This window comes from Amblyomma maculatum, chromosome 1 (assembly GCF_055883805.1).
Source record: "Amblyomma maculatum isolate TAMU_Amacu chromosome 1, ASM5588380v1, whole genome shotgun sequence".
Lineage (NCBI taxonomy): Eukaryota > Metazoa > Arthropoda > Arachnida > Ixodida > Ixodidae > Amblyomma > Amblyomma maculatum.
In genome coordinates, this window is record NC_139344.1 from 481,580,620 (window position 1) to 481,652,708 (window position 72,089).

Here is a 72,089-nt window from a genome sequence, read left to right on the forward strand (position 1 = left end):
TCTTCGCGAACGAAGGCTTTGATCTGTTGAATCAAAGGGCTGTCCTCTGATGAAGTAGAACCACCCAGTGCTAGTGTAGAGATGGTGTCGTCTCTAACACCGGACCGCCGGGTAGAAGCGCGCTGCTTTCGAAGCTCGTCGTAGCTCTGGCAAAGTTTATTCACGTCACTGACGGAGGCAGGATTTTTCACCCAGAGCATCTGACACGCGTCCTCGGAGATACCTTTCAGGATGTGTCCGATATTAGCCGCTTCGGACATTAGTGGGTCGACACGTTTGCACAGGTCAACGATGTCCTCTATATATCTTGTGAATGACTCTTCGGCATGCTGAGTGCACTCACGCAAACGTTGTTCTGTTTGGAGTTGCGAACTGCAGGACGGCCAAACACTTCCGCAAAATTCTTCTTAAATGCAGACCAAGATGGCAGGTCTGCCTCATGGTTGCGAAACCAGAGGTTCGGCACGTCGGTCAGGTAAAAGATTACGTTACTTAGCTTGATAGTGTCGTCCCATCTGTTATAACTGCTGACACGTTCATACGCCGACAACCAGTCGTCGACGTCTTGGTCAGCCGTGCCACTGAAGAGGCGTGGATCACGCTGCCGTAGAACGCCAGAACACAGTACCGTGGTTAGTATGGGCGCCGATGTCGAGGTGGTCTCGTCCGGCATGGTGGAAGCAGAGGTCAATGTGCGGCTTCTAAGTTCCAGGGTGGATGGGAACCACCCAGCACTGTTTATTTAGATGGATACAGCCGCTTAGGAGGAACTCGCAGCGGAGCGTCAGGAGTGGCGAATCAGCAAGGCCGTGGCCAACTTCTTCGTCCTCGAGCGCGCCAGCACGCGATGCATGGCAGTGGCTATGCAGAAGAAAATTACCACACTACAATATATATATATATATATATATATATATATATATATATATATATATATATATATATAATATTAAGGACACGTACACAGCAGTAAACGCTAGTTCACAGTTAGACGCACACCACAGAACGAAGCCAGCTAAGCCTGAGCGTCGTCTTCTTCCCTACTTCACATCAGCACGTCGTCGTCGTCTCCATATAGTGCTCCGTAACAGTATACCCCGTGCCGAAGAAGCAACGTCCCGGTGCGTCCTACACAGGAGAGCTGGAAAGGTATGGTTTTAGACGGGCGACATGCACGAGTTCTGGATGAGGGGTTGTGGAAGGATTCTTGGGCTGTAGAGGGGCGATCTCATAGGTCACATCGGTGACTTGCCGCAAGACGGAGTAAGGGCCCACGTAACGAGGCAAACGTTTTGCAAACATACCGACATGGTGAACCGGGTGCCAAAGAAGTACCAGGGATGTAAAGAATATATAAAGAAAAAGAAAAACCGGCAATCCCGTAACTTGACTTTAGAAACGAAAAAGGGCCATAAACCTGAACACAAAGAGAAGAAATGCCGAGCTCTTGCTCCCGAAAGAGCAGCCAACAAAAGTCAGCGCGTTCCTAGGTTTCAAGTTACAAACCGAAGACGGCATGGTCCACTTTCCCGGAACGACCAGGAAACGCGCGATTGGAAACAAGGGTCGGCGTGGCACCACGCTGAGGAGAAGGAGGGGCCTGGGCTGACGACGAGGAGGCTGTGCGCACGTGCGGGGTGCGAGTGCTGCTCTGAACGACTGGGAGAGAGAGAGAGAGTGAGGGAAGAGCAAACGGGACAGTGCGGAACGCACCCTTAGTAGGAGGATGACGCGTGTAAACTTTGCTGAATAATATCGAGTGTTTTTGTTACCGTAAAACAGTTTTTGTCCATGTGTGATTTCTTCACTTTTATTCGAATCCCCAAAAGCTCAAAGTTGTAGTAACAAAGTTCAGTCTAATATCAAATCAACAACTACTACATGGTGCCGAAACCAGGGATGAGAAGATAGTGGCGAAATCCGAAAAGACCACGACGGACCAAAATTGAAAAGCTCAAAGCGAAGAGGCGAAGTCGACGAGGGCAGAACACGATTATCATCAACGAGGCCACAACAGCACTGCCGACAGCCAACGCCCAACAGCTGGCAGCTCTGCTTCACAGACTGGAAGTCAGCAATGATGAGCTGCGGAAGATCAACGACGAGTTGGAGAACTATCTACCGGAGGAAGCGTGCGAGACAGAGTTTACAGAAAGCGTCGAATACGACGACCGGGCCATAAACTTCATCGGCCAACTGAGGGCTCGGATCGCAGCTTCACAAAAGACTGCGTCTGAACACAACGCCGAATCGACGCAAGCGTCGGTGCCGACGCCCAGACTCACTGCAATCAGGCTTCCGAAGCTGCAGCTCCAGTCTTTCAATGGTGAGCTTGCCAACTGGCAGTCCTTTTGGGAATGTTTCCGCGAAGCGGTGCATGATAATCAGGCTCTGTCCAAAACGGAGTAGTTCCACTACATAAAGAGCCTCCTCACCGGGCCTGCCGCGTCGGCAGTTAAAGGGTTACAAGCGACTGAAGCCTGCTGTGAAGACGCTGCACAAATATTGCAGCGCCGTTTCGGAGACAAGGGGCTAATGGAACAAGAACACCTGGCCAAATTAAGGACGCTACCGCCAGTGTCGTCATCAGGAGATGTCAGAGGACTCCGCCGGCTCTACGATCATGTTCAAGCCCACATTTGCGGGTTAACGGCTCTCGGAGTGACCAAGCATGCTTACTGCGCAATGCTTTGCGACATTATCCTGACGGCGCTGCCGCGAGACATGGTGGTGGAGTTTCACCGCTTGGCAAGCCGAGCGACCAAGACAGATGTATTGTCGCCGCCCGATAGTAGTCCCGCGTCACCAGCGCAGCCAGTCCTCCGCCTCGACGCAGGCAGCAGACAGATCAGAGAGAAGGCTAGAGGAGGTACTACGTTTTCTGCTCGTAGAAACAGAGTGTCGAGAGCGATGTAGGCAAGGTCCCGCCTTTGAGAAACCTTCTTACAAGGAAAACCTCGGCAAACGCGCCAAGCAGCCGACTCCGAGTGCCGCTGTTCTTTATGCGCAAACAGAGAAGACCGAAAAATGCGCATTCTGCGATTCGAACAGGCACGACACACAGATCTGCACGGCTGCACTGATGAACGAATAAAAAACCGAAAAACTTGCCAGGGCGAAAAGGTGCTTTCGATGCACAAGTTGGGGACACCGAGCAAAAGACTACAGGCGAAAGATAAAATGCGGGAATTGCGAGAAGAGGCACGCTACCTCAATGTGTAACCCCAAATGGGCAGCGATCAAAACTGACGTGCCAAGAGAGATCACCGCCACTAATGTGCATGCAGAAGCCAAAACAGAAGAAACGCATGAGACGGCACTGCAGACTTTCCTTGCCTTTGCGTTGGGGAGCACCAAATACGGCTACATCCGGGGCGCACTGTACGGTGGAAGTCAAAAAACGTTCATTCGAGCAGATACCTCCAAAACACTTGATTTGAAAGTTTTAGGAAAGGCCGACTTCCACGTTCATTCGAGCAGATACCTCCAAAACGCTTGATTTGAAGGTTTTAGGAAAGGCCGACTTCCACGTTCATTCGAGCAGATACCTCCAAAACACTTGATTTGAAAGTTTTAGGAAAGGCCGACTTCCACGTTCATTCGAGCAGATACCTCCAAAACACTTGATTTGAAAGTTTTAGGAAAGGCCGACTTCCACGTTCATTCGAGCAGATACCTCCAAAACACTTGATTTGAAGGTTTTAGGAAAGGCCGACTTCCACGTTCATTCGAGCAGATACCTCCAAAACACTTGATTTGAAAGTTTTAGGAAAGGCCGACTTCCACGTTCATTCGAGCAGATACCTCCAAAACACTTGATTTGAAGGTTTTAGGAAAGGCCGACTTCCACGTTCATTTGAGCAGATACCTCCAAAACACTTGATTTGAAAGTTTTAGGAAAGGCCGACTTCCACGTTCATTCGAGCAGATACCTCCAAAACACTTGATTTGAAAGTTTTAGGAAAGGCCGACTTCCACGTTCATTCGAGCAGATACCTCCAAAACACTTGATTTGAAGGTTTTAGGAAAGGCCGACTTCCACGTTCATTCGAGCAGATACCTCCAAAACACTTGATTTGAAAGTTTTAGGAAAGGCCGACTTCCACGTTCATTCGAGCAGATACCTCCAAAACACTTGATTTGAAAGTTTTAGGAAAGGCCGACTTCCACGTTCATTCGAGCAGATACCTCCAAAACACTTGATTTGAAGGTTTTAGGAAAGGCCGACTTCCACGTTCATTCGAGCAGATACCTCCAAAACACTTGATTTGAAAGTTTTAGGAAAGGCCGACTTCCACGTTCATTCGAGCAGATACCTCCAAAACACTTGATTTGAAGGTTTTAGGAAAGGCCGACTTCCACCTAAACACCTTTAGTGCTGCGGCCGCGCAAGTCCAAAGCTGCCGGCTGGTAGAAGTTCGCCTTCGGAGCCAATACGGAGATCACGAAATAGCAGTAGAGGCTATTGAGGTGCCCTTCATATGCAAGGACGTCAGGCAGGTGCCCACAGATCACAGTTTTGTGCAAAAGATGGAATTTCGAGGAGCACTGCTCGCAGACAGACTGATCCATCCGGGCATGTCTTCAGTGCCAGGTATTGGATTACTAATTGGAGCCGACCACATTTGGAAATTTCAAACGGGAGAGCAATGTATTGAAACATTATATTATGGCCATAATTCACATCATTTATGCATCAGAACATATTTGCATAATTGCTCTATTACCTCTACATGCATCTCTGTAGAAGCAACATGCGATTTCAGGTCTATATCGTCGTTTTTCTGGCGGCTAGTGACGCCATGTTTGGGGAAAGAAGCAGCGTGGGAAAGCCTACTTAACGATTTTTGCAAGGGGTCTATAGGCTTGGAAACTGCAGACCAGGTCCACACTACGCTGCAGAATTTCTGGGAACTAGACGCCATCGGCATAAAATATTCCCCAGAGACACACGACGAAAGTGCACTCAGCAAGGTAAAGTTGGAAAGGAAAGGTCAGCGATATGAAGTTGCCTTGCCATGGAAAGAACTCAACGACAACAAAAATATGGCAATTCGGCGACTCGACAACCTGACAAAGCGACTATGCCGCAATCCAGAACTCGCTGAGCAATACAACGACGCCATCAAGACAGGGCATGCGGAGCAGGTGACCGAAGAATTACTGTCTGGCAAAGTTTATTACATGCCACATCAACCAGTCGTACGTAGTGAGGCAACCACGACGAAACTGCGTGTCGTGTTCGACACATCATCACACGCTCCGAGGAAACGGTCACTCAACGACCACTTAGAAAAAGGACCTAACCTCGTCAATGATTTGGTACAGATTCTCTTGCGTTTCCGCCTACACAAGGTCGCTCTCGTGGCAGACACAAAGAAATCATTTCTCCAGATAATCGTGCGGCCTGAAAATAGAGACGCCCTACGATTCTTATGGTACAGTAGCCCGCTGCTTAAGGAGCTAAAAAGTGCCAAATCCAATTACTATGTTGATCGCTTTTCACAGCTGCGTAATGATGCAAGGAAATTGTGGCATCAAGTTAATAATTTATTCAATAGAAAAACGCGCTTCGATTACTTAGGAGTAACTACCAGTAATGGGATAATGACTGGCACCGACTTAGCCACAGCTATGAATGAGTTCTTTGTTAACGTTGGCAACGCAGCTTTCAATAATCAAGTCTCATGTACAACGTACTCAAAATTGATTAATCCATTACCAAATTCTGTTAACTTTTATTCTGCAACTACAAAAGAAGTCAATGATTTAAACAAAAACTTGAAAGATAACACATCAGCAGGGCATGATGATATCAAAGCATCGCCACTAAAATACGTATCAATGCTTATATACGATGTCCTGACGTATATCATTAACCTAATGCTTCAAACTGGAACGTTTTCTAACAAGTTAAAGATAGCTAGAGTATGCCCGGTACATAAAGGTGGAAATAGGAATGAAATTTCTAATTATCGTCCAATTTCTATATTGCCCGTATTATCCAAAGTGTTCGAGGGAGTAATCAATACTAGGCTCGAAAAGTTCTTTCACAAATATAGCATTATAACCAGCTTTCAGTATGGGTCTGTGAAACGAAGGTGCGCTGAACAAGCATTGTTAACCATAAAAGAAAAAATAATTGATAACATTGAATGTCGGAAATATACCCTTGGTTTATTCCTGGATTTTCGAAAAGCATTTGATTGTGTACAACATGATATTTTATTGAGTAAATTGGCTGATTATGAAGTCCGTGGTGTGCCACTAGATTTATTAAGAAGTTATCTGTGGAACAGGCTACAGTTTGTACGAGTTAATAACTGCTGATCTACTAACATGGTTATACGGCAAGGTGTTCCCCAAGGATCAATTTTGGGACCATTGTTATTTATAGTGTATATTAATGATATCACAAATATTCCTGACTCACCTATGTACGCGGATGATACCAATATTTTTTTTACCGACTGTGCCTTGTCTAGATTAGAAATTACGGTCAATGAATATTTAAACAATTTAGAGATTTGGTTGACGGCAAATAAACTCGGTTTGAATCTTAATAAGACTACCTACATCATATTTAGGCCAATCAACAGCACTCTTCAATGTAGTATAGTAATTAAATATAACAGCAACGTTATAAAGCAAGTTACGAATCACAAGTTTCTAGGCGTTTGGTTCAATGATAACCTTTCATAGAATACGCACATTTTAAATTTAGTAAAATACTTGAGTAGAATAGTAGGATGTCTTTACAGAATTTCTAATTTGGTACCCGTTTGGTTAAAAAATTTCAATTTATTATGCTTTTTTTTACTCCAAACTAACATACTGTATTCTCATATGGGGAATCACAACTTCTACAAATATTAATAAGTTGCTTGTTCTCCAAAAAAAAAGCTCTTCGAGCTATTGAAGGTTATTACGGTATACCGCGCGACTTGCCTACAGAACCCTTATTTAAAAAATATGCCATATTAGCCGCTAATCAGATTTACTACTTTCGTCTTCTGCAGTACATTCACCATAATAGGCTGTATACTACTCTACCTGATGGATCTACAGTAACGTATAACCTGCGAACAGGAAAAAAACTTGTACCTATTACTCGAACCAACTATGGAAAACAGAAATTAACTTTTCAGGTGCCATCCCTAATCAACAACACACCAAATGTGGAATTTTCATTGGCACCTAGGGTATTTAAAAAGAACGTAAAACAATATTTAAATGAATATCCCTTATAACTGCAATGGTGGTAGTAACTGTATTTTTCTCATATGTAATCTTTTTTGTATAAATATTTTTTGCTTTTAGTGTAAATATTTATGTTATTGACAGCGTATTCTGTTGATTTGCATATTCAATGACTACTGCATGTATTCATATCTTTTACATATCGTATGTAAGTGTTGCATAATGTTTTTTTTTTATATATATGCACTAGAGGTGTAAAAAAGGGTGGCTTTTGGGACTTGTTGGTGCGTGAACATAGCGAGACTGTAGCGCAAAGCAGACAGGACACACGAGAAGAACGAACAACACGAGCGCTAACTTCCAACAACCTTTATTTCGGACATGCAGCACATTTATACGCCAAAGATAGGAAATCACTTGTGCTGACAGTATCACCGCCGGAGAAAAGAGAGTTCTTTATCGCATAAACTAATAGACGGAGTGCTAACACAAGTCTCTCCGCAAGCATTTATCTTCTCAGCTTCAATTATCATTCGCGTGGTCATGTCAAAATTTCTTGCTAGCACAACTGTTTGTTCCAAGTATGGTTTGCAAGTTTTCGATTCACAAGAAAGAATATTGTCACGTAGTGGTGACGAGGGCGACGACACAAATGAAGGGTCGATGATTGCACTAAACAAACTCTTTATTTGGGCTGACTTGCGCCCGCAAAAGAACTAAGCAACTCGGCGGCGGCGATAGAAACAAACGTGCTCGTCGATCGTCGAACAAAGAATGCTGGTCACACTCGGCAACGCTCAATTTAAAGGTTGCACAGAACAATCTAGATAACGTCGCAAACAGCTACCAGCACGGGCTGGAACATTGTGGAAAGACACCCGAGTGGCCGGAACCTTCGAGACAGATCTCGGTGAGTCTTGCGCTACAACAAAACTGATAAAGGTGTGACTCGCGACATCGAGCAGTAACAAACAAAGATTACGGAACTGATACGCGGTCCGGAATCAGAGTGATAAGCCTGTATGCCGGCGGCTGTTAAAAAACAACAAATACTGTTTTGAAGGTTTCGCGGCATTACTCCCCCCTTAAAAAAAAAACATCGCCCCGATGTTGCAAAACAAAGAAACTTAAACATAAACACTGCAAAGTTTAACCACCACAGATTCTTTAACGCGCGTAATATGGCTTCAGTCGTACAACATGCACAATTTCTGGGCGTGCGCGCCGACGTTGTGATGCTGACGTTCCGTCGGGAATGACTTCATAGTCCAGTGGTCCGACGCGGCGAAGGATTTTATATGGCCCAAAGTATCGACGCAACAACTTTTCACTTAATCCGCGACGGCGAATTGGTGTCCAAACCCACACTTGGTCTCCTGGATTGTACTCTGCGTGGCGTCGTCGTAAATTTTATCGTCGGCTGTCGGTGCGCTGTTGGTCTTTAATACGCAGCCGTGCGAGTCGTCGGGCTTCCTCTGCACGCTGCAGGTAGGCGGCGACGTCAAGGTTGTCTTCGCTGGTTACGTGCGGCAGCATTGCGTCGAGCGTCGTCGTGGGCTCCCTGCCGTACACAAGCTTAAACGGGGTTGCTCTGGTCGTCTCCTGGACTGCCGTGTTATACGCGAAGATCACGTACGGCAAGATGGCGTCCCAGGTCTTGTGTTCAGCGTCGATGTACATAGCGATCATGTCCGCGACCGTTTTGTTCAGGCGCTCCGTAAGGCCATTGGTCTGGGGATGGTACGCAGTTGTTCGTCGATGGCTTGTGTGACTGTATTCCAGGATGGCTTGCGTCAACTCTGCCGTAAACGCCGTTCCCCTGTCCGTGATGAGCACTTCTGGGGCGCCGTGTCGCAAGAGAATTTGTTCGACAAAAAATTTGGAGACTTCTGCCGCGGTACCATTTGGTAGTGCTCTTGCTTCGGCGTAACGGGTAAGGTAGTCAGTGGCCACGATGATCCACTTGTTACCCATAGACGAAGATGGAAAGGGGCCGAGGAGATCCATCCCAATTTGTTGAAAGGGCAGGATTGGGGGCGGAATCGGGTTTAGTAGTCCTGCTGGTCTGTTCGGCGGCGTCTTGCGTCGTTGGCACTCACGAAACGTCTTCACGTAGTGGGCAACTTCGGCAGGCAGTCGCGGCCAGTAATACTTCTCCTGGATTCGACGCAACGTGCGCGCAAATCCGAGGTGGCCTGCTGTTGGCTCATCGTGCAACGCCTGCAGAATTTCTTGCCGAAGGGTTTTAGGCACTACGAGAAGCTGCGCGGTCTTGTTAGGTGCGAAGTTCTTCTTCACGAGGAGGCCATTGCTTAACGTGAAGGATGATAAATGTCGTCTGAACACACCAGGAGGGGAAGCGGTCTTTCCTTCCAAGTAATCGGCTAGCGCTTTCAGCTCAGGGTCTGATCGCTGTTGTTCTGCGAAACTGCTGGCGCTTACCGGTCCCAAAAAGGCGTCGTCGTCATCGTCCTTCGGGGGAGCATCGACCGGAGCGCGGGATAAGCAGTCTGCGTCGGAATGCTTCCGTCCCGACTTATAGACTACAGTCATGTCAAATTCCTGAAGTCGTAGGCTCCATCTGGCAAGGCGGCCGGAAGGATCTTTCAAATTAGCCAGCCAGCAGAGCGCGTGATGGTCGCTTACCACCTTGAATGGTCGGCCGTATAGGTATGGACGAAACTTAGAAGTGGCCCAGATGATTGCAAGGCACTCCTTCTCGTTCGTCGAGTAATTGACTTCGGCTTTTGTGAGGGATCTGCTCGCGTAGGCGATTACTTTCTCCTGTCCGGCACTTTTCTGGACAAGAATGGCTCCTAGGCCCACACTGCTCGCGTCGGTGTGAATTTCGGTCTCGGCGTTTTCATCAAAGTGGCCAAGTACAGGAGGACATTGCAGGCGGCGCTTAAGTTCGTCGAAGGCTTCTCCTTGCGGCGCTTCCCATTTAAAAGGTACGTCAGCCTTTGTAAGCTGCGTCAACGGTTCGGCGATCCGCGAAAAGTTTCTGACAAATCGTCGATAATAAGCGCACAGCCCAAGGAATCGGCGCACAGCTTTCTTGTCGGCAGGCGGTGGGAATTGTGCGATTGCAGCTGTTTTCTCCGGGTCTGGGCGAATACCGTCCTTGCTAACGATGTGACCTAGGAACCGGAGTTCTTCGTAGGCGAAGTGACACTTCTCTGCTTTTAGCGTTAATCCCGATGACTTGATGGCTTCCAGCACCGTCTGTAGTCGTTTTAGGTGGTCTTCAAAGTTTGACGAGAAGACAACAACGTCGTCCAAATACACCAAACAAATTTGCCACTTCAAGCCTGCCAGGACTGTGTCCATTGTGTCCATGATTGCACTAAAGAAACTCTTTATTTGGGCTGACTTGCGCCCGCAAAAGAACTAAGCAACTCGGCGGCGGCGATAGAAACAAACGTGCTCGTCGATCGTCGAACAAAGAATGCTCGTCACACTCGGCAACGCTCAATTTAAAGGTTGCACAGAACAATCTAGATAACGTCGCAAACAGCTACCAGCACGGGCTGGAACATTGTGGAAAGACACCCGAGTGGCCGGAACCTTCGAGACAGATCTCGGTGAGTCTTGCGCTACAACAAAACTGATAAAGGTGTGACTCGCGACATCGAGCAGTAACAAACAAAGATTACGGAACTGATACGCGGTCCGGAATCAGAGTGATAAGCCTGTATGCCGGCGGCTGTTAAAAAACAACAAATACTGTTTTGAAGGTTTCGCGGCAATATGATCAACAAGAGTACTACCCTTCCCATTCTTGACGTTACGTGCGTGTTCCATTAATCGCTGATTTAGGCACCGTCCATGGTTCGTCAAGTGTCACAACATGCTACGCAACTAGAACAACACCGGTGTATATCTGAAGGAGTCGACGTGCTGCTGCACTCTAAGCCGGGTTCTTCTAAGCTACCTCTCAAGCGCGTCGAGAACTACATACGAGAGCATGGACTTTCCGTGCTTCCATCGGACAAAGAAGGTGGTTTTGCCGTTTCCTCTTTTGACCTATACTCTTCTAAGGCCAATGAGGCTGTGTCATCCGTTTTTGACTTGCGTGAGGATGTGGCTATACTAAAAGTAAAAGCCAAAGCTAAGAAGATGTGCAACCAGTTCAACCTCAGTAAGCTTGCCAAGGCAATAGCAGATTCAAAGAAAGATTTCTTAGACGTTTTCTTCAGCGTTAAAACCCATAAACCTGAACAGCCGTTCAAGGTTATCATATCTGAAACTGGGACTTGGCAGAAAACTGTTTCCCTATGTTTGCAAGAAAAGTTAAACCTGTTAAGAAATGACGACCCTTTCAGTGTTAAGAATTCTGACGAAATCATAGTTTGTCCGAGACGTGCCTGGTGGAAACATTAATGCATTTTCTGTTGACATAAAGGATTTGTATTACTCGGTGCCAAATGAGAAGGTACTCTGCTGTGTTGAGGAGTGCATTGAAGATTTCGGGTGTGTTGCTTTTCAAAACACAGCGGGTGTATCAGTGGGTAGCTTACTTGAACTTTTAGCATTTTACTTGAAATCAACGTTCATTAACTGGAAAGGTAAACCACACCTTCAGAAGGACGGTATATGCATCGGTTCATGCCTGGCGCCGGTTTTAAGCAACATGTTTTTATCTAAACTTGACAAGACTGTTATCAGTCGCCTTGACGGTATGGACGTGTTGCAAATCTTTAGATTTGTTGACGATTTCTTAATTCTTGTTAACAGTGACTCTGGCTCATTAGAGTCAAAGGCCATTAACATTTTGACCATCATGAAGGAATGTTTTGACCCACTGGTTTTAACCACTGAATTGCCAGTAAATGACACTAGCAGGTTTTTAGACCTCATCTTCACCTTCCACCCTAATCGCATTTGCTGGGCCTACCAGCCTCGCAGTAATAAACCTGTACTGCCGTATCATTCCGCGCATTCAAAACTCGTAAAAAGAGCCATCGTCAGCATGTGTTTGCAGAACTCTCTGAAAAAGTCGTGTACCCACAAGATAACTGAAAGTTTTACAGAGCAATCCACAAGGTTGACTAATGCTGGGTACCCTGCCGATGTCCAGGTATCTGTCGCCGAGAAACTTCTGAGAAAATTCAATAGTAATCAGTTTCAACAGCCTCCGTTGTCCGATGGAAGAAAACGCTTTGTTGTTATGCCGTATATGCACAGAATTTCACATAATCTAAAGAGAATTGGACGTAGGGCAAACACAACTGTCGTAATTTCAGCTCCAAAAAAACTCGCTTCCTTGTGCAAGATTGGCAAATCAAACAGTAACGGAGCACGAGCTTGCACTACTCGTCATCTGAAGCCTTACGTCAGTTGCATTGAAGGTGTTGTGTACAAGATACCTTTATCATGCGGTGGCCACTACATCGGACAGACAGGACGGTGCCTAAATCAGCGATTAATGGAACACGCACGTAACGTCAAGAATGGGAAGGGTAGTACTCTTGTTGATCATATTCTTTCTTGTGAATCGAAAACTTGCAAACCATACTTGGAACAAACAGTTGTGCTAGCAAGAAATTTTGACATGACCACGCGAATGATAATTGAAGCTGAGAAGATAAATGCTTGCGGAGAGACTTGTGTTAGCACTCCGTCTATTAGTTTATGCGATAAAGAACTCTCTTTTCTCCGGCGGTGATACTGTCAGCACAAGTGATTTCCTATCTTTGGCGTATAAATGTGCTGCATGTCTGAAATAAAGATTGTTGGAATTAGCGCTCGTGTTGTTCGTTCTTCTCGTGTGTCCTGTCTGCTTTGCGCTACAGTCTCACTAGAGGTGTGTGCTGTTGTCTGTCTTGGGAGCCAAGGCCCAGTCAGGCTTGCCGCCTTTTGCCTTGGCTTCCCCTTTCTTGTAAAAGAAAGAAATAAACTTCAACTCCCATATATATATATATATATATATATATATATATATATATATATACATGCGTTCAAAAAACGTCAGACATGGTGAAGAAATAGGGCGTATTGACGTTTCGGCCGCGGGACCAGCCTTCGCCGGAAAAAGCTAGGTTACAGGCAGTGTAATATATTTATACGCTAGGTCTATCAATATCAGTACTGTTGCCAGTAGCAATCCAATATTAAACCAAAAATAATATCGGTAAATTACATCCAGTCACACATGAGTCATGATGCAGATTACAACTGATTTAAAACGTAACCTGGAACTTGTCTCGAAACAGTAAATTAGCTTGGCTTTAACCTACTCAGCCTCTCTCCAGAACACAACAGGTATTCTATGGAGACATTACAATATCCTGATGCAAAGTGGGCGCCTAAAAGGACATTTTTAGGGGACTTCCGCGAGCTGTGTTCAGACGCGCTATGCGTAATATTGTGTCTTGTTCAAGAACCACACGTCCCAAGTTTACTGGCTGTGCAGCATTCAATAAATCTCGCTGTAAAATATGTTCCCAAATGGCAACGTCATCAGTAGCTGTTAGCACGGCTTCCAATTACCGTTTAAAAATAAAGGCAACTTCACATGTGACATTGTCAATGTATTTTACCTGTTTGAATGTTCCGTCTGCCAGCTCCGGCCTATATGGCAGACTGCGACGTATTTGAGATCGCGTTTTAACAATCTCAAGGCGCACAGTAAAAGCCAACCCAACCTACCACTGTCCAAGGATGTAAGCGTTCAGGGTGATTTATTTGATCAATTAAACATCTTTCTTTTGGAATCTGGGTTTTCATCACACTACGACCGTGAAGTCAAAGAATCGTTTTTATTTAACAAGTTTAAGGCTGTGTCATAAGGCAGTAACGAAAGCATAGTAAAGCTAATTTGCCTGCCTAAGTAACAATATGTCTGATTTCTGCAGCTTCGAAAGTCCAGCAGGCAAACGACTGGTATCCATATTACTCCATTGCTTCTATTATTTTTTATTTGCGCGTATTGTGATCACCTTATTGTCCGCTTCTTAGCCCCGTGCCTTGGTATGTTTACTAATTCGATGAATGGTGATGCACTTTTGCGCACGCGTAGGCTCCGTAAGATTCTCGATAATGTCGCGCTACCACATGTCATTATTTTCTTGTTATTTTAAACTACTTGTAATCTGCATCATAACGCATGTGTGAATGCATGAGTGTTACCTATATTAATTTTGGTATATTATTAGATGGTCACCGTCATCAGTACTGATACTGATAGACCTAGAGTATAAATATAGGGCACTGCATTTAACCTAGTTTCTTCCGACGAAGGCCGGTCCCGCAGCGGAAAGGTGAATACACGAGTTTAGCCCTTTGGCACCCGTTCCTGTGTTTCGCGTCGTCGTCACCGTTGGCGTTGTGCCTCGTAACCAGCTCCGCCGCAGGGGCAGCGCGTCCCCCCCCCCTCCCACTTCCCTCTGCCTCCGTGGTGGCGACCGCGCGTGTTAAGGCCGCTGTACGGTCACTATTTGGGCGCTGCGCCCGTCCGCTCGAGGACGCATCCGCCAGGTCCTAATAATGGGGCGGACGGAGGCACGCGTCCTCCGCCCGGCTGCCGCACAAAGTTCGTCAACTTCAACTTTTGTCGCATGCGTTCTGGAGGCGCATCGCAAGCTCCTCCTACTTTTTCAAAGATGGCCGCCGACCGAGCGTAGGCGAAGCAAGGCCTAGGCGGACGGTGCCTGTCGATGAAAGATAGACTTCATGTCGTTATTGCTCGTTTATTACGATTATTCAAAGCGACTTGGAAGTTTTGCTTGCCATGTGCACAAGCATCGAGTGACAGTTCCTCCGTTTAGTTGGCCTGCACCGATTTGTCGAGTGGCCGACAAACCTACGGAAGATTTACTACTGCTACACAGTTGCGGTGCCTCGACGTGTTTATTTGGAGCCGTTTGTGATTGCTGCAGGATTTTCATGGACAGCATCAAGAAGCAGCTCCCAGCAGTGAATTAATTCCCTGTGCGCGTATACAGTTTCATAGCAGCAACAATTAGTGCGAGTGTAGCGAAAGTGGTACGTTCGGAACGACTGCTGTTTTGCCAAGTTGGTGAAATCGCCTGCAAGTATATCTGTTACGAGTGAAAAGTTCACTGCGCACGCTTTGTTTTCCGAATGTTGATATGAATTTTGAGCTGTGCTAGTCGCATTCATTCGTCTGTGTGAAGCGATCGCGAGCAATCACTGATATCAATCGTGTTTCGTGTATGTGCTGTGCTTCAGAACTGCCGTGGGTGTGAAGTGCCCTTTCTGAAAACTGTGTTTTACGTGCGCGAAACGATTTTGGCTGCACGGAGAAGCGTCGGGAAGCCGGCACCAATCTGCTGCTTGATGCTTCGTGAAGTATGTTTGCGATGGTTGCTTGTTATCGTTACTTCGTGTGATGTCTTGACAGATGTGTTTATTGGAATTAATCGTTGTACTCCGAGTGCTCTCATTACAACCGTGCGCGGACGGCATTGTTGTTAGTGTTCTTGGCCTCTTTATATATAGGTATGAGTTGTGGGCACACAACCACGGCGGGTTTGTAACCAAGTTTTAGTGCCGAGAAAAAAAAAACAAAAAAAAAGAAAACACAACGCATTCTTGTTCTGGGAATGGAACGATTACCGTAGAAACGGCTGAGAAAGCTAAGAAGGTGTGTAAGATTTTTTAGGACAAGTGTAATAGATTGGGCAGTGTTATATGGTACAGGAAGAAAAGTACAGACACAATCTGAAATGAAATGCCTTCTTATGTGTTATTCATTTTCCCCATTGGAGCAGTATAAGGTTAGAAGGATGGAAGTTTTCTGCACATTGTGCAGGACAGTCCTCATCATATTCTCATAAAAAAAAACTCGCACTGTGAGCCATAACAATAAAGAGTAAGAGTACCTGCAAGCAAGATCTCGGTAGAAAACCACCTGCACGAAAGTGTATAAGGCTCCATGGATTCAGCTTTATCATGCGGCTCACAGAGCATAGTGTGAACCTTGGGGTACAAATACATGGCACAAGGCAAATGTTTACATCTGGCATGCCTTAAGCTGCATGCAGTAACATGAGAGTGATGAATGCTGGTACTCTCAAGTATGAATCAAGGAGCAAAGATTTTAGGGATATTCATAGCAGAAATTAATGAGTAGAAGGTATGTAACACGGTCACACAAACACTTTTGATCCTCATTGAACTCGATCTGCATTCAACTCGTGCAATCGTGCCCGAGCCTACTTGGATTGAAGCTGTTTCTGAGCGCTCTTGAGTTTTGAAGCACATCCGAGAGCAGGCGTCGCCACCCTCGATGTCACCTAACGCACACGAAGGAAGCTTCTCAGTGGTATTTCAAAACGGCCGTGCAGCACCGGATGCTTCAGTGCTTCCTGAAAACCTCAATGAGGATCACAAGTGTTCGCGTCGCAGAGGTATAAGAAGGAGCAGGTAATTTCATACTGAGTTGCTAAGAAATGGGCTGCTACCACAGTTCTTTCAAGTGCATTACAATGAAAAACCAAAGGTATATGCAGAAAATAGCATCTCATAAGCTTTTGTACTCTCAAGACGGGCAGTTTGCACATGTAAGCACTTCAGACGTCACGTGAAATCCTGTGAACAGCTGACCAGCGGCATTGTTTTGCAATATACATTTCCCTCATTGTCTTATGAACAGCCAAAAAAAAATGCTTTTCATAAGGGCAATAACGTGCACCTATTATTTACTGCAGATTTCCTGCTCTCATTGATTCATTTTTTTTTTATTTTTACGTTTTAATTATTTTGTGGTTGAAATTGCCTGCAAGTATTTGATTCGTTTGAAAAGCTCACTACACATATCTTGCATTCTGAATGCTGAAATAAAGTTCGATCTGTGCAAGTAGTCGCGTTTGTTCTTCCCCCTGTAGTGACCATGCATGCACGGCTTTTTCCCTGCAACGTGTCCATCATAAATATTGATTGTGGCTCGTGTGTACTGTGCCTGAAAACAGCCTTGGGTGCGATGTGACCTTTCTGGAAACTATTTTGTATTAATGAAATGATCTCCACTGTCTGCTTTCTGATGTGACTACAGAAGCATCGGCACCACTCAGTGGCTTGATTCTTCATGAAGTATAATTCTTGCAATTATATCCAGATTATAGCAAGCCTGTCTTGTCTGTGCCACATCTTGTTCTGATTAATCGTTATGTTGTGGGTGCTGGGTATCACGATGGTGTGCCGACAAAACTGTTAATTTTCTTGCCTCTCTGAAAAGGGTACATATCTATGATGGGTACCGAGGGTTTGGTGCTGAGCCAAAAACAAGAGGAGAGATTCATCTCCCAATAGAGCACATGCCGTGTAATCAACTTCTCTCGTTCTATCCTTAGCTCAACAGACCAAGATGCCACCAAATGAATGGCTAAGAAAGATGGTAAGGCCCATTATAAGACTGTAATGAATTGGGCAATATTATGGTGCAGAATGAAAAAAAAAATGTACAATCTGAAAGGAATTTTCAACTTGGCTAAACATTCTTCCAGTTGCAATTATACAACAATATAGAGGTACTTGCACACTTTTACCAGGGCAAGGCCCTTGATCACACTGAGGGGAAGACGAATTCAAATAACGAGTTGCAACTGAGCAAGATGAATTTTCAAACAAGTTTCCTTGAGACTAAACCGTGAAGGCTCGATAGTGTCAACCCTCTACAGCATTATAATGCGGATGGAATCCCGTCGCACAACCACATTACCTTGCATTGCCTTGAGCTGCATAGAGTGATTCTTCTTGAGAATGTTAAATGCTGCTGCTTAGTGTAGCAAGAAAATGGAAATTACTTGGAAAGAACCAAATGTTGAGGAGAACCAGAATGGGGAGGATAAACATTTATTTTCTGGCTTCAAAGACCACTATACTGGTAACAGATGCGTGATGCTGCAACTGGGGATATGCATATAACAGCTTAAGTTTGCTGCTACAGACAGGCAACATTCATTTTTTGTTCATGGTATAGCATGCAGAAATCTGGATAAAATATCCTTTGCTTTGTTGAATTTCCTGGCTTCAACCAGAGCAGTGCAGCATTACGATCAGGCAACACAAACAGCTTGAAATCTCAAAAAGCCATGTTACACACACATAAAATCACTGGAGTGCTTCTAAGTACTCCACAGATATGGTTGTCAAGTGAACATTCATGCAGTTGCGTCAGCATGTACCTAGTTAGCAATCTCGGACTGACCGAAGGCTTAGTGCGCTTCACGACTCTGGAACACAGCACCTTACAGCATGTTATGTGTCCTCTCAGAGCAATGTACTTCTCTTTCCCTGTTGAGCTCAGTGGCTATTTTTATAATGTCCCCCTAAATGAAGCTGTCACTGTATACACCCATTGCAAGGACCCCTTTGTATGGAAAAATCCACAGAGCCTGTCTCCACATGCAACACTGCACAAGTGTGAAGAAGTGAGACTACAGTACAAGGCTGCATGCTTGAAGAAAACACAATTGTAATGAATGGGCAAGAGTAGTGCTTTGCCAACTTATCTATTTATTCAATTTGTCGGGGTGGCGCAGTGGTTACGGCGCTCGACTACTGTTCCCAAAGACGCGGGATCGAATCCCGGCCTCGGAGCAGCTTTTCGATGGAGGCGAAAAGCAAGGCGCCTGTGTGCTGTACGATGTCAGTGCACGTTAAAGAACCCCAAGTGGTCAAAATTTCTGGAGTCCTCCACTACGGCGTCTCTCATAGCCTGAGTTGCTTTGAGACGTTAAACCCCACAAACCAACCAACCAACCAATTTGTGATAGAAAAGAACCCAGCAATATAGTCATCCACACTGCTCAAAGGCAAAACAGCATTGTCTGCTCGTCTACAAGGTGTGATCATCACTATTATATGTTGTGCATACCACTGTGCATCACTGCTGCATTACAACAGCACCCCCCCCCCCTCTCGTCTACTTGAGGACTACGCATTTCCCAAGTGTGAAACTGCATGGACTAGTTTCTACCCAGCTTTAAGGGGAACAAAGTGGAAACGAAAAGCACAAAAACAAGGCGCACAAAAAGCAGTAGTGATGGCCAATGTTATTCGATGTAGCCCAAAGGCATGGAGAGTGAATGAAGGGAAATGACAATGGCAAAGAAGGAAATGAACACACTACAGCGCAGGTAGGAACGCATCTACAAAGCTTCACAGGAATTTGTGCATGATCCTGGAAACATCTAAAAAGTAACATTGAAACACAGACAAAAAAAATCAGGAATGCATATAGAAACCTACACGCATCTAACACGGGACAGGATGACGTATCATGCAGCATGAGCTCTTCAGGCGAGCAGAATCTGGTGGGGCGATCTAAACTAACGGCTATTGAACCAGGCCCAAACTGGAACCTTCCAGTGGCAGTGAAGCGAGGCCTCCGTTACGCATTCAAGAAATAGTAACCCAGCATAACATGATCAATAAAACGGCACAAGAACACGATCACAGGAAAAGAAGAGGGATTGAAAGGCGCTCTTTCTTTCCATCTTCTTTTCCTGTGATCATGTCCTTGCGCCGCTCAAATGGTCAGTGTGAACCAACTAGCATTACAGCAAGTACTACAAGCATAAAATGGTCAGCACATGTAGCATCCTAGTGGCATGTTTCCATTGCAAGGCAGATGCTGTTTGAGTTACTAAATGGCACATATGGATGAGTTGCGAATGACTATTACATATGCATGCATTCTCTGGTAGGTATGTAAAGCCTCACTGGTCCATACATTTACATTCAATGCTTTTGTAGAGACAGACTCCCTGACGAAGAATCCTGCAGCGGTTGACCAAAGCATGAAATGTGTTTTTTACGGTACACCTGCTGCTTGGTGATATTGTAAAATGACCCAGAAGCCTCCATATGTGCCTCTAAATACACAAAATTCAGTGAGATGAGCAATCCAAAACACAAAGGTACACTAGATGGGTTTTTAAGCATAGGTAGCATTGAGGAAAAAAAACACTGCCAGTTTCAGTTGATTAAGGAAATACGTAAGTATACAAAATGCAACCATAATTTCAAATGGTTCGATGGTGGGCATAGCCAGCATTTTTTTAATCAGTCTCAAATAGGCCAGGTGATTGTAAACAGTCAATAAAAGCATTTTTCTTGGATTGACAAGATTATCCAGCAGCTTTCTCACTATATGCAATTATAATATTGACCTAATAAACATCTTGCAGTTCAGTGCTGCTTTCCTTGCCTCTCTGTCTTAGCATTCGTTACTTGTTACACGAGCCACCGAGTATAAAACATCTGGGTTTGCAAGGCATTTAGCCTCCCTTGGCAAGGACTCCTAACATCCACACACACTCAGTTTCTTCCATTTTTCTTTTATTTGACAGTTCAGAGTTCCAAGCACAGTTTTCTTTCTCAGAGGGGATATTTTATTCGATATCACAAGGTGCAGTTTTGTCGTGACTCTTTTGGAGAACTGCACTGTGTTTACATGCCACTACAATTGGTTTCTGTTCCTTGAATTGTATTGAGGATCTGTGTATTCACTCCACGATGAACTTGATGTATGGGCTTGCAGGATAGTTATGTAAACAAAGCAAAGGACTCGGGTAGGTAAGTACACTAGTCATAGAAGTATAGTATTTCGTGTTCACAGACAAGTCAAAATTCCATCAAGTCTGCATGCTGTCCTGGCAACTAATTGACATGCCATTACACTTGGTCACTGTTTTACAATTAGCCCCTAGACAGTTTCTCTCTACAAGTGGGGACCCTTAGCTGATGCAAGGCAGTGGGCGCTAAGTATTTCTTGATCCCAACTGACCGCTCCGGCCATGCACTATTACTCTGTCATGCAGTGACGCGACTTTTCAGTGCTTACTCTTAGCTGTATTGTTTTTAAGTATGAGAAACAGTGAAATAAAACTACAACAGAAGAATAAAACACTCATTCCACACAAAACATCCAATATATACATATTTGTACTTAGAATAGTCATTTCATATCATGCAATGTTTCGAAAACTTTATGGACTCAACCTCAGCAGCAGCACAATTGTGCCATAATTCTTGTTTATTTGTGCTCAGCACTAACTGTACAAATATTTCACTTGAAATTTGACTGGTAGAGGCTGTCTCAATCGGTAACAATTCTTTTCAGTACATGCCGCAGCTGAGTAGCTTGAGCTGTGTTGCATGTTAACACTCAATCGCCAGATTTCATTTGCTACTTTCTGTGTCTGAAATGACAAAAGCAGTGCACACACGTGAAACCTAGGAAGACCAAATGGCATAGGTCAAGAAAAGGAAATGTATGCTGCACTTGAAATGAAGGCACTTATTAATATAGGCAGCACTGAGCACAGAGATGGAGAAACTAGTATAACGTACTGGGGGGCATGTGAATTGTAGTTTTGCCAACCAAACTGATTATGAATAGCATCAAATATGAATAGTGCTGAAAACCAAACTGAATACAAATAAACTAGTTGAGCAGCTATTTTAAATGTCTTTGAAGAAGTAAACACATTGAATTTTAGAGATAATTTGAACATGCACTGTTTGAATCATTTGCTATGGCATGGATACCATAACAAATGATTCCATGCACTTTTAAAGATTTGTTACTGTCATGAACCTCGACACATTTTCTGCGTGCAAATGCATCTCATATGCAACATCACAGCTGTACGTTGCAGCCAGAAATGAGGATTACGTGGCGAAATGTACGCCACTAAGAGATTGCTACCACCGGGGAGAACCGCACGGAAAACAGTGCTTCTGTACATGTTACAAATGATGTGCATGTTTGTTTATGCTTAGCAGTCTATTTTCTCACAGTAAAACAGGCGTGTTGTAAAATGTGTTTAGGCTGTAATTTCGGATGAAAACATTAAGTGACCAGCTCCTGCATCTGGGACCGGACAGCTGTACGAGTGGCGCCGCCTCTCGGCGCACCGCTCAAACGCCGGAATGCACCGGCCGGTGCCGGCGCATTGCCAGCGCGTTGGAGCGTGCTGTTTGTCGCTGGTTTGTGTGGAAATTGGAAATCCTAAAGTTTAGATGACGTGCGTGAATATACTATCCTCAAGAGAACAGAAAGTTGGGCTAGTTGTGTGAATATGTCCACTGAAATGAAGTCTGGCCAAACAAGGCTGGCGAAACGTGGTGCGTTGTTGGATCCACAGGCAGCTACGCAAACTCGTCGGGCGTTTTTAAGTCGATTCATTTCTACGGGTTTCCACAGAAGCGTGAGTGGCGGGTGACCTAAGCATGAATCTTTGAAAGGCAAAGGCATGAATCTACGTATCTGGTTACTGTGTGGTCATGGAAAGTGCAGAATTTTTTAAATTCCGCTTGCTACCGGATGCTCTGTGCCTTCTGTTCCCCAGGAGGGACGGCACGAGAGTCTCGGAGTCGAAGCCGCACTCCTTCATCTGTAGTCAATTTATTGACAATTGGAAATCGAAGTAACCCAAGAACGTAAATTACAACGCTAGCATTTCCCCGCCTGTGTACAAGAAAACCCCAGCACGGAAAAAGAAAAGGCAGCTCCACCATCGTCGTTCGGGCTGCGTTACGATCTTCAGTGATGGGAAGAGACAATGTTTGTGCAGATACTTTCGTTGTCATAGTCAAATATAATTTACTTTTTTTTGTTAACAGGAAGAGCAGATAGGAGACATGAACAATTCATATTACCATGATCTTGTCATTTTTCCTCTTTTCGTTTCACAAGCAATGAAAATGCGCTGAGAGCTCTGCGTTGATACTCTTAGAATTTGTTAACATTTGCTTATGGCATGTCCATTTTGCCTAATAAAATCATTCATTTCACAGCTCAATCAATACCGCATGGTCACAAAATCTGCTATCGGCTTCATATAAAAGTCGATCAAGAAAAAAAAATACAATTTAATGTGTAGAAACGAGCATAAAAGTAGCATCTTTTTTTTTAATTTCGTAGGCCGTGTAGCAGTTTTTTTTTCGCATTCAGGTTGCACCTGACACGGCTTTACGTATTTTCTCAGCAGCGTCCATTTCCTGGCCCACCTAAATACATGTGTTTCTCATCGGCGTTTTAGCGAACGTGAGATTTTCCTGATTGTGGAGTAGTATGACAAGACCGTTTTACCTCTCTCAGAAATTGCTTCTACGGCCAATGTAAACAGATTTAGCAGCAGTCCGGCAAGCTGCAGTGACAAAGTTGTAAAAGGAATGGCTTTCAGTTATCCGGATTCCTTTACGTGCAAATAGAAAACTACATACATGGTCGTGTCCCCTCACACTCATCAGGTATCGAGGTCAGCTAGGTATCGGCCCCGCAAGTTCGTGGTACGCTGAGAAAGTAGCCACCTTAGCGAACGAGCCATCAGAGGGATTCATTTAACAATAGAACGCTCTCTTAGTTGTCGGTGGCTTCTTACAACACATCACACTGTGTGTGTGTGTGTGTTTTTTTTCGATTGTATTTAACAGTTTGACAGTATTGGACTATTGCCTTCAGATGTTCAAGGCAGGTGCGGTCAATCGCATTTAACTTCTTGCGCTGAGAGAACGCTATCAGGAAATTTAATTTTTTTTTCTTTTCACAACCTCCGCAGCATGTCGGGAGAAAGGCATGTATAGTATAATATTTTCTAAGTCAATTATATGTAGCAGCTCCGACGTGTTCAACAAGAGCATTGTCGTATATGTAAAAATGATGATGAGGTGGTATTACTCCTTTGGCTTATATTATAATTAAGTTTGATAGTCTCAAGGCCGGGTTCAGTGAGCTATTGTAGCGTAATTGGGCAGGAAGTCTTGGAAGTATATGTGTGTTTGCTATTCCAACCATAAATAGGGTCCTACTTTTGTCTTGCTTGTTTATTTTTCTCCTTTTACAGCTCTCGTTGCAAGGTTGAAACTGGAATGTCATTTGCTATTATTCTACTCTGAATCGTTTGAGCCTAGCTATTTCCAAAAAAGACAGGTGCAGCATCTTTTTCATTTTACATGAACGCTGACCATTACAACTACCACTACTACGGCGCCACGGCTACACGGCTCGGCGGTATTTGATCTTCAGGCAGGTTTCGACTACACCTAATATAAGATGGACGCGCAGTGCAGGCGCAATTCCCGTCTTCGAAGTCACCTTAACAAGTGCCTAACGAAGGTGTTCCTAGCACATGGTGAAATCACGCAAGCGACATTTTCGAGTATACTATTTATTTTTATTTTATTTATTTACTCTCAAGGCCAAGGCATTACAGAGAGGAGTGGGTTAATAAACACAATTTGAACAAAAACAAGAACAGGGAACTGAATACATTATACAATATAAACAATGGTACATTAAATGGTATTAGAAATGGTTGTTTTGAAGAGACTGGTGTCAATAATGGCAGCGAGGGAGGCGGGAAGGTGGTTCCAGTCAGAAAAAGTCTTTGGTATGAAAGAATGCAAATGTAGATTCGTCCGGCAATTGGGTATGGCAACCTTGAACTTGTGGTCGGTGCGGGATGATATATATGATGGTGGCTGAAACAGAGAGGATCTAAGAGTGGAATTGAAATGAAAAATCTTATGAAATAAGCAGAGGCGTGATATTTTTCGGCGAAGAGACAGATCAGGTATATTAAGGTTTGACTTCATTATGGAGACACTGGCAGTACGCTGATAGTTTGATAGTATGAAACGTGCAGAACGATTTTGGATGGCTTCAACATTGTTAATGAGTGTATTGATATGCGGATCCCAGATTGATGACGCATACTCGAGTTTCGGTCGGACCAGGGTTTTATAAAGCATCAACTTTATATTAGTAGGAGCAAGAGAAAAATTCCGGCGTAAGTAACCTAGTGTGCGACTGGCATTTTTTGTTACGTAGTCGATGTGAGTTTTCCATGAAAGGTCATCAGTAATGTGCACGCCGAGATATTTATAAGATGCAACTTTGATTAGATGGGCACCATTAAGCTTGTAATCGCAGGGAAAGTAGTTAGTAAGATTACGTGAAACTCGCATTGTCTTGCATTTAGTATGGTTTAGTTTCATTAACCAAGTGTCGCACCAAGAAGAAATAGTATCTAGATCAGATTGAAGGTCAAGATGATCGGCAGGGTTAAGGATTTCGCGATAAATAATACAATCGTCAGCAAACAGTCTTATTGAAGAAGATATGTTGTCAGGTAAGTCATTAATGTATATTAAAAACAGCAGAGGTCCTAAGACAGATCCTTGTGGTACGCCAGAAGTTACAGGGCATGCGGGTGAATTGCAATCATTAGCTGTTACGAACTGCGTGAGTGCGGTTAGAAAGAAAGCATTCTATCCACTTAAGAACGTTAGGATCGATGTTCAGTGCACTTAGCTTGAGCATTAGTAATCTGTGGCATACAGTGTCGAAAGCTTTAGCGAAGTCAATGAATATGCAGTCTATAGTGGATGAACGATCAATAGCAGAAAATAAGTCATTAGTAAAGCAGAGCAGTTGTGTTTCACAGGAATAGTTGTTTCTGAAGCCATGCTGATAGTTACTGAAAAATGAATTGGACTCGAGGAAGGTTACAATGTGACAATAAATGATGTGCTCAAAAATTTTGCATGGTACACTAGTTAATGATATGGGCCTGTAATTTTGTGGACAAAGAGAGTCGCCTGATTTGTGCAAAGGAACCACCTTCCAGTCATCAGGGAGAACACATGATTCCAAAGACTGTGAAAAAATATTTGTTAGTATCACTGAAGAGTATATGGAAGTATTTCTTAAAAATTTCGGGTTTATTCCATCTTCACCGGGAGAAGAAAACTTTATATTCTCGAGTAATTTGCTAATGCCAACCCAGTCAACTACAATCGGGTCCATCACTGAAAAACTGCAAGCAGGTAAAGTAGGAAATGAACATGGCACAATGGTACAAAATGACAACGAAAAAATGGAGTTTAAGACAGTACAACATTGGAATAGGTAGATCATCATCAGATGTAAGGTCTATGGGTTTTTTTTCGTTCCCATTAATAATGTTCCAAAACCTGCGGGGGCTGTTGTTTAACAAGGATGGAAGTGTTTTATTGAAGAAAGCGTGTTTGGCGACAGATAATGCATTTGTGTATTCATCAGCCACACGGTGATAAGCGGCCCATCTTTCCTGACTCATTGTAAGCCTTGCAAGCCTAAAAATGCGCTTCTTTTTGTTCAACAGCCGTTTCAGCGTCGACGTAAACCAAGGCGAGCTTGTACGGTTTCGTATCCTACGCAGGGGCACATATTTGTTAGTCAGTTCAGCAATTTTGGTTTTAAAAATGAGCCAGTTGTCATCAACCGATCGCTTGGAGAACATCTCAAGGAATTCATTTACGAAAGCTTGAAGTTCAATATTAATTGATGAGTAGTCTGCTCTTGCGTAATCCCTAATTAGTTTCAACCTGCTTTGCTTACGAGGTGAGGTGGTAGACACATTAAAAACAACGACTGAGTGATCACTCAAACCTGGTAAAACGGAAAGGGAATGAACAAAGTCTGGGTGTGTGCTTAGCACTAGATCCAAAATAGTTGCACTAGACTGAGTAACGCGAGTTGGACTTTTAACAAGCTGAGTTAGATTAAAGTCAGAACATGCGTTAATGAAAGAATTACACTCTGAAGAATTAACGGTAGGTTCGGGATAGGATAGGGACCAGTTGATGTTTGGAAAATTGAAGTCACCTAGGACAAAAATAGGGGACCGAGGAAACTTCTGATGCAAGGTATTCAAAGCATCATGAAAGTCGATAGAGAATCCGATGGGCGCACTGGGTGAACGATAGCAGGCACATAAAAGGAAATCCATGTGATTGAAACGTATGCTGACGCAAACAATTTCAAGTGTAGAAAGCAACTGAACGTGAAAAGAAACAAGTGTATCGGAGACTGCAACCAAAACGCCGCCACCAGGCCGACTGTCCCGGTCGCATCGATAGATGTTGTACTTCTTTTGGCAGTCTAAGATTTCGCAGTTGTCAATGTTCGCGGAGAGCCACGTTTCAGTTAAAATAACAATTTCAGATGAGCATGTGTCTATAAAAGCTGACAAAGCTTCTCGTTTGTTTATGACGCTTCGAATGTTGCAAAGCAGAAAGGAAAGTTCTTGCAGTGAAGAGCGTAGATGTGATCTCGCTTGTGGCTATGAAGGGGGAGGCGTGACATCTGTATTAGAAGATGACGGTCGGGACAGATCTGGAGAGTGCTCGCGGCTTGGCGCAGCCTCAGAAACGCGGTCAATGACAGGACAGTACACATAGCTCTTGCCGTTTATAACCACTCTATTGTATTTTAACTGATATTTCTTCCCGGAAGATTTGGCAGCTTTTTACGGGTGGCTCTTGTGGCTCTGCAGAAGTCTTCGCTGATTGAAATGCCGGTATCTCGCAGTTTCGACCTTTTTGACAAGATAGCGTCTTTAATTTTAAACGATAAAAAACGAACTACGACAGGCCGGTGCCTGTCCTGGACGAATGCACCTAATCTATGTGCACGAGAAATAGCGTCGTCGGCTAAATGGAAATCAAACAACTTAGCAATTATTTCTCGAACTTTTTCTTCAGAGGCAGCCCAAGTCTCAGATATACAATCGGAAATCCCATAAAACACTAGGTTGTCCCTGCGGGACCGGTCTTCATATTCATCTAGCCGTGATTGAAGAGAAACACTTTCCTTCCTAGTTGCAGTTGTAATCAAATTTTTCAAATGCGTTTCATCGCATGTACTTTCAAATGACTGCACCTTTTCTTCTAGCGTAGCAAGTCTTTCAGTTAGGGCACATACTTTGCTATCCAACTGTTTTTGATTTTCTTTTATTTCATCGATACAAGTTATCAGTTTGTCATGTCGCTCGTCAAGATGCACGGTTAGATTCTGAATAGCAGTTAACACTTCACTGTGGTTCTTGCTGCAGTCATTGCTAGGGCCGGGATTCATCTCCACGTCACCGCTTAGAAGAAGCATTTTTGTAACATGAACACACTCGGCGGCAATAGAAACCAAAATACTTGCGCATGGGAACAGCAGCAAGAAAATGTTGTCAGAACGCTTAGACAAAAGGGGTGGAATTTCACTGACCTGGACGAATAAACAGAAATGGTTTTGAGCGACCATTGTCACCGCTGCCATCCCATGCCCACTGAAGGGAGCAAAGTTTCGGGGCGTGAATTTATAGCCCGAAGGAATGGTTGGCGATGTTGATGTGGCTGTCCCAATGAATTCCCACGTCGCGCTGTACCGTAGATGGGGCCGAGCCGAATGGCCAGGTTCGTGGGACTGGGGACCGTCCTGAGCCAGGCACGCGTCAGTCTGGAGTCGGTTGTGTAGATGCTTCAACGCAGATAGGCAGCGGTACCAAGGCGAAGACAGGAAGGCACGTGGCGATGACTGTAGCCTGGACGAATAAACAGAAATGGTTTTGAGCGACCATTGTCACCGCTGCCATCCCATGCCCACTGAAGGGAGCAAAGTTTCGGGGCGTGAATTTGTAGCCCGATGGAATGGTTGGCGATGTTGATGTGGCTGTCCCAATGAATTCCCACTTCGCGCTGTACCGTAGATGGAGCCGAGCCGAATGGCCAGGTTCGTGGGACTGGGGACCGTCCTGAGCCAGACACGCGTCAGTCTGGAGTCGTTGTGTAGATGCGTCAACGCAGATAGGCAACGGTACCAAGGCGAAGACAGGAAGGCACGTGGCGATGACTGTAGCCTGGACGAATAAACAGAAATGGTTTTGAGCGACCATTGTCACCGCTGCCATCCCATGCCATCCCATAATAGAAATACCATGTGCCGGGCGGTTTCAAAAAAAAAATAATAACACGCACGCCCTGAAGAGAACGGCCCTTTTCTTTTTCAAGATTTCCCGGTCAAAAATACTCCTTGAGAGGTGTGGCTTTGAGAGCAGCTCAAAGCTCTCAAAGCCACACCGCAAAACGACGGGTAGGAACAGGCTCAAAAATGCCTCGCAGAACGGAAACGACTGCGCCCCTCAGCTGCCTCGCCATTCCGCTGTTTCGGCACTCTGCCGCGGGCGGCGCTGTTCCACCGAGGCGACGGTGGCGCCATACAACGGGCGCCCAGTCCCTATACCGAAGTGAACGTGCGAACAGAAGCAGGGGAGATATGAATATATACACTTTACCTTTCAATGTATACGTCCGGTAGTACTTAAAAAAATTCGTGCCGTCTTCTCCTCATACTAACATAAACACACCAAGTAGACGGCGAAAGCAGGTGCAGCTGGGGCATGCGTGCGTCTACTCTGTTGCTGGACAATTGCATCGCCGGCGACTTAATCGCTCTACTAATGGTCAGTTCATACTGTTTGTGCTGTATATGCGGGGGCTAAATAACTCTACAGCTAGGGTGCAAATTAATTTGATAGCCGACGATCGAGAGCCACCGTGAAGAGGAAAAGTTTCCCTAAACCAGCGCCGCAGCCGTCATATGCAGCGTTTCGACGTTCGAAGCAGCGCGCGCCGGGCGCGCCAATCAGAGCGCTGGAGTAATCCGCCACCCAAAAGGTGCCCAAAAGTGACCGTATTGCACCCTATGCGCCACCCGTGCCGAACGCGTCCGCCAGCTGGCGGAAGGCGGACAAGCGCAGCGCCTCTAAAAACGACCGTACGGCGGCCTTTAGCCAATTGCTGCGCACGCTCCTTCCGCCACCGTTCGCTGCTGCGCGAACCCCCTTCCCCCTCTTCCTGCTGGCGGCGACGGTGTTTACAACGCCACCTAAAGTGGCTCAAGGCCGGGGGTTGTTGTTGTTCAGAACTTTTTCCATCGATGTAGGAGGCCCCCTACTCTCCGCCCCCGGCCTATGCCGCGACTAAAGACAGGCGAAGCTTCTTCGCGGGCAGCTTGCTGCTGGTTGGCTGGGTACTCGCTCCGCAGTAACAGGTTTCTCCAGGGGAATCAAGGCAGATTATATGATCCACAGTATCCCTTTCTCCGCCGGTTTCGTCCGCCTTTTCCTCCACCTGCGTGTAGAAGAGTCAGACGGGACTTGGAAAATTCCCAGGCTTGCAGGCGCCGCCAAGCGACGGCCTCCTTGTCATTTAGCGTTCGGTCTGTTCTAAGATTTCCTGATACGTTTGCAGCCTCTCGTCCACCCCGCCGGGGTGGCGCAGTGATTGCGGCGCTCGACTACTCTTCGCAAGGACGCGGGATCGAATCCCGGCCTCGGCTGCCGCATTTCGATGAAGGCGAAAAGCAAGGCGCCCGTGTGCTGTGCGAATTCAGTGCACGTTAAAGAGCCCCAGGTGGTCTAAATTTCCGGAGTCCTCCACTACGGCGTCTCTCATAGCCTGAGTTGCTTTGGGATGTTAAACCCCGCAAACCAAACCACAAACCAAACCAAGCAGCCTCTCATCCATCCCATCGCAATCAGGCGGCTCTACGGCTGGCCGGAAGTAGAGAGTTCGGGCTAGCACGTGCCCCGCCTCGTTGCCGGGGACGGATTCGTGCGCGGGGGTACAAATAATTCGAATCCTTCTTTCAAGTTTTCCTTTCTCTAAACTATTGGCTGCTCCTTCGAGACCCTCCCTTTTCCAAAGTTCCAGACAGTCGTTTTGCTATCACTAATAACTATGCTGGCTTCCGTTCCAACGCAAGCGAGTGCTATCGCAACTTCTTCAGCCGTGTCTGCAGCCATTGACGACCGCAGCTACCGGGACTGCCTGTGTGACGTAGGCTGGACGGCGCTGTCCGGCGCATGTGACGGGCGCTTCAGCACAATCCGTATAATACAGCCCTCAGCTGTCTTCTTTCTTTTCTTCGGCTACGCGCTCAGTATTTTGTCTAAATTCGGACATTAAATCACAGCAGAGAGCCATGTGTTTTCTACACGCATCGGCGTTTTCTCATTTATTTGTCACAGTTTGCAGCGTCCGCTTCTTACTCTTGTTGTACGGGTGAGACATCCTGTCATTCAATCGTCAGCAACAATTTTTGGGGAGAATATTTGTGCTAGCTCCACAACACATATTTCAGCACTATCTCACTCGTGTGTCCCTGTACACAGGAGTCTGAAGGATCCTCATCGCTGAGCAGTTGGAATGTACGTTCCGTAGCCACTTGGCGCTGGCTTTGTACCTTTAGAAATTCTGCTCTCTTGGACAACTCCTCCACCACAATGTAATTGTGAGCCACAGCATTCACAGCTGGCACTGCTGGGTAAACCAGCCCTATCCTGTCAATTTTTTTGACGATATTGTACATCTGAATGTCAGGCGTAACTGTGACAGTCTTGTCAATTGTCAAGAGTTCTTTGCATTTGTCGAATTTCAGCCTCTTCAGGGCGATGTTCACCGACTAACCAGCCACATATGCAATGACTGGAATGGCATCCTTCACTTTTGGCAGAACCTGTTAGGTCACCAGAATATTCAAATTTCCGCTTGGCACTGCTGCTTGCATTTGAAGCTCTTGCGAATTTTGATTTTTCTCGTTGTCGATTTCAGTTACCGCGCTCATTTGTAGAAGTCTGCTCTGTAGTCGCAACTTGTCACATTCATAGATTTGCCTTACAGACAAATGATATTGCGAACCAGCCAATCGTCGGTAACATCCAAAGCAAGCTTCTAGAAAATCGGTCTGGAACGTCCCAAGAAGCACAAAGTACATCTTGAGCTCCTCAAAGCAGTATCTTGCAATCTCAATAAATGCTTGTGTTGTCTGGATCAAAGCGCCATGCTTTCCTTCCGTTCCTGCAACCAGTCCAAGAAATCGCTCCAAAAAAAAAGCCTCGAGTCAAATGGAGAAGGGTAGTTGGGTTTTTGATATTCATGCCTTAGTCTGAGTCCTTTGAAAAAAGTTTTGACGTTACAACTTTCCACCATTTTACTATTATATCTATGAAACTGCTGATTTCTTCGTGGTGTTTTAGGTTGTGCTTGGCTCCAGTCACTCGAAATGCGTTCGGTCCTAAATCACTGAATATCTGTAAAGCAAGTTTAGCATTCTGTTTCCCAATGTCTGTTGCAGACATAGCTTTCCTGGACAGACAAAGAACAATGGCCGGTGGGGATCTGATGTGTGTGGATACACGAAATCATTTGCCAGTGATTTTCTTGGTGCGGCTTGGGGGTCTTGGTGCCAGAGTACTTACAAAGCTTCATCGCGCTCGCGCTTCGATTTTCAGCGTTGTTATCAGTTACAACGCACATGAGTTTGTATCCAATTTTTTCTAAGCCGTGAATGACGTCTCCCAAAACCTTGTGCAGAAATTCCCCATTAGCCTTGTGCACGGGTACAAGTTTGCACATGACGCTGTGCACCATAAATACAAATGCACTGTTTGCTGCTTCTGAGTTGTTACCTCCCTTGTAGTCAAAAAAGGGTTTTAGGTGATTTCATCCACCATCAAAGTCACGTAGAGTTGCTGTCCATTCAACTCGGATATCTTCTTGGCCATGTAGCGGAGGAATATGCCGTATTGCTGCTCTAAATGGGGGTTCACCCCGAGTGATGAACATATTTATCGCATGGTCCTTGGGTGTGGCATGATGATGCTCCCGTGACTTTGCATGTACTTGTATGCGTGAGGCGATATTGTAAAAAGTGTGCAGCAGTAAACCATGAAGTCTGCAGAGTCGCGCCGTCATTCTTTTTTTTTTTTGTTGACATTGGCTGCACTTGCTCGGTCAGCAGTTATCTCCTTGCGTTGCGGATATTTAGCTCAGGAGAGAAGCGACAGTCTCGCCGATGTCTATATCTGAGCTTTCAGAACTTGAACTCACGGCACTGTCAAAATCCTCGACTCCCTTAAGCACATCCAGCAGCCGTCGTTTGCTGTTGACTGCCGACGGAACTAGCACTTTGGACCCAAGCCGCTTCACTGGTGCTTTTACGGCGTTTACTGTCACAGTTAGGTTGGTTTTTATAGCAACCGAGTATTTAATCCAAGGAGCCTCATCATTACAAATGTAAGCCAAAAAATGACATGTTCATTGCACTCGATGACGCACCAAAATTTCAGATGCTTGCCTCGAAAGAAGTTTGCCAAAGCTTTAAAACCGCAAAGCTTGTCTGCTTCGTCCTCATTCTGAGCAGTGATAATCAACTCCGCGAGCACTTTCTAAGCACATTCGCTTGCTCTCTTGGTCCTCTCTCCCTTCTCTGGTGGCAATTGGGGAATATCGTCGATACGACCTCAGGTCGAAGCCGCAAACGTGAGTGCGACGCGGTCACTGCGCGGCCGATGACTTAGTTAATATAGCTTGCTTCTTGAACAATGTCTTCGGCTTTAAACTGACGTTCGCAAACGTAAACAAAATAAATATATCCTAACATAAGCACGGATACTCGACATCGCGAGCTATGGGTGACGCATTTATCCTTTACGTGCCACAAAGGAGCAAAGATTGCAACCCCAAGGGTAGAAGCAACTTGCTGGCAAATAATAAGCGCCAAAAATGTCTCACCCTGGAGTTTGCAGACACGACCAGGTTTTCGCGTGGAATTGCAAATATCCAGGCTTTGGCTTTATGGAACGAGAAGTCGTGCACTTTGGGGCCTGTCTGGTAATTGCCATTGAACCGCGGCACACAACACTTCCCAGTCATTTCGCAGTTGGTTCGAATTCCGCACAGCCCTGTTCGACACATAACACGCAATAAACACCGATGTCAGTCACCGATCCACGGACAGAAATAAAAATTCGAGCAAACTACCACGTTTTTCAGCGACCACGTGCGCGTCCAAACATACCACTGCAGCCGTCGCCGCGCCAAAGACAGCCCCACAACGATGACGTATGTTCACGTGGCCACGGAAGATCCCCGGCCTGGAAGAAGTGCTTACCGGTTGCCGAGGCGCCGGTATAGACGATTTAATGTTTATGCTCGGACGCCGCAATGTTCATTTTATGGGGGCGCTCCTTAGGAGCCAAACAGGAAACTTCCGGCCGCGCCGGTTCCACTCGACGCCATCTTGGGGTGTGCATGTGCTATTGGTGATGTGGTAGCGGCAGTGTAAGGCGGCTACTGCGCGTTACTCGTGGAAGCCGCCGGAATATCGTGGTGCTATTTTGAGTTTTGAGTGCGCCAGCAAAACCGTACCATCCGTTTTGCATGGCGGAAGCTGTTAATTGTCACCAGCAGTAGCGGCCACGGGGATTGCGAAGAACTGAGCTTCATTTCCGTCCGAACTTTCATTATTATAGGTTTCACAGTTAAATATGATGTCTCTTTGATTTGAAAGGATTTGAGGCTTGTTATACATGGACAGCGTTCACTGCGATTACGGAGCTAATCGCTGCTATCGCGAACCAAGCTTGGTGATTGTTGGCGTCTCTCGAAGAGCGTATGATCGAGCTGGCCCGCTTCAACAACTTACTCTTTACGCTGCATTACTTTGCAAGAACCGCACATAAAACGAGCTTTCTCTAGAGTACTGCCCGATGGTGTTCTTATTCAGCCTCCGAGTTATGCACGACGAGGAAACAGCGCAATCCCGTAGCGTCGTTGAGGCATTGTTTCCGCGGCGTGTTGTTGACCTGAACGTCGAAAAACGTGCGGTCTCAGCGGCACCATTCAAGTAAACAATAATTACCCTGAAGCGGTTGCCGCGAGCTTACCAAAGCGCGCCGCTCAATGTCGCGGTGGACGACGGCGCTCTCGCCGTGCGCTACTCCCTAGTCGTCGCGAGGCCTAAATTGTTCCGCATCGAAGGCACATCGGATGGCGCTATGGATTTGCCCAGCGCTAGAGTAAATGGTCTGTCATCCAGTCCCGTTGTCGCATATAATAAAAGAAACGTGTAGCGTCGATTCAATATAGCGGAGGCAGCGCGAGAGCAAACGATGCTGTAGCGGCGACAGCTGCCTGCATTGCAGTTATCACTGCTATTAAGAACACCGTATGGGTCTACGCCCCTCAAGAAAGATTTATTTTGGCAGTGGGCTTATTGTTTAAAGAAATAAGGAATTTTAATTAGTACAATCTTCTGACTCTGGCGCACGAGGTTCACCGCTTACATGAACGACGATTAGGTGGTTTTCAGCTTCAGACGGAATTTTTAGCGCTAAAATACATATGCACACGAAAGAAAAGAAGGACTAACTAAACGCGGGGCTTGCGGGAGGCACGGCAGGCTTCGCGTGCTGTAGGAAGTGGAATGGGTATCACATGCGATAGTCCGTCGTTGGCACGAAGCCTGGCCGGTTTACACAAAACGTCATCGTCGATTTAATCGAGGATCTGCTGGAAACCGGTGAAGCGAAAACATGCAAGCCGCACTCGGATTGTCGTTGCATGCTTCTCGCATACATTCTCGGTAAACAGCCTTCAGTTTTAAATATTTGTGTCGTCCACGATCACACATTGCTGTCTTAATGATATTACCACGCATAATAGCAGTAATTAAGGGATTTAAGCCTTTTAAATGGCAAAATACTCAGCAGGAAGGGCGCTCTGCCCTGCATTAAGCGTCCAATGCACAGGCCAATCGGTACTGGCAACAGTGGGCCAGCGCAATGATCCTGGTTGGAGAGTATTTTCCTTCTCTCCGGTTTGCCTTCGGTAAAACAGTCTATAGCCGGGCAGTGTGACGACCGACGCCGGAGAGCGGGCCGCCTTTGCGATGACAGCCACCGATTTCTGCGAGAGGGCGCGACGTGCAACAGGTGTGTAGAGTCACCGGAAATTTTTCCAGTGACGATACAGGTGTGCCACGTTCACCGCTCGGTGCGTAGCGGCCGCGGAGATGGCGCTGGTACAGAGGAGAGGTGCGGTTCTGTTTGGAGCTATTTTCGCAAGCTTCGCAATTGGTGCGATGTTCAATAAAGAGGCTACTTATTTCAGGACTGATCCTTGTAGTCCTTTACGTCTCTCCGGAGACGCCGTGCACGCTTGGGTATTGCTTCGGAGAAGCACGCGATGTTTGAATCGTTATTTGAAACTCAACGTTTCTTCTTCCTGCGAAAGTCATAAATTGTGTAGATGAGAGATTTGTACTCAATGTTTCCATCGAAGCGTGGTGTTCTGCATTCGTTCTTCCCGTAAGGGAATAAAGGCTGCTTCCGAGGAGTGCGACTAACAGGCGGAGAAAAACAGTATGCATGTAAATCAAAGCTTGTAATCGTTTGGGTTCTTTACCAACACCTTATTTTTTACGAACATAATTTACAAACACCTGCTTATATTTTGGAGCTTGTACTTATCAATACATAACAACGTTTATCATAAGTCGTCACTAATCTGTAATTCTTCTCCTTAATCGTTGTTCTTTCTGTGCCCTGATCACTGCTTATAGAAATGACAAATACAGTGCGCGAGCAAAACACATTTACTCATAACTGCACAAAATTAAAGCACTGCGGTACTTACCGGCAAAAAAAAAAGGAACGGATACGCGACTCAAGCATTTATTCTTTGTTAGTGATTGGCAAATACATATATCGCGTATATATATATATATATATATATATATATATATATATATATATATATATATATATATATATATATATATATATATATATATATATATATATATTGTCCCCCGCAGGGGGCACCTGTTAAAGCAGGTGTTTGCGTGTACTGTGCGACACCACGGACCCCAGCACCCACGCTTAGCCGTGCGTGGCATTGCCGTGTCTGGGGAAAAGGGGATCCTGGTGGTTGAGCCGATGCCGAGTGTTTGGACCCTTAAGGCCCCTCGGCGGAGGCAACACACCACTTTGGCCCACGCTTCCCACAGACGGCACCTCCGGGCTGACCCACCCGGGGGAAATCGGCAGTCGCCTTTTCCTGTCCTCCCCCTTATCTTTCACTTTCCTATCTCTTTTCTTGGCACTGTCCTGTCTCCTCCTCCTTTCTTGCTTTTTCCTTTTTCCTGGCGGCAAGGGTTAACCTTGTGTGGAGTAGCTACCCTGAGTTACCCATATTCGGTTATAGTAGAGGTGTACAGCTGGCGTCGGCAGGGCTTGTTGCAAGTTTCCTGTCTCGCCCCCTTGTTGGGCTCCGTGGTGGGTGGCTGGCGCAACTACCGAAAAAGCAAACCCTTTCATGGACTCTCTATCTTCAACACATGACCGCCCTCCAAACAAAAGAGGGCGGACCGATGTAACAGGCCAGTTCGTGCAAAAACAAAAAGAAACCTTTCCGAAATACCACATTGTTCATAGTGAACAGTCAGAAATCCCAGCTAGAAAAATCTCTCCATTTACGGTATCAAAATGTCTCACAGGAAGCCTAGGCCCCGGTTACAAGGTAACCAAACTAACAAATGGTGACCTCTTGCTTGAAGTCAGGACCAAACATCAGTTCTCTAATCTGAAAAATATTGTGGCACTTGGGGACATACCCATCTCCATCACACCCCACCGATCTCTCAATACTGTCCGAGGTGTTATATCAGAAAGTGACTTTTTGTCCCTGACTGAGGAAGAAATGGCAGAAGGACTTGCTGACCAAAATGTCATAGGTGTCTACAGAATCAAGATCCGAAAGGATGACAAGGAAATCCCCACCAAACATCCTGTTTTGACTTTCAACAGCAGCACGCTCCCAGAATCAATTGAAGTGGGATACATAAAAGTAAATGTCAGGCCATATATACCAAATCCAAGAAGATGTTTCAAATGTCAGAGGTATGGTCATGGATCACAGAGCTGCCGCGGCCGTACCACATGTGCCAAATGTGCATCAAGCGAACATAATGCAGACAACTGTGCTGCAGCACCGCACTGTGCAAACTGTGACGGGGAGCACCCCACTTACTCAAGAGCTTGTCCAACTTGGAAAGATGAAAAGCAAATCATTACCATCAAAACAACTGAGAATATAACTTACAAAGAAGCACGAACCAAATACTTCCAGACAAAACGCACAGCATTCCAGTTCACGGCAAAGCCAAATCTCGCCGAAGTGGTGCGACGGGGCGAGGCACCACACCGGCCTTCAACACCTGCCCAGGCCACACAAAGTGAGCTTGAGGTAGGGCCTTCTGCGCCCCTGGTGGAAGTGGTTAGTACCACTCCACCCCAAAAACAGGCCACCCGTTCCTCAGGGGCGGTGGCCCACAAGACCTCTGCCCTTGAGGCGGGGTCTAAAAACAATGAACACGCGCCTCCGGCACAACTGTCCGCCTCCTCTGAAGAGGTGATGGACACATCCAGCCAAGATGGTCATGTGCCTTCGTCGTCACACAGACGGCGAAGCTCCTTGGAACGATCCAAGAAAGACAGGGCCCGCATCACGGGCCCTGAAAAATAATAACTCTACTTCTAAACTCACAAAAGAATAAGATGGTGTTCCTAGTGCAATGGAACTGCAGGGGACTTTTAACCAACATAAACGACATAAAAGATATCCTAACCACACTCTCACCTGTTGCGCTTTGCTTGCAAGAAACAAATCTAGGTCCCAAGCACACAAAAATACTAAAGAAATATCAAGTCTTCCGCCGAGACCGACAACAAGCCAGCAGACTTTCCGGTGGAGTGGCCATTATAGTGCAAAATGGTATTGCAGCCCGAGAACACCAATTAAACACCAGATTAGAAGCTGTGGCAGCCACATTACTTACATATAAAACCATTACTGTGTGTTGCGTGTATATTCAACCTCACCTAAAAATAACTCTCCATGATTTAGAACATCTTTTTAGCCAGCTTCCAGAGCCATACGTGGTAGTAGGCGATTTTAATGGGCACTCACCCCTGTGGGGTAGTGAGAAAACTGACGCGCGAGGCCAAGTTATAGAGAACCTTATTCTTTGCAGTAACACATGTTTGTTAAACTCCGGAAAACCTACTTTCTGTTCTCCAAACACAGGAAAGATGAGCGTTTTAGATTTGTCCTTTTGCTCGCCCTCTATTTTTAACGATTTTAAATGGAATGTTTTAAATAATCCATATGGGAGTGATCACCTACCTGCACTAATCAGTTTATCATCTTCATCTTCAACATCTGTCATACCAACCAAACCACGACGTTGGAAACTCCATTTAGCAGACTGGGATTTTTTTAGAACAGAAGCAGACTTGGAAACAATTTTTTCAGAGGAGCATAGCGTAGATAAAATGAATAAACTCATCACAGATTGCATTATAAATGCCGCGCGCCTTGCCATTCCACAAACCTCAGCAATGGTACAACAAAACAGCAAAATCTGGTGGACACGGGAATGTAGGGAGGCAAAAAAACAACAAAATAAAGCCTGGGGTAAGTTTCGAAGATACCCAACATATGAAAATTTGACAGCTTATAAAAAAGTTAAAGCTAAAGCTCGTTATATTCGTCGCAACGCCGAAAAACAATCATGGCAGAAATTCGTGACATCTATAAACAGCTCAACACCATCTAAAAGAATGTGGGAACAAGTCCACAAACTAAATGGCAGCTTCTCCTCATATACAATTCCGATTCTCACAGCACCTGGTATGCAAACGAGCATCGAAGAGCAGGCAAATATATTAGGGGAACATTTTCATAAGGTTTCAAATTGTACACAGAAACATTCCTAAAATATAAGAGCACAGCTGAAAAACAAAAGCTTCCAACAAGTGGCAGCACGAACAAACCATACAATAGTTTAATTACACTGCAAGAATTAAAGAAAGTCCTAGCTAGAGGTAAACAAACTGCACCAGGTCCTGATCAAATTCATTACGAGATGCTTGCTCATCTATCCGAAGCCTCTGTAGAGGCACTTCTGAAATTTTTTAACAAAGTTTGGGTTCTAGGGAAATTGCCGGAAGCTTGGAAAAGGGCCATTATTGTACCATTCTTAAAACCAGGAAAACTGCCAACTTCTCCTAACAGTTATAGACCTATTGCTCTCACCAGTTGTCTAGCGAAATCTTTTGAAACTATTTTAAATACTAGATTAACCTTTGTTTTAAAATCTCATGAACTTATTGATATTCATCAGTGCGGTTTTAAGAAAGGGTGCTCAACAACTGACCACATAGTACGCCTTGAAAACACTGTCCGAGAGGCTTTTATACATAAACAGCATTGCCTCGCAGTTTTCTTCGATCTAGAGAAAGCCTATGATACAACGTGGAGGTACGGGATCCTGCGGGATTTAGCAGATCTAGGCATCCAAGGCCGAATGCTAAATGTTTTAAATAACTTTCTCTCACACCGTTTTTTCCAAGTCCGTCTCGGCGCCACCCTGTCTAGAAGCTTTGTTCAGGAAAACGGGGTGCCACAAGGGTGCATTCTAAGCACAACCCTGTTCGTTGTAAAAATGAATTCCATTTGCAGAGAAATCCCAAATTCTGTTATGTTTTCGCTCTATGTAGATGACCTTCAGATAGCCTGCACATCCTCAAACATACAAACATGTGAGAGGCAAATACAAATAACAATTAATAAACTAGCGAAATGGGCCGACAAAAATGGATTTCAGTTTTCTCCTCAGAAGACGGTGGCAGTTATGTTTTCGCTCAAGCGAGGCATTCAGAACAGCCCTGTCCTCCACTTAAATAAAAAAGAATTACCGGTGAAAACTGAACACAAATTTCTAGGCATTACGTTCGACAAAAAACTTACGTTTCTACCACACATAAATATACTGAAAAAGAAAGCTTCCAAATCTCTTAACATACTGAAAGTTCTTTCGCGGAAACGTTGGGGATCCGACAGGGCATGTCTTCTACATATATACCGCTCTGTTATACGCTCACGCTTAGACTATGGGAGCATAGTATATGGTTCAGCTAGACCTTCATACCTTAAAAAATTAGACCCGGTACATAACTTAGGCCTTCGCCTTGCGTGCGGAGCGTACAGAACATCCCCAATAAATAGTCTTTATGTGGAAACGAACGAGCCTTCACTGAAAGACAGACGAAATGCACTCACATGCGCTTACGTTCTCAAAATAAGGACACGAAAAAAACACATCTGTTACCCGGTTGTCACAACTTGCCCCTCCCGAACAATATTCACAAATAAGCCTCAGACAACAAGACCATTGATTATGCGATTTGAAGACATTTGCCGTGAGCTCCATATTCTGGACACCTAGCCTGATGTCGCTCAAGAAAATAGGCCCCTGGCCCCATGGTACAACTTTCCAACAGTCTGTGACCTCACTCTTACACAGTTCAAAAAGAGCGAAACTCCTACAGAACATATATTACAAGAATATCACGCACTAAAAGAGAAATATAGCAAATGCACAGAGTTTTACACGGATGGATCAAAAACTGCCTCCTATGTGGGCTGCGCTGTAGTGGATCGGAACTCCGAAAAAATTATTCGACTTCCTCAATGTGCATCAATATTTGCAGCCGAGTGTTATGCTGTCCTGGTAGCTGTAGCAAAAATTGTGTACGAGGGCATCGAGAACAGTGTTATTTATACAGATTCACTGAGTGTGCTCACAGCTCTAAACTCCAGAAATGCAGTCATGCCATTACTCGGTAACATAATACACGATGTAATAAAGATCTCAACCCAAGGACATAACATAATATTCTGTTGGGTTCCAAGCCACATGGGCATTGAAGGAAATGAGAGAGCAGACGTGTGTGCTGCTCAAGCAGGCAGGAAAGAAATAGAGAAAGTAAACATACCTTATAAGGATTGCATAAAGTTAATTAAACGAAAACAAAAGGATATATGGCAGTCTATATGGAATAACCAAGAAAGTAATAAATTGCACCTCGTAAAGCCCAAAATAGAAGAATGGGAAACAAGCACTCATCAAGAACGCTTCATGGAGGTTACAGTATGCCGTCTGCGTATCGGGCACACACATCTCACACATAACTTTTTACTAATGAAACAAGATAAGCCTACGTGTGGAGAATGCGGAGAAGTGCTCACCGTCAACCACATCCTGATTACATGCCCAAAACTAGAGACACTACGGAGAAAGCATTTCACTATTTTTTATGATCGTGCCATCCCTTTCCATCCCAAATTACTTTTAGGAGAAAGAGCAATAATAAACTTAACATGTGTTCTTAGTTTTTTAAAAGAAGCAGACGTTCTGAATAAACTGTAAACTTTAACGAACCTTTTTCCCCTTTTTAAATAAGCACAGATTTTAACCTTGCTCTTGGCGCATGATAGCCTGAGTTGCTTATGCGCCAAAAAACCCCAATACAATACAATACAATATATATATTGTCACGCACTTCCCACGGTCCTTATTAAAGGAAGATGAGGTTTGGCGGGATAAGCAGAAGAAGAGGAAGCTGGTTCTGCCCCGCTCTTGTGTACTATTCTCTAGCGCAGCCTAAGATCTGTCTAAATAAACGTCGTAACAATTGTGGCGGAGTTTGCGGGCTAAAGATCACCACGGAACCTCTCCTACTTCGCCGGAGCAGAAGAATTGCTGGGCTACCCCCTCTACGGACGGAGATGGCACAAGCAGATGTTTCAACGCCGCCCATGCCAGCAGCACAACCGACCACCCTACAGCCTTATCGGGAACCCCGACACTTTTATGGCAAGCCTGGGGAAGACGTGAATGACTGGCTCACCCACTACAATCGGGTGAGCAAATACAACCGCTGGGATGCGAATACCAAGCTGGCGAATGCGGTATTCTTTCTTGAAGAAACTGCACTAACATGGTTTGACAATCATGAAGCATCCCTTACCACCTGGGATCGCTTCATGGAAGAAATGAGAGCGGGATTCGGCGATGCCGATGCTCGAAAAAAAAGCGCAGAACAGACTCTGGCTCAGCGAGCACAAGTACCGGGGGAGACCTGCACAACTTATATAGAAGAAGTCCTCAAGCTATGCAAAATAGTTGATGATCGAACGACAGAAGAAGACAAAGTGGGCCACCTCCTCAAAGGAATAGCGCAAGATGTGTACAACTTTCTCATCTGCAAGGAGGATTTGAATACCACCGCTGATGTAACACGACACTGCCGCACGTTTGAATCTTTGAAGCGACGCCGTATCATTCCGAAGTTTGGTCGGCTGCCTAATGTGACAACTGTCGCTAGTGTGGATGCGTCTGAAACGACAAGCCTGGCAGATACAATTCGCCAGATCGTCCGCGAAGAGCTTCGGAGGCGTCAAGATATTGAGGGCCATGCCAGACCCGTCTACAGGAGTACCTCTTCGACAGACAGCCCATCTTCTACCTGTTATGATCCCTCTGTTACGTCTCCTTCGGACACCCGATGCTCTGCTGCTCATCGCCCGAACATCCAGCCTCTCAACATCAACGCCTACAACAGCGAGCACTCTCGTCCTCCTCGTCGACCACATCCAGAGCATGAAACGTTTAATACAAGCGACGATGAGCCTTATTCATCGAACGAACGTGAGCCGCCAGTGTGTTATACCTGTGGAATGATCGGCCACATTTCCCGCTTTTGCCGCAACCGTCGTCCGTACCAGCAGTATCGCCGACAATGGGTGAACTCCCGTACAAGGCTTCCTGCTGACAATGATGATTCATACAGAAGAACACCTGGCCGGAATGAGTACAGAACAACAGCTAACCGACAAGGACGCAGAATGGTACTGAACCGAAACGAATCACCGGCCTCTGACCGTAGCCTGACACCACCATCTCGGCGCCTACGACAATCCCCTTCTCCCCGACGACGGTCGCCACCTCCGGGAAACTAGTGAGTGCGGCCGATGGAGGTGAGGTCGCAAAAGATTCTAGCTTACCCATGCTTCTGCCCATTTCAATGTTAAAAAACCGAATTGAAGTGTTTGTGGACGGTGTACGTGCTATGGCATTGTTGGACACAGGTGCAGCTATTTCTATTATAAGTCTCGCTTTTAAAAACTGCCTTGGTCGTAAAATTATGTTTGCTTGGGATAGTGCGACAACATTCTGTGGTATTGGTGGCGAACCGCTTTACCCACTTGGAGTCTGTTCCGTGAATCTTGTTATCGCCGGCCACACATTTCGAACTGAATTCGCAGTACTTACTCGATCAACGCATGACGTAATTCTTGGACTCGATTTTCTGGAGCAATGTGGGGCCACTCTCGACTTTCGCAATGGAGACATTTCTGTGAGCACTCGAATTGAATCTGCTTTGCGTGAAAATTCGCAGACCCATCCTAGCACGCTTTCGGTTTCGGAAGACATAGTCATTCCTGCAATGTCAGCAGAGTTTATACGAGTTGTTAGTTCCAGCTGTGCCAGTGATGCGTTCGACGCTGTGGTTGAACCACTCATCCTCAAATGCGCGAAGAAAAGTATTCTGATTCCCCGCTGCATCATCGCAGTCATGAATGGCCATTCTTCTTTGTGGACGACTAACTGCTCTAACGAACCTGTTGTATTACCACGTGGTCTAAAACTTGCCAACTTTGACGAAGACAATTTTAAATCAGTGGCCGTGCTAAGCACAGACAATTCCCAGCCTACCGTATGCTCAGAAGAAGATGAGACAAAATTGCTTGCCATGATTAATAAATCCCTGCCAACAAGTGACCGTCACAGTTTAGTGGAAGTTCTGGCGAAACATACTGCGGCTTTCGATTTCTCTCTGGACTCGCCACCACGGATTCCCATTTCCCGTACTCAGCACCGAATCAATACAGGAACTGCTGATCCAATCCGCCAGAAGCCTTATCGTGTATCCCCATCAGAACGCCAAACAATCGAAGAACAAGTTCGTGACATGCTGCATAAGGGCATCATTCAGGAATCGTCTAGTCCGTGGGCTGCCCCTGTGATTCTAGTCAAAAAGAAAGATGGCACATGGCGATTTTGTGTTGATTATCGACGTCTGAATACTGTTACCAAGAAGGACGTGTATCCCCTGCCACGTATTGATGACGCCATTGATTGCTTACATTCCGCCTCCTATTTTTCCTCAGTTGACCTGCGATCAGGCTATTGGCAGATCCCCATGCACCCGGAAGATAAAGAAAAGACGGCATTCATCACCCCAGACGGGCTGTATGAATTTAATGTGATGCCGTTTGGATTATGTAACGCTCCAGCCACGTCGAAAGATTCATGGATACAGTTTTGCGCGGGCTGAAGTGGCACATTTGTATGTGTTATTTGGACGATGTAGTGATATTCGGGAAAACTTTTCATGAACACAACAGTCGATTAGAGGTTGTCTTGGAGTGTATTGAGAAAGCTGGTCTGGTACTCAATTCCAAGAAATGTCGTTTTGGAGAACGCCAGACTGTGGTACTTGGACATCTCATAGACAAGGATGGAATCAGGCCTGATCCGAAAAAGATCGAAGCTGTCACTTGTTTTAAAGCGCCGAAATCGTTAAAACAGCTCAGGAGTTTTTTGGGGCTTTGCTCCTATTTTCGGCGTTGTGTTCCGAAATTTGCTGACCTAGCATATCCCCTTACTTGTCTTCTGCAAAAAGATGTGCCTTTCAAGTGGACTGCCGATTGTTACTCCGCCTTTCGTCAGTTAAAGTTTATTTTGACATCAGGACCAGTACTACGCCACTTCTGTCCATCAGCTCCAACAGAACTTCACACTGACGCCAGCGCAGTTGGAATCGGTGCTGTGCTCATACAGCGCCACAATGGCGATGAACATGTCGTTGCGTATGCAAGCCGTTCTTTGAGCAAGGCTGAGCGTAATTACACAGTAACTGAACAGGAATGCTTAGCTGTTGTATTCGGTGTGCAACGGTTTAGGTCATATCTTTATGGATGTGCATTTAATGTTTTGACGGACCATCATTCCTTATGTTGGCCGTAAACCTTCGTGACCCCTGTGGATGCCTTGCGCGGTGAGCTTTGCGCCTGCAAGAATTCAATTTTACTGTGTGTTTTAAGAGTGGTCGTAAGCACGGTGATGCTGACTGCTTGTCACGGTTGCCACTGGAAACTACTGATTGTGACAATGAGGTCTTGGATGAATATATAGCTGCTATCTCTACAAGTTTCCCTGATGTTGGTGAATTCAAGATTGCGCAGCGGCACGACAACGAGTTGGCGCCGCTTTTTGAGGCAGCAAAATCCCGGAACCCTACGACCTCATTCTGCATTCGTGACGGTGTACTATACAGGAAGAACTACTCGTCAGTAGGTGCGCGGCTTCTTCTGGTAGTTCCTACAAGTCTTAGGTGTCAGGTTCTTCGGGTAATGCACGACGATGCCACAGCTGGACACTTGGGTTTCGCAAGGACATTGCACAGGACTAAAGAACGTTTTTATTGGCCGAAGATGCGTCAAACTACCCAATGTTATGTGGCCAGCTGCCTCCAGTGCCAGCGTTTCAAGCACCCAACCTGCTCACCGCCGGGTCATCTTCAGCCTATAACGCCACCACGAACCCCATTCGAACAGGCGGGAATTGATCTTCTAGGACCGTTTCCCCGTTCCTCCAACGGAAACCGCTGGGTCATAGTGTGCGTAGACTACCTCACGCGGTACTGTGAAACTGCTGCTATACCGTCAGCCACTGCTTCTGATGTCTCGGCGTTCCTCCTACGGTCCATCATTCTTCGACATGGGCCTCCTCGTGTGTTAATAAGCGATCGTGGCCGACAGTTTACGGCAGAAGTTGTAGAAGAACTTCTTCGCCTCTGCTCATCCCATTTTCGCCATTCAACTCCTTACCACCCACAAACAAACGGTCTTACCGAACGCACCAATCGGACGCTTAGCAATATGCTCGCAATGTATGTCGACTCCCGCCACAAAAACTGGGATGAAGTCCTTCCGTTTATAACATACGCATTTAACACTGCTAAGCACGAAACGACAGGCTACAGTCCGTTTTTTCTTCTCTATGCACGACCTCCACGAAGCACTTTGGACACGTTTCTGCCTTTCTCACTCCCTGCTGAAACTTCACTAGCGCATACTCTCTCTTTGGCTGAAGAAGCTCGTCGACTCGCTAGACTTCGCACTCTAGCCTCCCAAGAACGCTACAAGCAACGCTACGACAAGCGTCATCAAGATGTTAATTATGTCCCTGGTGACTTGGTGTGGCTTTGGACGCCGTTGCGTAAGCGCGGCTTGTGCCAGAAACTGTTGCACCACTATACTGGCCCTTTCGTTGTATTGGAACGCCTCAGCGCAGTAAACTTTGTAGGCTCTCGCCTGACCACCCAAGGGCATCGTCTGCGAAGGGGGCAGTGTCACGCACTTCCCGCGGTCCTTATTAAAGGAAGATGAGGTTTGGCGGGATAAACAGAAGAAGAGGAAGCTGGTTCTGCCCCGCTCTTGTGTGCTATTCTCTAGCGCAGCCTAAGATCTGTCTAATTAAACGTCGTAACAATATATATATATATATATATATATATATATATATATATATATATTTTTTATTTTATTTTATTTCAGATATATATATATATATATATATATATATATATATAAAATAAAATAAAATAAATATATATATATATATATATATAGCACAGAACCGGGTTAAGTGGAGAAATATGGGAGAGGCCTTCGCCCTGCAGTGGGTATAATCAGGCTGATGATGATGATATATATATATATATATATATATATATATATATATATATATATATATATATATAGATATATATATATATATATATATTCCCAAGCATTTCACCCCAGAAGAGCCGAGCACCAGGCCGGGGGAAAGCTTGTACCCATTTAAAAACCGGGTGTAACCGGCGGCACCAGGGATCGAACCCGGTACCTCCCGAATGCGAGGCGGATGCTCTACCTACTCTATATATATATATATATATATATATATATATATATATATATATATATATAATAGGATGCGAGAACATTTAACGTACTTGGCCGCTTAAAAAATAATAGAGCGAAGGGTACGCTTCATTTAAAGAAACATTTTATTAGACTCGACGTTTCGATCGGAGACCGATCTTTCTCAAGAGTGAATCTTCTTGGATAGTGGTGGTAGTGGTTGATTTATTATTTTTTTAAATAATCAAAAAGAAGAAAAAGAGTGTTGCCGGCCGCGGCAACTGCTATCTAAAAAACTGAAGCACTTGAGCTGCGGCCGGCGGGAAGGAAAAGGGGATAGGGAGAGGATAGCAAGGGGAAGTAGAGAGGGGAGCGATAGGAAGAAAGGACAGGGGAGCTTTGTACATTATTTACAGAGTAAAGACAGTCAACGAGTTCGCATCGCTCGCGCGCAAGTGTCCGAGCACTGTCCACGAATGCCAGCGCGCGAGCGGCCCCTGCAATTATTTAGAAAATATATACACATAGTCGCGCGCACGTAGCGTCCTGTCGCAGACAGATCGCGCGCGCGACGCAATGCACCAGATGCCGGGGTGGGGCGCCCGGCAGCATACGTCCAAGGTAGCACACACGGAGCGTTCAGGTCACGCACGCACTACCTGGCGAAGAGCAAGCGAGGCTTCAAGCCCGCCCGCTCGATGAACGCACAGAGGCTCACCATTGCCCTGTCACGGGTGCGCGCACTGCCTCGCGGCCACAGGAGCGTCTCGATGCTGTCCGGGATGATTCCGAGCGCCCTATAAGCCGCGAGCATCTCGCGACGTGGCTCTGCGGATGCGGTACAGCGAAGCAGCATGTGCTCCAATGTCTCCACTGCACCGCAATCACCACACACGTCGCTCGACGATAGTCCGTGGCGCACCCGTCTTACCCCGGGCCACACGCAGCCGACGCGCACTCGGATGAGCATTGCACGCTGTAGGCGCGACAATGAGCGCGCGCCGACAGCAGGGATGCGCTCTCCTCGCGCGATGCGTGGGTCCGGGTGTTGCTGACGGAGGTGGTCATAGATTACCGCGCGCACGTCCTCCAGAGCGAGAAGTTCGTCGCTGGGAGGGAGTTGATGTGCGGCGGTGGCGAGTTCATCGGCTTGCTCATTGCCGTGTATGCCGCAATGGCCGGGCACCCACTGCGCGCGAATGCTGCACTTTCGTTCTGCGAGGTGCTCGAGGCGCTCGCGTATCGCGCACAGCAGCGGTGTGCCACGGCCGGGAGTCTGCAGGCGGCTGAGGGCGGCGCGGGAGTCACACAGCAGTGCACACCTGGGAGGTGGCGGAGCCATGGTGAGCAATAGGTCAAGGCCCAGGCGAAGGCCCAGTAGTTCCGCCGTGGTCGAAGAGCCCAGGTGTGTCACTCTTTGCTGGCGGTGCAACTGCAGGGCAGGGATGGTGGCCGCTGCGGCGAGCGAGCAGCTTTCTCTCGCCACGGAGCCGTCAGTGAAAACAAGCAGGTGGTCGCTTAGTTGTTCGTGTATGACGGCTCTGGCTAGCTGTTGCACCGCACAGAGTGGTGTGCTGCGTTTTCCCGCGATGCCGATGATCTCGCGCTGTACCTCCGTCGTGAGGGGCCAGGGGGAGCAGAGGCCGTAGGGGGGCGTGGCACGCGTCAGCTGGTCATACTCCTGCAGCGCCGCACCCATTCTAGAGCGTGGGAAGTTCCGAAGGCGCTGCAGGAGTTCGCCGCCGTCTGGTGCGCGGTGAAGGCGGTCGATGTGGTGCAGCGCTCGCTGTGTGGCCTGTAGCTGCAGTGGCCACGCGCCTGCCTCGGCGAGTGTCGCTTCGCATTGAGAGTTACTCGGCAGGCCAAGGCAGGTTCGCAGCGCTTTGCGATGCTGCACCTCCAGTGCTCTCCACGATGGTTTGCGCACCGTCACGAGTGGCAGTGCGTAGAGAATCGCCCCCACGGCTGCTGCGTTGTAGAGGCGCAGCGCAGCCTTCTGGGAAATCCCCTGGCCCCGGGCGGTGAGCTTGTGCACGGCGGCGGTGGTCCTCTTCATCTGCTGGCATGCCCTGGTCGCCGCGGGACGGAAGGAGAGGCGCTGGTCGATATCTAGGCCTAGGTACCGCACGGAGCTTTTCCACGGCAGCGGCATCCCAGCCAACGTTAGCGGTGAAAGGCGGGAGCCCCTGCGAGCGCCGCAGGCCATGGCCGCGGACTTTCCCGGGCAGAGCGCCAGACCGAGATCACGCAACCGGGCGTCTATCGCGCAAAGGGCCCCCTGAAGGCACTCTCTGACGCGGGGAGCCTCTCCCGGCGGCCCCAGGCACCACAGTGCGATGTCGTCCGCATACATGGAGATGTACACACGGTGCCGGTTGACTGCGGGAAGACAGCCCGGCACCGCCGACATCGCCACATTGAATAGAAACGGCGACAACACCGATCCTTGCGGAACGCCTAGATCCACCGGACGGGGGCGCGAGAGAGCCCCTCCTACACGCACGCGAATAGTGCGCGCGTTGAGGAAGCCCTGCACATAGCGCAACAAGCGCCCGTTCACGCCTGCCTCTTCCAGCCTCGCGAGGATCACCGCACGGCGGACGTTGTCAAACGCACTCGACACGTCGAGCAGCAACAGCAGTGCGACCTGCCGCGCCGCTACGGCGTGCTCGAGCGCAGAAACCACGTCTGCGATTGAGTCCGCCGTGCAGCGCATCCCTCGAAAGCCTGTCTGACACTCATCGAACAAGTCCGCCTCCGCGGCCCGTGTGTGTAACCGCTGGAGCGCCATATGCTCCATCACCTTACAGGCCGCCGACGTCAGCGCCACAGGGCGATATCCGCTGAGCTCCGTGGGTGAGCGACCTGGCTTCGGTAGCGGGCAGACGACCGCTGTGCGCCACTCCTCCGGTAGCTCCCCGCGTTCCCACACCAGGTTCAGTTGCCGCAGAAGGACTTGACGTTGCTCCGCGTCCAGGTTGCGTAGCATCTGGTAGGTCACCCCGTCGGGCCCGGGCGCTGAGCGGCGGGTGCAGCGGCGCAGGGCGTTATTCAGTTCCACCGCTGTGAAGAGCGCGTTGCACGGGCCGTCGTCCGGGGCGGAGGAAACGACATTGGCATCGGGGCTCGGGCTCGGTGTAGTCGCTGCGATGGCAGCGGTGCTCGCGGGGCATTGCGGCGCAAACCGGTCAGCGAACTGCTCAGCTAGTTGTTGGGTTGTTTGGCCGCTTGAGATGGCGAGAGCGGCGAGGGGCTGAGGGTTCGCCTGAGGTGTAGTGATGCGCCGCAGGGTGGTGAAGAGCCGCCGGGAGCTGCGATCCTTCTCCATCGTATTGCACAGAGAAGCCCACTGCCGGCGGTAGAGCTTGTTAGCGTGCCGCCTTGCTGCCGCGTCCAGCCGATTGTAAACCGTCCAGTCTTCCGGTCTGTCCGTCCGTAGCGCCCTGCGTTCTGCGATGTCTTTCTTGTCACGCAGATCGAGCAGCTTCTTGTCGGGTGTTGGCTGACCAGCTCGCACTTCTGCGTGACGCGTGGCTGCGAGAGCGCTCCGGACGAGACTGGTGAAGAAATCGGCACCGGATGCAGCGGCGGCGTCTACCTCGCGGCGAAAGTGGCCCCAATCTACTATTGAGTAGGTGCGCATAGGGCGCGCTTCTTTAGCAGTGGGCTCTATGGTGATGGAGAAGTGGTCCGAGCCCCAGAGAAATGGTGCACGATGCCAGGTCGCCTCGATGCCGCTGGACGCGAACGCTAAGTCGATGCAGGAGCCGGGCAAACCGCGTCGTCGAAAGGTGGGCTGGCCAGTGTTGAGGGCGGCGAGTCCCAGCTGTGTTGCTGTGTTGTGCAAGTCGTCACCGCGCCGATCATTGCGCGCACTTCCCCACGCACAATGATGAGCATTGAAGTCCCCAACGATTAGTTGGCGTGGGGCACAATACGTCGACAGTGCACGGAAACACAACACATTCCAGGCCACAGCTGGGCGCACATAAACACTTGCCACTGATGTGTCAACTCCTCCGACGCGCACTGTCACTGCCACGCACTCCTGGGCGTTGCTCGTCGCCGCCGCCGTGTCGACGAGAGCGTGCTGAACGTCGCGCCGCACATACATAGAGGCCCGAGATTTCCCAGGTCGGTGGTTCGGGTCGCCGCAGGGGATTGCCGTACATGACACCTCCTCACAATTTGTTGGTGAATGGTAGCCAACGTATCCGGGCAGCCGCATTTGGGGCTCCCCTTCCCAGAGGCGGACGTACGTCTCCTGTAGCGCGATTACCTCTGGTTGCTCTGATGTTATGCGCGAGCGGAGCTCGGGATATCGCGCCGCGAGGGAACGCACGTTCCACTGCAGGACTGAGGGAATGCGTGGGGCTGCCCGGCGACTAGCCATGGTGTTGGCTGTTTAGTGTAGGAGGGCCTGTCGCTTCCTCGCAGATGCGGCGACCCTCAGAGCCCTCCGGTAGCAACACGCTGAGTGCGCGCAGCGCGGCCTGTAGGCGCGCAATTAGGGCATCACGCGCATCCGGAGGGCCGCCAACGGAGGTGGTGGAAACGGGCCTTGCGTGGGTATGGGGCTGCTGCTGTTGCTGCTGCTGCGGCTGCCGGGACTGTCGCCTCTGGGACTGCTGCTGCTGGGACTGCTGCTGGGGCCGCCGTCGCTGCTGCTGCTGCAGCTGCCGCGGTTGCGGCTGTTTGCTGAGGCTCGCAACATGCGCGTAGCTGCGCTTGCTTCCTTGTTGTTGCAGGGCTGGCGAGACCGTTTCTTCCAGAACAACAGCGCGCACGGCCCGCCGCGAGAGAGGCACTTCTGACGTAGCCAATATAGTAGCGACATGCCTCTCTCGCTGCCAGTGAGGACATGCCGGGTCAGTGGCCGCATGCCGGCCGCCGCAGTTTGAGCAGCGTGGTTTCCTACTAGTGCACGCGTCGATGTCGTGTGGTCCACCGCAGCGGGTACAGCGCGCGGCAGCTCTGCAGGCCTCGGTGGCATGTCCCAGGCTGGAGCAGCGGCAACACTGCAGTGGCCGCGGGCGGCAGGGCCGGACGGGGAGACGCCGCCTGTATATCGATACATGTGACGGCGGCGTCGGCGCCGCAAACCGGAGAAGCAGCGTGCTTCCCGACAGCGACGCCGATGTCACAGCCACTGTCGTCTCTATAGCAGCAAGCAGCTGATCTGCCGAGCGACGCGCGTCAACGCCGAATACGAGTCCGGTGGACTGATTGCGAGGGGCTGGTTCCTTAGCGCGCACTGCCAGGCCCCGGATCACTGTTGTGGCGAGCAGCGAGCCAAAGGTGATCTCACATCCAACGTCCACCGCTACCACGTTCCGGCGTGTGTTAACGCGAACCGCCAGCACACCCGGGCGTGGGCTCAGCTCCTCAGCAATCTCCCATCCCTGTTCCTTTGTGATGGCAGCGCCGCGGTCCTCCGGCCGGAACAGAACTGTCCAGTGCAGCCCCTCGTGAGATGGCACAGCAGCAGCAGCTTTCTGGAGGGCAGCCCTGCGTCTCCGTTGGGCTCGGGTTGAGACCTGGCTCCAGGGAATCAGGCCGGTGGCTTCCTGTGAGCACGCGGGTGCCATCGGGGGGTGGCTCTCTTCGCTGTCAAGCGGGCGTACGAACGGACGGCCGTTCGTCTGGTCCCGCGTCGGGCTCAGGCTGGCTGCAGCATGCTCACGGGCGGTGTCCGTTGGCGCCTGCTGCTCATCCTCAGCCTGCGTCCTCGCCATCAGCTGATCATTCGTAGTGCTGGTTTCCCTTCCTTCGAGAGCGGAGGGAAGACGGCCGGCAGGTGTGAGAGGGGAGGCAGAAGGGGTGACGCATAGCGCTTCGCGCTTAGCAGCAGATTCCTCCCCACTGCTGCCATTGTCCTCCTCTATCTCCCCTGAGTTGGTGGAACGACGCCTCTTGCGATGGGTCGTCTCATCCATGGCATTGTCCGCATTGTTGAGGGCCTCCTGAAAAATAGCTGCCCCGGCTGCAGGAATGTGGTCCCCGCCGGCTGGTGGCTGCAGGCGCTGCGCCGAGCTGGCAATGGCGGCTTCCTCGTGCTCACCCGCTTGCGCCGCCATCCCTGCAACACGTGGTGGAAGGGCCATGGTTCGCAGAGTCTCCTTCGCCGTCTCTGGGGTTAGGGCAGCGCGCTGAGCTGCACGCTGCACGCATTCAATCCATCTCCCCAAAAGCGGGGACGCATCGAAAGACCTGTCGCGGCGGGCGCTGTGCGAGCGAAATCCACCTTGGTGTATTTTCGCCTGCTTTCGCGGCCCGCGGCGGCGGGTTTCTTGGGAGGGCTCCATGGCCGGGGCCCCCGGGAGGTGATTATCCCAGGTCCAGGCCAGGGGCGTGCGAGACGATCGGGCGCTAGGTGGAGGCCCAACACGAGTTGCCGAAGCGCGCGGCCAGTCCAGTCCGAAGTCGAGCACTCTTCTTGGATAGTGTTGCGGCTTTTTAAGCATTTGGACATAGACCACACCTGGGTAGGAAAACAGAACGTGGGAGACAGAGGAAAGAGACAGATACAGTAGGGAAGGATGATGTCCAGGTGTGCCATCGCAGGTGCATCGCAGGTGCTGTCGAACTGCGCTGACACAGGTGCCTGGATGCATAGTCTCTGCTGCGAAAGAATGCGGGCTATTTTCACTCTTCCTGGCCACGACGGCCGAAGAGTGGGAGTAGGGAAAAAAAAAGGGGGGGGGGATGGAGGTGGATAAGGAAAGGTGTTAGAAAAAAAAAGTGTCGGAAGCAAGCGAAAGAAAACAGAAAGGGGGGAGGGCGGTAGGAGGTAAGTGGCTCTGACAAGAACAGAACACACCAACACTTTGGTATTCAAAAAAGGTGATGACCTCAGACTACTTGGCCAGGTGTGCACATTTCCTGTGTTCGTGACATCGGAAGAGAGGACAGGACCCTGTGGTTTTCGTTTAAGCCCTGTTGTAGAGTATTAAATTTAAAAATGAAATATGATTCTCGTTGTTCGCGCTCACGAGTGTTTTTGAAGCCACTCTGTAATATTGTGACTTTAAGATTATCGAACTCATGTCGCTCCTTGCGAAGGTGCTTCGAAAGGGGGAGGTTGGGAAGGGTTTGAGCGTGCGAGCGGTGGTTATTAAATCTCAATCGGAAGGAATTATCTGTTTGGCCAATGTACTGCATACCACAGTCACCACACTCGAGCATGTAAACAACATTGCTAGAATCGCAATTTAAATCTTCTCGTATAAAATGTTTGAAATTTGAGTGGGTGCTTTTAGCTAGTGCTGTGGATTGCATGTGTTTACAGATTTGACATCGGCTTTTTCCGCATGACGTGCAACCCAAAGGTCTCGGTTTATTGACAGTTGAGTGGACAACGTGGTTTTGTAAATTCGTTGGTCTTCTGTATGTTACCTAAGGAGCAGTCGAGAATATTTTGGAAAGTCGTTGACTTTGTTCTATGATATTGAAATGTTTTTTAAGGATTTTGTTAATATTTGGGATATTGTCTGCGAAGGTTAGAATGAGATTACAGTGTTGTGGTGTTGGCTGTGATTCCGCAAGGGTGTGATGACGATTACTTATTTCAGCCTTTTTTATGGCATCTTCGATGATAGAGGGCGGGTAGTGTTGTTTCTCTAGTGTTACTCGCATGCGATTAGCATTTTCTTGAAAATCTATGGATTTTGAGCAAATAGTCTGAATCTGATACCTTGCGAGTATGGGATTGAAGTCTTGCAGTGGCGTGGATGGCAGCTTTTGAAGTGAAGGTATTGTTGTCTGTCTGTGGGTTTTTTGTAAACGCAGTGATTAATGCGCCCCCTTCAACTCGAACCAGAACATCTAAGAAGTTGACTTTACTAGTTGAGTAGGTGCGTGTGAAAGAGATGCTAGGGCGTATGTTGTTGAATGAGGCGATAAACTTTACGAGTTCGTCCTCTGTTTCGGTCCAAATCATGAATATGATATCCAGAAAGCGTTTGTAAAAAATTGGTTTGATTGCACATGAGGACAGAAAGTCGGACTCAATTTTGCTCATAAATATGTTTGCGTAATTTGGAGCCATTTTGGTGCCCATAGCTGTACCACTAGTTTGAAGATAGTATGAGTTGTTGAATTCAAAAGTGTTAAGTTTAAGGACCAGATTGGCTAGTGTCTCGATGGTACTTGGACTAGGAGAGTCTAAAATTTTATATTTCTCGTATGCTCCGATCATGGCCTGGATTCCGTCCTCATGTGGGAGGTTAGTGTAAAGTGACACCACGTCAAGGGTGACTAGAAAAGCGCCATGAGGGAAGGTAATATTGGATAATTCTCTCAGGAAATGATTGGTGTCGCGTATGTAAGATGGATGTTTCGGAGGTATGTGTTTGATTAGGGAATCGATATAATCTGAAATTGGCTCTGTGAGTGTGCCGATACCGGAAACAATAGGTCGCCCTGGATAATTCTCTTTGTGTATTTTCGGGAGCATATAGAAGCGCCCCGCTGAGGCATTTTTTGGCGTCAGTGCCTTACTTACACGTAGGGGTAATTCACCTTCATCGGTTAGTTTAGTCAGAGTTTTTCCTATGATGCTCCGGTGTTCAGCGGTGGGGTTCGATGAGAGTTTGTTATAGAATTTGGGGTTATTGAGTTGACGGTTGCCCTCCTGAATGTAATCGTCTTTGTCTAAAATGACTATACCTCCACCTTTGTCGGCGGGTTTAATAACAATGTCAGTTCGTTTGCCGAGTGAGCCTAATGCATTACGTTCTTTCCTTGTGAGGTTAGGTGGGCCAGATCTGCGTGTCCCAAAGGCCTGAAGAATATCCCCTTGTACAGCTTTTATATACATGTCAAGATATTTTTCCCTACCAGGTTTGGGCGTCCACGGTTCCTGAGGTGGGGGGAAGTGCGGATTACTCGAGTTTGGTTTATCGAAAAAGTATTCACGTAGTCTAAGATTTCGAGAAAAGTTATCCAGATCTTTGAATAATTGAAATTCATTATACTTTCTATTACTTGGACAGAATTTTAGGCCGCGTGACAAAAGGGACTTTTCATCGGAGGTGAGTTGAGAGTTTGAGAGGTTAATCATAATTTCTGGAAGGTGTGGTTCCTCGGGTGTTTGGTCTAATGTGGTTAGGTGTTCGGTTACGGTTTTGAGGTTCTCGTTGGATGGGTGTATGTGGCTCCCTGGTTGTATTTCTTTTGTAGGGTCTATGTTTGCATCAACAATTATGTTATCCCGGGAGAACTTTTTAAGTTTCTTTGTCCAAATTTGCTCAATTTTGAAAGACTGCAAGACCTCAAGCTCGGTTGCCTGTGATGTTGAAAGCAACATGTGACGCGCCCGCCTCTCCTCGAAGTTTAATGATGCCAACGTTTGTTCGAAGTGCTCAATTGTTATTTTCAAAAGTTTAAAAGATGCCCCGAGTAGTTCTTTGGTCCATGCTAGTCGATGGGATTCCGAAAGGTTATTCATCGATGGGGTTAGAGATAGAGTAAGTCCTCTCGGTACAATTTCCGATTTCAGATATATTCGAAGGGATTTTACGTGGAGCTCGTGCCTGATTCTTTTGTCTATTATTTTTCTTAACTTTAAAAAATTTCGAGAGTGTATGTCATCGCCAGAAGGAGAATTGGTGGGCGCGTGAGCCTGGTCGGCTTGTCAGTATTACTTCAGCCGTTGGGCTGGGCCACAGCGTCGTCTGAGGTCATACCTTTGTTTTGGCGTGGTGGCTTCATCCCCGAAGCACTGCATGGTGACTGATGCTTGCTGGGATCCAAGTGCCGGCTCCATTGGTGCCGACATTGGAGCCATCCGTGGTCCCGGGGTTTTCGGCGTGGCAGCCGGCGACGGGTCGCCCTTCCCCATGGGCGTCGGCAGTAGGGACGGGCAGTTCGATGTAGAGCTTGGGTTCCGGAGTGTGGTGTCTCGTGCTGCAACACTTTGTTTCGGTGTAGCGGCGCTCTCTGGACGGTCGTTTTCATTGGAAGGAGGCTGTTGGTGTCCCGTTGGGTCTCTTGGAGTGGGCGTGTTGACGTCATTTCCGATGTCCTGCATGGTGGATGAAGCTTGCTGGGTTCCAAGTGTTGCAGCTGAGAGTGGATCCATCCGGGATCGGGGCCTCGTCGAAGTGGAGACCGGGGATGTACCGTCTTGCACAGCAGGCGTCGGTAGTAGGGACGGGCGGTTTGATGATGGGCAGGTGGGGTTATTCGGTGTGGGATTTCCTGTTGTTCTGGATGGCTTGGCGGCGGCTGGAGGCGCAGTGAAATGTGGTGATCTTGGAGTTGGCAGCAGAGCTTGGCGAAGGGGCGTTTTCGTGAGTGTAGTGTAGCCTGAACCACTTGGTGGTAGGTTATGCGTGGCACGGCGGCATTTCAACCCAGATGTCCGTCCTTGGTGGATCAGATGCTCTGCTTCCTCAATGGTTGGGAAATCCGGTGTTGCGGGTGGACCAGCATCTTCACTGTTTTGGGATGGGACCTCGAAACAGCTAGCAGCTATTCGGGTGCTGTGCTCCATGGTGGGTTGGTGGGTCTTATCTGAGGTTGGCAGGTGGTCTTTCCATGTGGCCATGCAGTGCCGTTGAGCACTGAGGAGGAGGTTGAATATATTCCAGGCGAGCACCGAAACACCTCCAAAACTTGGGTGCACTCCATCAGCAGCCAGAACTTTGGTAGCGGGAAAGGCCTCCAAGGAATGGTGGAGGTGGAACACGTTTTCGCCTTGAGAACACAATTCAATGAGTCCGTTGTTGAACTGCATGGCGCGTTGATTAAATTGATTCACCGTCCGCCAATTCCCGGAACCTCGTCGGCGGTTTGACGCCAAAAAATGCCTCAGCGGGGCGCTTCTATATGCTCCCGAAAATACACAAAGAGAATTATCCAGGGCGACCTATTGTTTCCGGTATCGGCACACTCACAGAGCCAATTTCAGATTATATCGATTCCCTAATCAAACACATACCTCCGAAACATCCATCTTACATACGCGACACGAATCATTTCCTGAGAGAATTATCCAATATTACCTTCCCTCATGGCGCTTTTCTAGTCACCCTTGACGTGGTGTCACTTTACACTAACATCCCACATGACGACGGAATCCAGGCCATGATCGGAGCATACGAGAAATATAAAATTTTAGACTCTCCTAGTCCAAGTACCATCGAGACACTAGCCAATCTGGTCATTAAACTTAACACTTTTGAATTCAACAACTCATACTATCTTCAAACTAGTGGTACAGCTATGGGCACCAAAATGGCTCCAAATTACGCAAACATATTTATGAGCAAAATTGAGTCCGACTTTCTGTCCTCATGTGCAATCAAACCAATTTTTTACAAACGCTTTCTGGATGACATATTCATGATTTGGACCTAAAGAGAGGGGACAAACTCGTAAAGTTTATCGCCTCATTCAACAACATACACCCTAGCATCTCTTTCACACACACCTACTCAACTAGTAAAATCAACTTCTTAGATGTTCTGGTTCGAGTTGAAGGGGGCGCATTAATCACTAGCGTTTACAAAAAACCCACAGACAGACAACAATACCTTCACTTCAAAAGCTGCCATCCACGCCACTGCAAGACTTCAATCCCATACTCGCAAGCTATCAGATTCAAACGTATTTGCTCAAAATCCATAGATTTTCAAGAAAATGCTAATCGCATGCGAGTAACACTAGAGAAACAACACTACCCGCCCTCTATCATCGAAGATGCCATAAAAAAGGCTGAAATAAGTAATCGTCATCACACTCTTGCGGAATCACAGCCAACACCACAACACTGTAATCTCATTCTAACCTTCGCAGACAATATCCCAAATATTAACAAAATCCTTAAAAAACATTTCAATATCATAGAACAAAGTCAACGACTTTCCAAAATATTCTCGACTGCTCCTCAGGTAACATACAGAAGACCAAAGAATTTACAAAACCACGTTGTCCACTCAACTGTCAATAAACCGAGACCTTTGGGTTGCACGTCATGCGGAAAAAGCCGATGTCAAATCTGTAAACACATGCAATCCACAGCACTAGCTAAAAGCACCCACTCAAATTTCAAACATTTTATACGAGAAGATTTAAATTGCGATTCTAGCAATGTTGTTTACATGCTCGAGTGTGGTGACTGTGGTATGCAGTACATTGGCCAAACAGATAATTCCTTCCGATTGAGATTTAATAACCACCGCTCGCACGCTCAAACCCTTCCCAACCTCCCCCTTTCGAAGCACCTTCGCAAGGAGGGACATGAGTTCGATAATCTTAAAGTCACAATATTACAGAGTGGCTTCAAAAACACTCGTGAGCGCGAACAACGAGAATCATATTTCATTTTTAAATTTAATACTCTACAACAGGGCTTAAACGAAAACCACGGGGTCCTGTCCTCTCTTCCGGTGTCACGAACACAGGAAATGTGCACACCTGGCCAAGTCGTCTGAGGTCATCACCTTTTTTGAATACCAAAGTGTTAGTGTGTTCTGTTCTTGTCAGAGCCACTTACCTCCTACCGCCCTCCCCCCTTTCTGTTTTCTTTCGCTTGCTTCCGACACTTTTTTTTTTCTAACACCTTTCCTTATCCACCTCCATCCCCCCCCCCCTTTTTTTTTTCCCTACTCCCACTCTTCGGCCGTCGTGGCCAGGAAGAGTGAAAATAGCCGGCATTCTTTCGCAGCAGAGACTATGCATCCAGGCACCTGTGTCAGCGCAGTTCGACAGGCCTGTCCAGCACCTGCGATGCACCTGCGATGGCACACCTGGACATCATCCTTCCCTACTGTATCTGTCTCTTTCCTCTGTCTCCCACGTTTTGTTTTCCTACCCAGGTGTGGTCTATGTCCAAATGCTTAAAAAGCCGCAACACTATCCAAGAAGATTCACTCTTGAGAAAGATCGGTCTCCGATCGAAACGTCGAGTCTAATAAAATGTTTCTTTAAATGAAGCGTACCCTTCGCTCTATTATATATATATATATATATATATATATATATATATATATATATATATATATATATATATATATATATATATATATATATATATATACATACATATACATTTATACCTGCTGCTCACCACAGGGTGAACCAGCTACAAAGATAATAAAATGTCATTTATAGCTAGGACAATACTTTAGATAAAATATGACACATTTAACCTCTCACATACGAGGGAATACTTTCATAGTGGCCACTTTACTAGCATCAAATGGTAGATGTACAGAGCAAAAAAAAAGCACCTATAGTTGCGCGTCGTCTGCGATGCAGTTCTTAGCGTGCACCGAGAGAAAACGGAAACAGTGCGAAAACGTTGACGAGCACCTAATATGTAAGTGATTAATATAAGGACGAATTCAAATGCGGACACTAATGCGTGTTTATTTCTTCGAGTGTGTGGTACGATATATGAGTAATCGACCAGGATATTCTTGCCAACTACTGCTTGCAGAACTTTAATCGGACTACTTGCCGGCTACTCTTTGCAGAACTAATCAGGCTATATTTGTTCCCCCAAGAAAACTATAAGAAGGCTGATATTACACGAGAAATACTTTCAGGAGAATTTAATTATTTTATTTTTGGGAACTCTTGTAACGGTTCGCTGACTTTGCAAAGCACATGAAACTTCACTACTTCAAGTGTCAACTTTCTGGTGCTCTAAGCAGCTAAAAGTTTTGAACCTTCACCGGACGGTTACAAATTTTAAAGTACAAAGGCGTCCATAGGAACCAATCGAGTCAAAGTTTTGGGTAAATTGCGACCTAGCTTCGCACCTAGGTGCGAAACCGAGGTGCGAAACCGAGGTGCGAAACCGAGTGCCGGCCTCACAACCTCTCTTTCGCAGAATTTTAAGAGCTGCATATCACCCCCCCCCCCCCCCCCCCGTATAGTAAACTAAACATTTTCGCGTTCAATAGATTATCTAGTGAAAGCGAATTAAGTGCTCACCATAGCCTCTGCGTTATCTACCTTTCCGTCGTTCTTTCTTTTCTAAATGCTATTCTTTTTTGTTTCTTTTCATTTTGTATGTGCACCAGAACAGGACTAGAGCAATGTCAACTACCTATAATGATCACATTTTCTGGAACAATTAAGTTACCATCAAAATATAACGTATTGGGATTCAATGTCTTAAGCATAACGCGCATCTCTGGGTATTGAAAGCTACCCATTACAAGAAAGTTCCAGCTTACTGAAAAAAAGAAAAGATTTGTTCTTAGATTAGCGTACAGTTTCACAAAGTTGATTGTTACATGTCGACGCTTATATCTTTATACGCGTTCGATTGCACGCCCCACTTGTAGCCGTCCACTGTTTTCCTCTTCCCACGACTTCCTTTGGCTCGGTTGATTCCTTTTATTACGAAAGCAATACTACTCTAGGTTTCGAGCCTTCAGCGCAGCGCGACCGGTAGCCACATCTTATCCACGTGACGCTGTGACGTCATACCCCACCTGACACTAGGGTGTGGGCTGGCAGGAGCTGCCAACTTGGGTCTCTCGTTTCACATGGGACGGTTATGTCAGAATCAGCCTGCTAGGACCCTGGCATTCACGCTACCCCTATAGGCCACTATACGGCTTGGTTAAAGTGGGGCTTTATATGTGGGCTGAGGAAGAAGAAAAAGAGAAGAACGCTCGGTCACCCGCAGCTAATGCTTTCGCTCAATATTTAGTTCAGCATCGTTGAACCCTTGTAATTTTGTATTGCCTTTCATATAGCTCCATTTTTCTTCGTCTTTAGCTTCTCGCTTTCTTCTCTGTCGTGCGTCTGCCGTGCCGCACGAAAATTCCAAGCCTTTGTTCACATTTGCGGTCGCTCTTTTCACGGTGCCGCGCGCCCTCCATATCTCTCCTTCCCTGGTCTGTGCAACCTTAATCTCCTACTTCTTCCGCCTTACCGACCCACAGTGTTTCGTTATTCAATAGCCAGTTTATCTGGTGAGCCGTTCGTTTTTCATGTCCCTACCTCCATGCGGAGTAGTCCACATTTAATTCATTCAAACTGAATGCCGACTATTCTTGTGGCTTCAGGTGACGTACTGTATAGTCGGCATGGTTTGCGTATGAAACAGCAGAATATATCATCTTGGACTGTTTTGATAATGTTGTTACTGATGACCAGCATTAGTCAGCGATCGAACGCAAGTGTTGCACATTTGACTTCTTCATACCACCATACTGCCATCTTTTCAAAACAAATACAATTCAAAACGTGGATAAGATACTTTAGGAATGCTAAAGCATGTTGTACGGGGAGTGAAGTGTGCTGTGACAGTCTGAATTCATACTCCCCTATCCTGGCTGTTTCCTTCAGAGCCCAACTGCTGTCAGGTTGCTTCCCCGAGGTGTTGCTGACGGCCAAAATGGAAAATAAATTAGATGATTGCTAACACGACTGAGCCCCGTTAACCGGCATATTTGTAAGATGTTGACACTAGCCGATCGGGACGAAGCACAAGCAAACTAGAACGTACTGTGTACGCGGTATCCGCCCCGCCGCACAGCGCGCATACGCGATCGCCCGGATGGCTGACACACCAGTCGATGGTGGCGCCCTCTGCGCTGCGGCGCCTCAAAAGGTCGATGCAAAAGATCGCTCTACATGGAAGAAAACGCGTGGAACTGCCTATTGTAAGCGGCATCAACTGCCTATTGTAAGCGGCATCAACTCGATGATAATGATGAAAGATAGCGGCCCCTGCGAACTATGTGGCAAAATATTGTCTCGTAGGGGTGACGAGGTCGACGACACAAGTGAAGGGTCGACGATTGCACTCTAGAAACTATTTGGGCTGACTTGCGCCCGCAAAAGAACTAAGCAACTCGACGGCGGCGATAGAAACAAACGTGCTCGTCGATCGTCGAACAAAGAATGCCCGTCACATTCGTCAACGCTCAATTTGAAAGCTGCTCAGAACAATCTAGATAGCGTCGCAAACAGCTACCAGCACAGGCTGGAACATTGTAGAAAGACACACGAGTGGCCAGAACCTTCGAGGCAGATCTTGGTGCATCTTGTGCTACAACGAAAACTGATAAAGGTGTGACTCGCGACATCGAGCATTAACAAACAAAGAATACGGAACTGCAACGCGATCCAGAATCAGAATGATAAGGCCGTATGCCGGCGGCTGTTAAAAACAACAAATACAGTTTTGAAGGTTTCGCGGCAATATTAAAGCACAAAAAATAAGATTATTCCAAAGAACTAGAAATGAACGCAGTTTTCGTTTCTTTTGTAAGAAAAACTGACATATTTATAATAATATTTTAACCTGATTTTTACCTACCTCTCTCGGCCATTTGGTATCCGCTGCGTAGTTGCCCAAAGATACGGCTCAGACCGAAGCTTTTTCACCCGCAGGGTGGTTGCGTTATCGGCCTCGGTTCAACCAGTTCAACGTTCAAAGTTGCGTGATGCGTGATGCGTGCAAAGTGGGCTATCTGTGTCAAACAGTCAGTAGTTCGTTCTGCTGGTTGTGGTAGAGCTTTACAGCAAGGCGAAAACTGTGCGTGCTCGATGAGAAACTGATTGCCGCTGCATGGTGGTGGTGGTGGTGAAAACGTTATTGAATCTTGAGCCTTATTGACTATTTTGATGGGTCGGCTCGATATCGCGTAGGGTGGCCGGGAGCTTGTGGCTCTCAGCGACTCTCAGAGCCCAGCCCACGAGCTCCTTTTGTGCAGCTTGCGTGCGCATTTTTGGACGATGGGACAATGCAGCGTCACAGCTCGGCGGAGGCTTTGCGCGCCCAGCTCCGCCTCCCAGGCACGTCGCAAAATTAGCGCCTTGTTTTACGGGAGCGGCGTCTCGCTGCATCTATTTTAACTGAACGGTGAAGGTGAGATTTTATTGCCCCATGGCGCTTGTCGCATTGCGCAAAACCTTCTGCTGCTCTCCCTTTGAGGCGTGTTTTGCTTACTGCGCGCATTACCGCGCCAACGTTCGCTGAATGTGCTTTATCTGGTATCAAATTGATGTTCCTATTGTCACTGGGATCTTTCTCATGGGTATGTTAAATGCTGAAGTTTTAAGTTTGCAGGCTCACATTGATTCCTCTAAGCGAAAAATGAAGCGCGAGTTAGAATCGTGAACAGGGAGAGATTTTAGTTGTAGGGAGCGAAGCTGTATCTCAGTTATTTTCACTTCTCAGACGCATTAATATCTAAATGGTAACAATCCCTATTTGAACCTCTTACCGGGGCTCATACAGCTGGGTGTTCTAACGCTAGCGTTAAAGTTATTCCGTTCGTTTTTTTTCTCTTTGACACTGATAAGTACTTTCCTTGTTCGAACAATCTCTTGCCTTTTTTATAATCGCACCGTGTCTCGTTTGGAGACCTCGGCTCAGTTGATTTTGTTAAGACGAGGATTTCATGAAAACCATGACAGACGAATTTACGGCGGTCACTTTCCTACAGTTCAGTATTTGCATTATCGTGTCGCGTCTATGTAAGGAATCGTGAATTAATAAAGCCTGGCTTTCGATGCAGCACAGCTTCACTCATTTATGCCCTTAGTGAAATCCCTGAAGCCATGGTGATCCTTATCCATGTGCTTGCCGAATTTAGTTGAAGGCCATTTATATTTAGAAACTTGCCCGAATAAGCTCCGGAGTGCGTTCACCTGACGCGCGATGAAAGACTAGGCTAACGACGACGGAGCCAGAACGACGCTGTGATAAGGTACATAAATATGCCGTAACATTTCAGTTAACGTAAAACTTGACAGTAGAAATCCATGTAAAGTAAACTTTGCTGACCAGTTATGGTGTCATTTTTGCCTTATCCCAGCATCGTTCTATCTCCGTCGTTGTCTGCCTTCGTTCTTCTTCCAAAATAAAAAAAAATCAAATTCCCCTCCAATGGTACGTTGCTGTGAAGTCATGAGCTTTCGTGACGTCACAATGTCACGTGTTTGCTTTGCCGCACAGTTCGCAGGGGCGCAAAGAAACTGAAGCCTCGCTCAGAGTAGACACGCAGGCTTCTATATGAGTTACGCTACCATTTACTCTTTCTACCATGGCGCCTCCGTCATCGCAAAGGTGGCCCCCGCTCCCATGCATTGCGCGGCGCGGTCGACACACTGCCCGATATTCTAGAGCGCTAATGGCCTCGAGATCAAGCAGAGTCGCCACCTAGCGGCATAGCAGTGAACCCTACTCAGTGTGGAAGAGTGTTCGCGTCGCGTACCAGTCCACGGTGATTTATATGCGCGCGTGCGAGTAGTGCAGCGGTGGCGTAGCGGTAGAACATCCGCCTCGCATGCAAGAGGCCCGGGGTTCAAATCCCGGTGCCGCGCAATTCTCCATCGAATGAAAAAAAAAAATCCGCGTGTCGATGGAATTGCATACACAGGTTTGGGGTGCGACCTGATGCCGGTGAACACCTCCGGCAGCACTCCCTCACCAGAACAGGAGTTGGCCACCCTGGTGCAGTAATTGGCCGCAACCTCCTATGATAAGCTCCATAAAACCCCGACCTTCAGTCACCAGCGGCTGCGGAACAACTGACCACGGCGGCGGTCAGACCTGTGACGCAGCAGGGGGTGCTAAGAAAGCCTGGCTCCGCTGGACAGGCTGCCATTGGAAACTGACCCTGGCAACGTTTAATACTACAACCCTAGCTAGTGAAGCTAGTTTAGCAGTGCTGTTAGAGGAACTAGAGGGCATGAAATGGGATGTCATAGGGCTTAGTGAGGTTAGGAGGCCGAATGAGGCATATACTGTACTGAACGATGGGCATGTACTGTGTTATCGAGGTTTACCAGAGAGGCGACAAGGTGTAGGTTTCCTTGTCAATAAGTATATAGCGGGTAATATAGATGAATTCTATAGTATTAACGAGAGGGTTGCAGGCATCGTAATTAGGCTTAATAAGCGGTATAAACTGAAGGTTCTACAGGCCTATGCACCTACATGTAGTTATGATGACCAAGCAGTTGAACGCTTCTATGAAGATGTAGAATCGGCGATGCGAAAAGTAAAGACGCAGTATACTGTACTAATGGGCGACTTCAATGCCAAGGTGGGGAAAAAACAGGCAGGAGACAAGGCAGTAGGTGACTATGGCATTGGTTCTAGGAATAGCAGGGGGGAGTTACTAGTTGCGTTTGCAGAGCGCAATAACTTACGAATCATGAATACCTTCTTCAGCTAACGGAAGAACCGGAAATGGACATGGAAAAGTCCTAACGGAGAGATTAAAAATGAAATCGACTTCATAATGTGTTCAACCCCCACCATTGTGCAGGATGTAGAGGTAATCGGGAAAGTGCGATGTAGTGGCCATAGGATGGTGAGGTCCCGAATTAGCCTAAATCTGAAGAAGGAACGCAATAGATTAGTAAGAAAGAAAGCCATCAACGAATTAGCGGTGAGGGGGAGGGCAGAAGAGTTCAGGATCTCGCTAAAGAATAGCTATTCAGCTCTAACTGAGGATGGCGACATTACCCTAGAGGCAAGGAACAATAATCTCAGAGATATCATTACTGAGTGCGCGGTAGAAGTAGGCGGTAGCAGAGTTAGAGAGGATACCGATAAGCTGTCTAAGGAGACGAAAGATTTGATTAAGAAACGCCAGAGTATTAAAGCTTCCAATCCAACAGACCACATCGAATTGGCCGAGATATCAAAGCTAATCAATAAGCGCAAGGTGGCCGATATAAGGAAGTATAACATGGAGAAAATTGAGCATGCTGTAAAGAACGGGGGAAGCCTTAAAGCGGTAAAGAAGAAATTGGGCATAGGCAAAAACCAGATGTATGCGATAAGGGACAAGGCGGGCAACGTCATCACTAATATGGACAAGATAGTCAAAGTAGCCGAGGAGTTCTATACAGATCTCTATAGCAGCCAAAGTAGCCAGGACCGTAATGAGATTGGCGGTAGGGAAAAACAGTCAGACGTTCCACTAGTGACAAATGACGAGGTCAAGAAAGCACTAGAAACTATGAAAAGGGGGAAATCAGCATGAGAGGATCAGATAACTACAGATTTGCTGAAGGACGGGGGGGGATATCGTGCTAGAAAAACTGGCCGCCCTGTATACGCAGTGCCTGGTATCATCGACGGTACCGGAACCATGGAAGAATGCAAACATTATCCTCATTCACAAGAAAGGGGACTCTAAGGACCTTAAAAATTACAGACCAATCAGCTTACTGTCTGTTACGTATAAGGTATTTACTAAGGTAATCGCTAATAGAATCAGGACAACCTTAGACTGCAATCAAGCAAAGGATCAAGCAGGTTTTCGGAAACGGCACTCTACTATCGATTATATCCATACCATCAATCAGGTGATAGAAAAATGCTCGGAATATAACCAGCCCTTATACATACCATTCATTGATTACGAAAAAGCATTTGACTCAGTTGAAACATCGGCGGTGTTGCAGGCATTGCGAAATCAGGAGGTAGATGAGCCGTACGTCAAAGTGCTGGAAGATATATATATATATATATATCTTCCAGCACTTTGACGTATATATATATATATATATATGTATATATATATATATATATATATATATATATATATATATATATATATATATATATATATATATATATATATATATATATATATATATATATATATATAGATATATTGGCTGCACAGCAACCATAGTTCTGCATAAAGAAACGAAATTCTCATAATGAAAGGTGTTAGGCAAGGAGACACAATCTCCCCAGTACTATTCACAGCTTGTTTAGAGGAAGTATTCAGAGACTTGGAATGGGAGCAGTTAGGGCTAAGGGTAAATGGAGAATACCTCAGTAATCTGCGAATTGCTGATGACATTGCCTTGCTAAGCAACTCGGGGGATGAACTGCAAATAATGATTGGTGACCTAGACAAGAAAAGTAGAAAGGTAGGCTTGAAAATCAATATGCAGAAGACTAAGGTAATGTTCAACAGCCTCGGGAAGGAACAGCAGTTTACATTAGGTAGCGAAGTACTGGAAGTAGTAGGCGATTATGTCTACTTAGGACAGGTAGTAACCGCAGATCCGGACCATGAAAACGAAATAACAAGAAGAATAAGATTGGGATGGAGCGCATTTGGCAAGCACTCGCAGATTATGACTACCAGCTTACCGGTATCGCTCAAGAGGAAAGTATACAACAGTTGCATCTTACCTGTACTCACCTATGGGGCTGAAACGTGGAGGCTAACCAAGAGAGTTCTACTTAAGTTGAGGACAACCTAGAGGGCTATGGAACGAAAAATGGTAGGGGTAACATTAAGAGATAGGAAGCGTGCAGAGTGGGTCAGAGAAATAACTCAAGTTACCGACATTCTAGCGGAAATTAAGAGGAAGAAATGAGCATAGGCAGGACATGTAGTGCGAAGAGAGGATAACCGATGGTCGGTTAGGGTAACACACTGGATTCCAAGAGAAGGAAAGCGTAGCAGTGGGCGGCAGAAAGTTAGATGGGCGGATGAGGTTATGAGGCGGGGGTCAAGTGGATGCAGCTAGCACAGAACCGGGTTAAGTGGAGAAATATGGGAAAGGCTTTCGCCCTGCAGTGGGTATAGTCAGGCTGATGATGATGAGCCGAGCTTAGCCACTGCCATTTTTTTTTTACTTGTGCACACATGTACAACCACGTACCGTCTGTAGCAGAAGTTTGCAGCCCAACGCGCCGGGCAGAGGAGCAGTATCGCTCCCGAGGGGCGGCGCTGCGTCCGCCGGCGCTGCCTGGTGACGCAGCTATAAAGAGTGAGGAGGCTTGTTCTCTTTCCCTCGTCCCGCTGCTGAGAGCAAAGATGTGCGATATCAACCGCGAGATAAAGGGAAGAGAACAAGCCTCTTCACTCTTTATAGCTGCGTCACCAGGCAGCGCCGCCGGGCGCAGCGCCGCCTCTCGGGAGCGATACTGCTACTCCGCCCGGCGCGTTGGGCTGCAAACTTCTGCAACAGACGGTACGTGTCGTTGCTTCTATTGTTCTTTTATTTATTTCTACTTTTAATGACCGGAGGACGAATGTCCAAAACAGCTGTGCGAGTCTCAGGACGAGCAGCTTCGTCATCCTCATCATCCGTTTCCTCTATTTCTGGGCGTCACACTCCCCCTATGCAGCCGAAGTGCGCTGGGCGGCTTAAATAGCGCCGCGTGAACGGTAGGGCTTTAAGCGAGCGTCCGCAGCTTCACTTTTCACAGAAAGACAGCCGCTTGTGGTGAGGCGCGCGATGCTATGATTGAGCTCCCTAAAGGACGACAAATGGTTCATATGTGGTGGCACGGTTGCTTTTATGACAGACACCCCAACAAGACCAAATCTCCAAGCTGGTAAATGAAGCGACGGCGGTGGGCATCGTACTGTGCAGTCGAGCGATCTTGAGAGGATCTGAATACGGGCAAGACAGCGGACTTCTTCGACGAAGCAGATTGTCCCGGTTACCGAGGAATCTGCATCGCTACTGGCAGAAAACGGGAAGACGACGTCCAATGTTTATCTTAGTTGGCGAGCCTACAGCAAGTATACTGGGCTAAAGCCAGTGGTCTCATGACTGGCGGTGTTAAATACGGCTGCTGCGTTCAGTTAGTCGTTGATTTGGGTTGATAATGCGATGAATGGCGAAACTGACAGGCACATAAACGGAGCATCTCTTCCACGACCTCGGCGGTTAACTGGCGACTACGATCGCTAATAACTCATGGTGGTCCGTGGCGGAGAACTATCGCCACTAGCATAAAACTGGAGCATTGATACGCGTTGGCACGAGTATGGCTGCCATCTCACAATATCCAGTGAGGCAGTCCAAGCCAAGATCGAGAGCTTCCCATTATCGGATAACGGAAAGGGACCAACATCAACCCCACTTGCTCAAGTGGTGCACTGAGTGGTGTGACGAGGTGAAGCTGCCTCGCTGTCACACTAGGTGCAGCTGGCGACGTAGCGCTCAGTAGTTGCTTTTATTTTGGACCAGTAAAAGCGCTCATGGGCAGTGTGGAGCGTTCCCGCAGTTTCAAGATGCCCTGAACTAAGGTCGTCGTGCATGTCTGTAAAATAGTATGGTACTAGCTCTTCGAAACAACAAGGAGGAAGTGGGGGCTGATAGAGGTATAGGTTCTCTTTCAAAGCAGGCGACCACGCACGCAAATTTGTTGTGCACCTGATCGAGTTTGAGCCGCTGCGCAGAGAGGCTCCAAGGTGGAATCACTAAGCGTGGAGATGTCAGGAAAATCCGGTGACACAGCGCAGTTCTCGATATCATCAGCGTCAGATTACGTCATAGGAAAGGGCAGGCGTGAAAGACAGAGTGCTTACGACCAGTTTTGTATGCGACTGTGAATTCATAATCTTGTAGCCGCAAGGCCCATCGTGCAAAGCGGTCCACCCGGATCCCTGAGGTTAACTAACCAAGAAAGGGCATTCGCCACGCGCTGTGTGGCGAAAATGATAGTGAGGCATTCCTGCTATGTGAGTGTAAACTTCCTCTCCGGCTTACAAAGGAAGCGACTCGCGTAGACTACGGGTTTATTCTTGCTGTCACAGCGCTAGGCCAGAACCGCAAGAATCTAAACACCGCTTGCGTCGGTATGCACCGCTGTGGGCCCTCAAGGATCGAAGTGACGGAGTACAGGTAGCGACGTGAGAAGAAATTTCAGGTGGCAGAAGGCGGAGTCGCACTCAGGTATCCACTCGAAAGCTACATCTTTATAAAGGAGGTTTTTCAGGGGGTGTTCGATGTTAGCAAAACGGTGAATAAACGTCGGAAGTACGAACACAAACCCAGGAAACTACATAATTCTTTGGCGGATTGGGTGGCTTGAAAGAAGCTACCACTGTGTCGTGTCAAGTGAAAGGAGCGGGCATGGAGCTGACACAGACAGGGCAGTTGAACGTTGAGAGGCAAAATTACCATCGTCTTTATTTACAGCTCCCTTATGTAATGGCATGCGGTGATAAGCCACCGCTGTGCACCGCCTTATTCGGTTGAGCATGACCGTGTGCGTACAAGTCGGAATGACCACATCAACTCCTTTTTTTTTCACAAAAACAATAGCGAAAAAACCCACAGAGCACAACGCATGAAAAAGAAGAGATGAAAAGCAACAATTTGAAAAATGATAAAGAAACAATAAATAATAAAAATTAGCAGGTGAAAATTAAATGGCAAACATTGCAAACCCTATCTTGTAAAGAGCACTATAGTACAGCGCAGCTAGAGTCTGCCACGTTCGATAGGTACATAGCTAGTTTGGTCGCAGGGGAAGTGAAGAAGTTGCGGCTTCTTCGCGGCCATAACGTGTAACAAAATTAAGCACCAGAGGCTGTACTATTGTCCGGTGTAGCAGGAGCAGCAGCACAAGGGGAAATACCGGAAGTCCCGGGATTGTTCTCTGACACTCTTTCTTCCGGGGA

At 47.1% G+C, this 72,089-nt stretch overlaps 2 protein-coding genes and 1 pseudogene across 2 annotated transcripts; 1 reads left to right on the forward strand and 2 right to left on the reverse strand.

The window, feature by feature from the left end:
* Nucleotides 1-31,108: 31,108 nt before the first annotated feature.
* Nucleotides 31,109-32,406, reverse strand: LOC146210088 (uncharacterized; annotated as a pseudogene).
* A 4,248-nt stretch (nucleotides 32,407-36,654) lies between these two features.
* On the forward strand, nucleotides 36,655-39,571 carry LOC146210089 (uncharacterized). Its single transcript, XM_084607528.1, has one exon. The coding sequence runs from the start codon at nucleotides 37,150-37,152 to the stop codon at nucleotides 38,356-38,358; it is 1,209 nt and encodes a 402-aa protein (XP_084463654.1). The 5' UTR covers nucleotides 36,655-37,149; the 3' UTR covers nucleotides 38,359-39,571.
* Nucleotides 39,572-48,303: 8,732 nt separating this feature from the next.
* LOC146210090 (uncharacterized) lies at nucleotides 48,304-50,065 on the reverse strand. The gene has a single exon (XM_084581846.1). It carries the CDS (start codon nucleotides 50,063-50,065, stop codon nucleotides 48,368-48,370), a length of 1,698 nt encoding a protein of 565 aa, XP_084437972.1. The 3' UTR covers nucleotides 48,304-48,367.
* Nucleotides 50,066-72,089: the final 22,024 nt, after the last annotated feature.

Excerpts from the sequence above, each read along its gene's own strand:
- LOC146210089 (XM_084607528.1), top strand. The coding sequence starts at position 37,150 with ATGGACTCTCTATCTTCAACACATGACCGCCCTCCAAACAAAAGAGGG.
- LOC146210090 (XM_084581846.1), bottom strand. The coding sequence starts at position 50,065 with ATGTATGCGGACGACATCGCACTGTGGTGCCTGGGGCCGCCGGGAGAG.